Source organism: Squalius cephalus (genome assembly GCF_949319135.1).
Source record: "Squalius cephalus genome assembly, chromosome: 4".
NCBI classification, from domain to species: Eukaryota; Metazoa; Chordata; class Actinopteri; order Cypriniformes; family Leuciscidae; genus Squalius; species Squalius cephalus.
Genome location: NC_137125.1, coordinates 19,588,774 through 19,660,862, shown reverse-complemented (window position 1 = coordinate 19,660,862; position 72,089 = coordinate 19,588,774). Strand labels below are relative to the sequence as shown.

Genomic DNA, 72,089 nt, shown 5'->3' with positions numbered 1-72,089 from the left:
ACACAGTAGCATTAGTTTCTGTTAATGTATATGTAATTTAAAATACTTTAAATAGTTTTTACTAGTACAATTCATTCATTTTATTATTTTATCCTGGAAGACTGAAAAGTGAAAGGATCTTAGGCCCTGTCCCAAATGGCACACTCCGGACTTGTGGACTTCCTCAGAGTCCACACTTTGGTGACGTCATGTAGTGCAGACCTATAGGGCCCTTGGCGCGAGTCCACGAGGGCGCATTGAGAGGTATTTTTGGGACAGACTCGATCAGCACGGGCTGTTTTTTTTTTTTTTTGCATTACAATGGAAATACAAAACAATGAACATGAACATGTGGGGATACAGAGAAAATGAAAGTAAATAATAACAGTAAATAAAATATTTTTACAATTTATATAAAATTTGTTCTATAATACAGGATATTTTCGAATCTCTTTTATTGGAGGGGATTTTTTGAAGTGAAGAATAACTGTAAATCATAAGCAAAAAATGTGCAACTAGGTTTGAATTTAAGGTATCTTGCTTTGTGAATATGATATTTACCCATCGTACAGAAAAAGTTTAATATATCATCTAGCTTTTTATTTTCAGAGAAATCAGAGTGAAAAATAACCTTACTGACAGAAATATTACAGGCCAGGTTGTTGTTGGACAGGAGAAATCACATTTTTTGCACTCCAACGTCTTATCTCCATGTCAACTAAGCCTAATTTTACAGTTCTATATTTTGATATTGTGCATATCACCTGGGCATTAAACAATAGATAGGCTACATCATGCTTATTTAAATGATGTATATAGTTGTACATAATAATACATAATGTTCCATTTGAACTAAGATTGCAATTTTAAAACATTATGAAAATGTGCATGAGTTTCAGATGAATTTAAGGTTTCAATATTCATACTATGTTTACATATGACTCAGTAAAGCCCTGCCATTCGGTTCTATTTATTTAATGAATCATAATGCGATCATATTATTAAACGCGCTATTATTATGTTTGAGACATCAACCACTGGTCGATGACCATAATGTTTGTATAAACTGTAGATAACCACTGGTAAAATGTACATTTAGGTCATAAAAACCGTAATATTTTCTTCTCAGCCATGTCAACAATTATCCGCGAGTGAAATCTCCTCCCATCTGTTGTCTGATTGGCCTTTCGCAAGGATTCCTGGGTAGTTAAAGTGCGTGAAGCCTGCTTCTATGCAGGCTTCGCGGAAGACCGCTTCAAGGGTACAAAGGGGGCGCTGCTGAGCACACTTCAGAGCGGTAAAATGCTGAATGGGACAGCCTACGGACTCGTAGACTCAGCGAGCACGCGCAATTCAAGTCCACGAGACCGAAAGTCCGCATGAAGTGCGCCATTTGGGACAGGGCCTTAGTCCCCACTCCAGCGCTTTGAGTCTCAGTATGCACGTTATGTGTATGTTTTACCTTACACTATTATAAGATTACTACAGGAATAGGTGGTGTAGGGTTCAAGTTAGTATGGCTGCGTTCCAGTCCAAAATAGTCATGCCCTTCTCTCGCTAACTTCCCTCTGACTCGTTCATTCGGATGTACGTCATTGCTTACGTTGCACGAGGCCCACTTCTGGCGGAAACTGTGGTGGGCTGAATTGGAACGTCCTTTATCACTTGGAATCAGCTATAGAGTTGATTTATTATTTACTATTTTTCCCTTTAACAATTTGTTTAATGCAGCATCCGAATGTGTTTGGGTTGTTTTAAATAAAAAAAATATCTATAATATATCATAGAGTTGTGGTGGTGATTAGACGAGATCTGTGATGATGTCACAATCCTACTGCATTGTGGGACAGATAGGTGCCTCGGTCAAAATCGAGGGAACGAGGGTCTGTCCATATAACTTCCCTCGTCCATTTCACAAAGTGGAATACACTTCTAAAAGATGGCAGGGATTCCCCCGAGGGGAAGTGCTTAGGGAAGTATTTCTACTGAAATTATCTATTTAAATAGGATAAAAAAGAAAGTAACAAAAAGTTACTGAGATTCTCTACTGAGAAGAAACAGTTCTCTAAGATTTCTTGTTTTCTTGGTAAACCTTCAAATGTAAACATGTAAACCTTCAAGACACTTAAAAAAAAAAAACAACTCCGATATGTTTCCCCCAAATTAATTTCAATATTAGGGCACAAACTGATTTACAAAACAACACTGGATGCAGGGTTGCTGCACACTTTTTAAAAAGTAAAATTTAATGCTTTAAAAGACCTAAAGAAATTAAAATTAATACCTTAACATATTAGGGGTGTGCAATATTGACAACAATATTAAGTTTGTTGATAATAATTAGATTATATTTTACTGAATGTGTGTGTGTGTGTGTGTGTGTGTGTGGCAACCCAGCTAACACACAATGTAACAGTTACGTAATGTATTCATGTAGTCACGCAACATGACATCATGACTTTGCGTAAACATACACACCACTTTCAAGTCAAGTGGCGTGTTATCTATACGCATTTTGAGCTATCCACGTGTATGTCCACGCTATCATCTTCCGCGTGTATGTCTACGCCGTTAAATGTCAGAGTGATTCCGCGTGTATGTCTGCGCCGTTAAATGTCCGAGCGAAACGAAGCAAAATGTATATCTACATCTGGGGAGCGATATTTTTTTTACTAGGATTGTAGGGGAAGACTCATAAATGGTATTAACCCCAGTGACGGGTAGGTTTAGGGATGGGGTTGGGGTAGGTCATATATATTTATTAGGGGTGTAACGATTCATTTTAACAACGATTCGATTCGATTCGCGATTCATGGTTGTCGATACGATTCAAGGACGATATTGGTTCATTTAGAACGATACGATCCGAAACGATTCATTGACTTGATATCGATTCAATGACTTTTTAGCCAACAATTCTTGTAAGGTAATCAGGTATCAATTAATTATGGATATAAACAAACAAGTAAAACACAAATTAATGTCAAATGCATTCACATTTTATTTTAATAGGTAGGACTGAACGATTATGACAAAAATGATAATTGTTGATTATTCCCTTGAAATTGTAATTGTGATTATTAATTACGATTATCACAACATTGAATGATGTTTTGAATAGTTTGGCTATGGGACCCACATTTCCCCATGGTCATCAAGCCGCAACCCACCTTGTTAGGATTTTTATAGGCCTATTATAATACATTTGTTTACACAAAAATTGTTGACACACAAGTACTGTCTCCCTTTACTTAACAAACAAGTAATAAAAACTCAGTGAGTGTTTTAGCGCAATTTTCTGACGTCATGGGATCACAACACTAAGAGATAGTAAATCTTTTTATGTTTTTTTTTTTTTTGTGTGTGTGCGTTCCCGAGACCTTCCTTAACATAATGCCGAAAACCCGAAGTCTCTAGGTGGTCTGGTTGAGGAGGAGATAGAAGTGCAAGATTGGTGCGCACAGACAGAACAGAAATCATGAGTTAACAATCGCAATTTTGTCCGTAGGAAAATTGCGCTAAAAAAAAAAAAAAAGAATATGACAAATACTGATAAACAGTAGGCACTGTGAGGTTAAGCTATTAAATAGCAGTCCCAAACTAGTTTGTGTTAATACAATCTTGGTATGAGCCACCACAGTCATATAAAAATATACAAAATAACCAGTAAGTGGCATTTTGTTATGGAAACAAACAACAATTAGGCTACCATGGTGATACACAATACTTAGAAGAACTGGTAAAGAAACATGGAAACTGCTCCTGATAAATAGCAACACACATGACGTACCAATAACGTAATTTATTGGTATTTTACTTTTATTTCTTAACTTACTAATTTACGACATTGCATTCTCGTATGACTTAAGTGAAGTGATACAGCGCGCGCTGGCGCATTTGCGCGTGCGATTGAAGAGTGCGCGCTCCTGCAGTATAGCAGCTGAGAGGACAGGAAAATCTGTTTTTCTGAAGTGAGAGACTTTTGTCTTTGCGCTGCTGCTGGCGCGTCACACATGGCGACGACGACAAAGATAGGCAGACTGAATCGAGTCACGTTTAACGCCTTTATCATTAAAAGTGCAAAGAAAAAACATCCATATAAAGTATGACGTGCTTAAATCCAATGCGCTATTTCCTAGTATCGATACAATCGATTCATTACCTTTTAAAACGATATTAGATCGATATATGTCGTCCGGAAGGCCAACTTGCCGAGCACAGATCGATCCAGTTGGATCGTAGGAATATAAATCGATACATCGATGTAGTTGATGAATCGTTACACCCCTAATATTTATATAGAGAGTAATGTAACGTTAAGTCAACGGCGTTGATAAACACACTGAAAAGCGATTATGCGTGTTGATAGCACGCCAAAAATGGAAATATGAATTGGCGTGTCATACATACGCCATTTCATGAGATCAGTCTGAGTCACGTCATGACTTTGCGTCATGATATAAGAATATCCGTTTATACTTAGATTTAAACTTAGATTCTATAGGCTACTCCACATAAAAATGTGAATGTGTAGATTGTTTGATGTGTAGACACATATTGTTAACATTACCTCTGTAGGCCTCTCTGTGGCAGCAGAAACTCTTTATCCCCATGTGATGAGCATTTGGTTGAGTACACTTTATAACACTATTTGTCATAATTTCTGGTGTATTGAATAGGCTATTAACAACTACGTGGTCTTTTTTTGTTGGGACAGGAGGCTCCAAAAGACAGATCATCAGAATCTATTGGGACCAACAAAAATCCTAACCCAAAGTAAAATAAATGGAAATATCAAAAATAGCCTATATAAAAAATAACACATATGTAAACCTCTTACATTTTATGAAGGCCCTTGGATATTTGGGACTGGCTCTGAAGTCCGTCCAGGAATTCCCTCAGCCAAAAATGCTGCTGCACTGCTAGACACTGGATGCTATTTAGTTATTTAATATGTCACATGTTTGTAAAGTCAGGTAGCCTACACCCATGATATGCTCAAGCGTTACTTGACTGAATTATGTTTTATATTTAATTTTCAGTTGCTGCCATGTTCTTCTAATACTTGCAGGTTGCATCTACATGAACATTAAAATTAGGTTGAATAACACACTGTTCTTCCAGTTTCACCTCTGATATTATAAGAGTTGGGCAAGTTACTTGTATTACTAACTACAAATGACATCTTCAACAGTGTAATTAGATTAATGTAATAATGACTATCTTTAGAAATTATTGGTCTACTTATTACTAATTACTAAATCCCAAGTCAACCTTAAATACTTGAACAATACAAGGAGAGACAAGAAACTGCACTTTTAATGCTTTCAAATAAACAATATACAATTGCATGAATTATTCTTGAATTGGCCAAAGTGTGTAGAGGGAGAAGGTTACATTAAAAATATAACTTTTAAAAATGTATGTTAAATAGCCTATACAGAATTGTTCTATAGTCTAATACAATTACATCAGATTTAACTTTAAATTACAGAAGAATTAAGAGTAATCCCTTTAATTAAATTACAGTATTTAGATTACTTGGTAATTAATTACACCCATCACTGTATAACAATAATTAAAATGTAAACTTATAAACAAAATAATGTTCGTACTCTCCATATGCTTGCAGAAGCTCATCCAGTTCTGCTGGTGAGAAATATGCAGACCTCTTTTTGTCTGGTGCTGTTGCCATGGTGACTCATAATATCTGTGCTCCATTGATAATGGCTTTTTATAGTTGTGGTGTACGCGCTTAACTCAGAGTAGGTCAACTCAGAGTTGATTGAACTAACTAATTTCAGCTGTTCTGAACCAAAAACTCAGTTTCCCATCTCAGGGTAAGTTAACTCAGAGTTCAAGTTTTAACTCGAGTTGGTTGAACCTCCTTATTGAAACAGGCCCCAGAAATTGTGCCATGTAAACATAGTAAAATGTTGTCACTAAACCCAATACAAATCTGTTTAGTTACTAAAATGTTCTGACAATCACAATACACATAGTGATGCAAGATTTTTTTTTTATTCACTCCAAGCTAAACTGGCAGCTCTGATAAATGTATTTAAACAAGTCGTGTGTACGTGCGTGAAAACGGAACTCCTCCAAGTCGGCAAGTCCAAAAATACATTTATGGTGAGATTACTAGGCCTAAATTTGATTTAATTAACCTGCATAATCACAGCGCGATCTGTCAAGGCTTGACTGTGAGCGCGCGAGCTGCCCCTCTGTCACACGCTGGTAGAGACTTCTTCACTTACCTCACTTAAGACAGAGAGACATAAAAGACACGCCATCCATCATTTTATAATAAGATAATAACAACAACAATAATATATTTCAATAACAAAAATGCATCTTACTGTGACTTAATGTCTTAGTTGTTGGGGGGTTGTTGTAGGTCTCTAATGCATTGTTCTGTGTTAGTGTATTTCAGATGTTATTGCACATAATCATTAATCAGAGCTTTTTTTCAACTTTCATTGAATTTCACTGCCCGTACTCTGCTGAAAACACCTAGGCATGTGGCAACCATTCAAATATCTGGAATGGAATATTTACATTATCCCCTACATCAAAAGTGACTGGACTACCTGGAGAAGTACACTGTTGAAGAGCTGCAAGACCATGACACCATTAACTTCTTTCAGTGTTGATGGCCTACCATTATTTAAGAGTTCAGCGAAAGTCATGCGGCCTGTCCTCTGTGCGATCCACATCAATCCCATTGTTGTTTTCCCTACAACATTAACTTGTGGAAACAAACGGCCATAAATGTTCTCCGCATAGTCTGCGATGCTCCAGCAAAAGCTTCTGTCCGTGGCACAAAGCTGTGCTCTGGATATTATGGCTGCGATAAATGTGACCAAAAGGGTGAATGGTTCGACAGTGTCACCTTTCAGGACACTGAAAACCTCAGGCTAAGAACAGACGCCTCATTCAAAAGCCAGGTTCAGCCCTGGCATCACAGAGACAACACACCACTGGTCCAGCTTTCCAATGATGTGATCAAAGACTTCCCCATTGATTGTATGCATCAGTCATGCCTAGGGGTGATGAAAAAGCTGCTGCACAGTTGGACAAGTGGAGCGAGAGAAGTAAGGCTCTCCAACACTCAAAAGCAAGTACTAACGACTTCAGCTCAGAAGTGAAATTCCATCCATATTCAGTCGCATGCCTCGAAGCCTTGATGAGGTGGGAGAGGTGGAAGGCTACAGGATTTCGCCAATTCAAGCTTTACATGGGCAAGCTGGTGCTGAAAGGGATCCTTGGCGACGACATGTATCAACGTTTTCATGTCCTTGTTAGTGTCACCAACACTTGTCCAGAGGCATTCAGAGTACGCAAGAAACCTGCTGCACTTCTTTGTCTGTAGAGGACGAGAGCTCTATGGTCAGGAGTTTATAGTGTATTATACAATACTCTATAATACTCTTTATTGAGTGGAATAAATTCTCTTCCAGACACACCATCTCAGCTTTATTGGTGGGGCCAATCCAGGAGAGTGTGTAAGGAGGGTCATGCGGGCAGTGGCAACCAACAATGTGTGGAGCAACTACAGTCTGCTCTGATCAAAACATCAGTGTGCAAGGTTATCACACGTGAGTCAATGTTCAGTTTATTAACAACAGAGATAAATGCAGAAGTAGTAACAAATTTGACCTTCCGTTTTCACAGACAAGGCTCATGTCTAGTCACAGACTAAAATGCATGTTTGAGCTGTGTTAACTGAAAGCAACTTGCACTGGCATATCTTACAATATGTCAGTGCCATTGTTTTGTCTCAAGATGCACACTAGTAATGTTTTTTTTTTTTTCTTCTAAGGCATGTTTATAAAAGAGTTTGTTAACAGGGAGAAGTGTAGGCTACAAAATTCACATGTAAATGTTAAAAAAACAAAACCAAGAAAAAAGCCCTGATCATGTTTCAGTCATACCTGGATACGTTTACAAGACTATTTAGGCTACCTGTCTGTGTATTACATAATAAAATAAAATAAACTTTCTATGTCATATTTTCTAGCTAGTTTACTTTAGTTTATATATATATATATATATATATATATATATATATATATATATATATATATATATATATATATATATAAATAAACACTATACTTTCACCCAAACCGAATAATTAAAATGTTTAAAATTTAAATGGGTAAATCTTCTATAAATATTTTTTATTCATTTTCTTTTTCCTTCGTTTTTTTTGTCAGAAAAAACAAACAAAACGCACTGCTCACGCTTGCAGTGTGTAACGACTGTAAGCCCAGTCTATGAAACATGACTTTATCTTAAGACATTTGACACTGGAATAGCCTACTTTCTGTAAAGATAATTAAATTAGTGTGATTTGTATAGTATGACAAATTAATATTATTCATTATTTAAATTCTACATCTACAATTGAACGTATGAATAAACACACTGATAAAACAAGCATGAACAACGTACTTATACGGTTGTTCTGTTTAATTCCAGATGCCGCAATGAAATGTAAAGCTAGTCTTGGAGAGAAGGACATAGAAAGTTTAATTCTCTTAAACATGTGCCGGCACATATAAATAAATGTGTTCAGGTATGAACAGCAGAGACAAGAGATCACTACAATGTTCTATAGTTAAAAGCCAAGCAGAAACAGAAAAAATCCTGAAGATTATATGGCCCCTAACGCCTGTTTCACACTTACCGGTACTCCATTGGAGTGCAGTACGCACACGTTTATTATGTAAATACAAACTTTTATTTTGGATGCAATTAATCGTTTCACAGCCATATATATATATATATATATATATATATTTAGTAATATTGTGTGCTCTGTCATCTGTAAGTTGCTTACTAGCTGCAATTTTTTGTAAATAAACTTCTACATAATTATAGGAGGTACATTTATGTGCAGACATCGTACTGTAGATGATGCTTACTACAATTTAAATAGTGTATTCCCGGATTCTCTCAAGGACTGCTAACGTTTCATAAGGATATCTCTCTTATAGCTAACATCCCTTTGTTGATAAACTGCCAGTCAAGACAGGTTTACTTAGCTACCACAACAGTACCTAAAAATCCATGCAAGCACTGTGCTGTGTGAGACAGGGAAAATGCTCACCTTAATCCTTATATTGATCAGATGCTGAGGGGAAAAATATAATTAACATATTGCATATGTAGCTATAGCGAACTTCACCATCTAGCTAACAATGGGGTTTTGCGCTTGCTAACTTGAAGAGACAACACGAAACTAACCATGTTTACTTAAGGCAAGCTGTCTTGGACCTGGACCTGAAGTGATAAGTGATTACCTAAAGACAATGATAAGAGACTGAAGCCATAATAACCTGTCTGATTGTGAGGGCATGAAGCAGATCATGAATGCATATTAGTCTAAAAAAAAAAAAAAAGAAAAGAGAGTACAAATTAAACTTTTCTAAAACTTTACTTGCCATATCGCTCAGATGAGCAGCTGAAGTCCATAAGATTTCCGACATATGAATAATTTTTTGCATTCGCGTCAGTAAAACTACCAGAAACTGATGAACTGCAGCGTGTGTATGTAGTACTCCTGAAAAGGAGTATAAGGATTAAAGAAAAATGAATTAAAAGAGAGCGATGCAGTGATGGCTTCTTTGTTGGTATATTTACTCTGAATGAAGCATAAGAGAATATGCTTAAGCATAAGCTCAAAACATTACATTACATTCTCAACATGTATATCACTTTTTTGACTCATTGTAGAAATAAGTGACTTCAAACATTCCATCACACTAGAAGGAATAAGAAAAATATGATCAACAAGCTATTTAAAACTCTCTCTGTACAGTTCTCATGCTCTAGCCCAAAAATGACGTGTGGCATTTACAGCTGGCAGTAAAACTGTAATCTCATGCTTTTTACAAACGAAATAAGACTGAAACAACATCATGTACTCTCACACACTCAAATAACATTGACATAATGACCATTTATAATGAATAGCGGGCTATCGCGCTAATCGCGAAACACTCATGCTAACCATGTGCTCAGGCATACTAAACTCATGACACACTATTAATATAGTAAAAAACAACTACTTTAAACACACACAACTCATCAGTATTGCATTAACAATGTTTATACTCAAAACCGAAGTGTGTTTTAGTTACCTGAAAAGGAGTATAAGGATAATAATAAATAAAAAATAAAAAAATGAAATAAAAGAGAGCGCTGCAGTGATGGCTTCTTTGTTGGTGTATTTACTCAGAATGAAGCGCATCACGGTCGCGCGCGCCACCCACTGAAGTGTGCGATGATTACGCTGGTATGTCAAGCGAAAATAATTAATTTAATAAATGCACATAACACTATTTTTAAACATAAAGCACATTTTGAACAGTATTTAAAAGTATTAGAAAAATAACATTTTACTATATTATAAAGGAATTGAAGAAATTGTACAAACATAAACAGCTTGTACTCACTATATTACATGTATAATATTGTAAACAAAAACTGTGAGAGGCTATAGAACAGGGTTAGGGCAATACATTATTAATACGTTATGAGCAATACAAATAAAAGAAATGGGTAAGACAATTAACATGACCTTTATGTGCTAAAATAAAGAACAATTATTTAGGATTATTACATGGCCCTTTAATAAACCTTCTAAAGTAAAGAACAATAATGAGGGCAAATAAATCTAGTACAATAATTTCTGGCAATTTCCATGACCTTTATAGATAAACCTTCTGAAATAAACAACAGCCATTTGATGTTTTAAAATAAAGAGTAATTATTTATGACAATTTCAATGACCAAATACACATTTATAAATAAAAAAGTATCGGCATGGCATTTATGAGGGCAAATACATGTTCTCAAACAAAGAATTTTTTTCTAAAATAAAGAGTAATTATTAAGGACAGTTTCCATGACATTTATAAAGGCAGATAAACAATATAAGTAAAGATCAATCATTTAGGACTATTTACATGATCTTTATCAAAGACAAATTAAAGTTCCTTTATAGAAAGAAGGGAAAGAGAATATACTATATTTACAGATAAATAACTATTTACAGAGAAGTATTTCCTTCTTTCCTCTTCTCTTCCTCAGTCTTTCCCTCTGCTGTGTCACAGAAGTATATGTTTGCGTTGCTAAGAGTGGTTGCTAGGTTTGTTGTGTACCGTAGCCGTGTTTTAGCCTGAATCATCAGAATCCAGAACTAATCTTTTCATAGACATTAAATAACTAATTTAAAATTACAAACAACATTAAATGAATCATCACGAAAATACACCTTGAGCTGAATGTGCATAATCTTAAACCGGTACGAAGCGGTATATAGGTGGTTGTGGAAGTTTGACCCCCGAGCGCAGCAATAGACAACAAGTGTGAGGCCTCCCTTTTAGTGCAGCAGATTAATGGCATATTTCGAGAGAATCGTTCAAATTGGTATAGAAGCATGAAATTTGGCACAGATACTCTCTAAGGGTCACTCTTTGGGAAAAAGGCGTTGGCCATCCAAAAATTCAACATGGCGGCCATTTTTTCAAGATGGCCGCTATTTCTGTCAAATGCTCATTATGTCAATCGTTCAAACAGTGATGTAGGCATAACATTTTGTGAAAATACTCTCTTCAGAATGTTTTTTTTTGGAAAACGGTGCTTGTCCCTCAAAAATTCAAGATGGCAACCATTTTTCAAGATGGCCACCATTTTTCAAGATGGCCGCCATTTTTCTTGAATCCTTAATTTTTTTTTTTTTCAAATGGTGATGCTATCATGAAATTTGGTACAAATATTCTTAAAGGAACATTATCATGGAAAAAGATGTGTGCCACTCAAAAATTCAAGATGGCGACCATTTTCAAGATGGCCACCATTTCTGTCAGAGCTCAATTTAATGTGTTAAGGAAGGTTTTGTTTAATAGAGTGAACGTCATTACACAACCAGGGCACACTGGTGACTTCACTGCTGTGGAACTCAGCATGGGATTCAGTGTCAGCTGATCTAGTTTTACTTTCACTGTAGTTCTTGACTAGTAGTAATAGTATAGCTAAGTTTAGTGTCCCAAATGCTTTCTAACAGCCCCTCATCAATTAGCTAGTAATAGATGTTTTTAGATAGCCGCACCTGAATTGACAGTTTGTGCCAGCGTGGGAGAGCCGAGCCAAGGGTAAGCGGGGCAATACATGACTTGTTCATGTATGCTTACCTGGAAGGTGTACAGATCACACGGGACTTAAATGGCACTGGATGAATGATCGGGCTAGGTGTAGGTGACCCTTACCTACAGATGTGGCCTTTAAAAATGCGCGTCTCAGAGAAAAGAATGCCACAAGCACTTCCGAAATTCTGCGGGATCGTGCAGAAGGGGGATTAGGTGTTGGACGCAGGAAATACTAAAACCTGTAGATGGCAGTAGTGTTTCATGTGGCCATACTGAGTTGACGAAGTATGACGAATACAATGTTTTCTTTTGCCAGTTACATAAACAGTCACATATTCTTCATAAAAATCCGACTCAAACGCGCATCATTTGTCTTATTTTTTTTTTCCTGTGTACTTACAGTAGAAGAGACGTGATGTAGGCTATGATAACTGAGTCTTATAACACAATAATTTGCGAAGACCTTTAAAGAGACCGAGATCATTTGCGCAATATCATTATCTAATTTTACATTTAGTTCATTTTTGCATCTTAACGTTTTAAATAGTTTTAACATGGTTGTAATGCGCTTTTCTGCATTACACACAGTACTTTTTATACTATCATGTTTCCCTTATAGGCGTCGATTTCGGTGGGGACGGTGGGTACGCACCCACCAGATTTCGTCATGAGTCATTTTGTACCCACCACTTTTAACTTCAGTCCATATTAATTTGACTTTTGGTTCGATTTTTTTTTTTACCGTTTTCAGTGGTTATGAGGAGCTTAATTAATTTAACCTGAGATGTGCGTTATATCGCTTTTTGATCATTCTTTGTGTTGTCGAATTTTGACACAGTTTCATTATTTGTTCATAATAATTTGATTCATAATTATGTCATTTTTTTCTAAAAGTAAAAAAAACAAAGTTTTTTCTAAAAGCAATATTCTAAAGAGATACAAAGACATTGTACGTGTACCCACCAGATTTCGTCATGAGTCATTTTGTACCCACCACTTTTAACTTCCGTTGACCGTTTTCAGTGGTTATGAGGAGCAATATGAGAGAAAAATTTTGTAATCATTGTCTGACACAACAAAAAAATATATAATATTCATTTTATTTTAATTTTCGTGTTCGCATTTATGAGGGAAAAAACAACGTGTCAGTTTACGGTTATGGACGTGAGCGCTCTAAAAGCGGCAATAAAAGTCTGCTTTAAAACTTTCACAGAGACCTCAAACAGAACAGCTGCCTTTCTTTAAATTGAATTTCGTTTTGTATTAATTATATCTTAATTTTAATCAATGTTTCGTGAACCAATTGCCTGGATTTAAGAAGTAAATATAGCAGACAATCACGACATTGGAGGCGCCGGGCGATATCTCATAAATGAACCGAAACTCAGCGTGTAATGCACATTCACATTTACAGTGTATTTAGACACATTTAGACGCATTCATAATCATTACTTTTACCGGTTCTTTGTGGCAAGCTTTATGCGTGCGGTCGTGCGCTTGAGTGCGGCTATATTACGTAAACGCTCATGATCCATAAGTAGGCTAATTAAATTAATATAAAGGGGCGATTTGTCCACGAATTACTTAAATGAACAACTAGCCTAGTATACTAGTCGACTACAAAAAAAAAAAACTTTTAGTCGAAAGCAGCCCGTATTCCACATATTTTCGAACCAGGCAACAGGACATCTGTGTTGAGCGAGGCCGTGGACCCTGAGCGGAATGAACGAGCGGAGCGGAATATTCAGAAATGCGCTCTCCACTCACGAGCTCTGATCGGAACAAACCCGAACCTCACTGTCTGCTGAACTTGCAGAATCATCAAAATATAATATTTTCTAAAGAAGAATTTTAAAACTTTATTGGTGGTAGTTGAGAAGAATTCCTCTTTCCATATCTAAATCATTTCGAGTGCAATATAAATGTATCATATTGTTATTCTTATTATATAAGAATAATACGTATTTTTTACAACATTTTTAACATATAGAGAATACAAGTTTAGCGTGTTGTGTGTATTTCCTAATTATAAGCTTTTGGTGAAATTGCAACAAAACTAAAAGAGTAAAAGTGCATAAAAACATAAAAACATGGCGTCGTCTCAAGAAATATCTGCGTACACACTAAACCACTGAAACCGACTCAAAACGATGTAGCCTAGTATACATACCAGACCAGGCACTGCAATTCTGCCACAGACATACACTAAAAACGGAGAAGACTTAAAGCATGCGCATAAACCTTGCGCGCTATACAACAATAATATTAGGCACAGTAGCTTCTTTTTTTTCTTTTCTTTTTTTATCAAGAACTTTGTTGAACAATATGAACAACCATAAATGGTCTGGTACAAAATATGAGTCACGATATTCGATAGTTAACGGATGCATAAAGCTTGCCACAAAGAACTGACAAAAGTAATCATGTGTCAAATATAGCAAGGAGACATTTTAATTGTTTACTAATCAACTAGTGTTTTATGTGTCAGTCAAAGATGTTGACAATGCTGACTCGTCATCTTCGCAGATATTGTGAACGTGCCTATAGAGAGAAATGCACACTTACAAAAGAGAGTTGTCTGTTTCTTTTCGTTTTGAATTGTTTTGTTTAAAAGTGGACATTTCAAGCTTTCTAGATACATTTCTGAGTTTCGGTTCATTTATGAGACGAGCTCAGTTCACGAGCAATGCAAGTTATATCGCGCCGGTGCCTCCATTTCCTGATTAAATCGTCTTAAATGCGTCTCCGTGTGGACAGAAACCAATGTAATCTTCCTGATTTAATCACGTAAAACACAAGTCTAAACACAAGCACCACTCTTCTGAATGATGGTAACCACAAACCTCCAAGAGTTTGTAAACCAATTGTTTGTAAAACATATTTAATATTTACAAATTCAAAAAAAAATAAAAAAAAATGTTTTACAGTGTATAAATAAAACGACATGAAGAAAGTTATTTCCAAAATGTAATTAATTGCACAGTCTTTGTTTTAGCTGCTTGTTTTAGCTGCTACCAATTGCACAGAGTCAAGAAATTACAACCACCCACCCCCCAGGTCTGCCGATTCAACCCCCAATGCTAATCGATCTCCTCTCAGGGAATCAAAAGAAAACCGGTTTTTCCAGTTTTCACCAGCGTGTGGTTGGGGTTTTAATCCCTTGCAGTTCCTTTGTTTAAATGCTACAGTATTTAAGCAAATCTACTATACATACGCTTTAAGTTATTTCAAATTAATGTTTATAGCTTAATTTGTTGATATCGCGTAACTTAATTTGACATATGTTGATATAACCAACTGACATTGTAGATTCCATTGCATGCCAGGAAGAGGCTTATGCTTTGTTTTAAGTAATGAGCATTTACTATAATATAGCCGCACTCAAGCGCACGACCGCACGCATAAAGCTTGCCACAAAGAACCGGTAAAAGTAATGATTATGAATGCGTCTAAATGTGTCTAAATACACTGTAAATGTGAATGTGCATTACACGCTGAGTTTCGGTTCATTTATGAGATATCGCCGGCGCCGGTGTCGTGATTGTCTGCTATATTTACTTCTTAAATCCAGGCAATTGGTTCACGAAACATTGATTAAAATTAAGACATAATTAATACAAAACGAAATTCGATTTAAAGAAAGGCAGCTGTTCTGTTTAAGGTCTCTGTGAAAGTTTTAAAGCAGACTTTTATTGCCGCTTTTAGAGCGCTCACGTCCATAACCGTAAACTGACACGTTGTTTTTTCCCTCATAAATGCGAACACGAAAATTAAAATAAAATGAATATTATAATTTTTTTTTGTTGTGTCAGACAATGATTACAAAAATTTTCTCTCATATTGCTCCTCATAACCACTGAAAACGGTCAACGGAAGTTAAAAGTGGTGGGTACAAAATGACTCATGGCGAAATCTGGTGGGTACACGTACACTGTCTTTGTATCTCTTTAGAATATTGCTTTTAGAAAAACTTTTAGTTTTTTTACTTTTACTTTTAGAAAAAAACGACATAATTATGAATCAAATTATTATGAACAAGTAATGAAACTGTGTCAAAATTCGACAACACAAATAATGATCAAAAAGCGATATAACGCACATCTCAGATTAAATTAATTATATAAAAAACAGGGAACATTTTGTAAAAGCAAAACTGAACAAAATGCATACTTAAAATAATTGTATTAGGCTATGTGTTACCGAATATTTAATACCACTTCCCCATAATGTTGTAATTATTTTTTTAAAACAACATCTGTCAAACTGTCAATCAGATACCTCTTATCTGGTCATTTTTATTTTATTTTAGAAGTCATAACTGTTGATCACCCTTTGTATGGAATTTGTGAATATGAATATTTAGAAGATTTACAAACTGTCGGCAAGACCTCAAACCAACCCCGGACATTCTGAGACTAACGTGGAAAAATCTTTATGCTTAATGCATTAAGACAGTTCAATTAAAATATTTATTAATAATGTAATGGCAAATCAGATGCGCCCAAAATATAAATGCTACGCGTTGAGCTGCAACATTACCTCACAAGAAATATCTGCACAAGAACAATCACACAAGAAATATTTTCACGAATTAAGAATCTGGGTAAGTCGCATTATTTAATTGCATTATGTTAGGATGATTTTGTGTTTATATATAAAAAATACTGCTGGGTTTTTACAGGCAGAGTCACGTGTATTATGCTCACACTAAATTCTCTGTTGCACTTATATAAATGCGCATTGCATGCACAATCATCTTAATAGTTGTACAAAAAAGTTATGCGCTACTGGCAAGAACGTCACTTTGCTGTTTTAATAAAAGCAATGTTAAATATTCTGCATGCACTCATCTCCTGGAAACCACAGCAATGACAAAGCATATAAAAATTCGTAAACGTTGTCCAATACCCCTTCTTGTCTTAATGAACCTTTTGCATTTACAAATATTTTCAAATGTCTGTATAATACAGTAGCCTACTGTAAATATTTGTGTCTATTACTATTTATAATTTATATTTTATTGTGGATGTTTTCTCACAATCGTGACGTAATGAAGTAAAAGAAAAAATCTAACGTAAAGTTGTTTTTTATGCGCCACCTGGTGGATATTCTGTGAAGCGAAACACATTGAGGGAATTTGTAAGTAGCGCCCCCCGAAAGCACTTGCAGAATTCTGCGAGACTCTACGAGACGAATTGCCGAATGCCGCGGGAAAAAACGCGCGTTTTTAAAGGCCAGATCTGTAGTTGTATTTCATACCTGAATGTGTACTATGTCTATGATTGAGGTGGTAAAAGGATAACCCCTCGGCCTTAATCAGACAACAAACCTCCAAAATGGCAAATGAAAATCCCATGTCAGCCAAGAGGCCAACTGATTGGATGAAATGTTGTCTTTGTCAGACAGACACAAAGGAACCCCTCCAATCACCACCTACCCATCGTTTCTCAACATGATGGCTATAAAATGATTGCCACCAACATTCCACTCTTTCACAAGATGAACAAAATGCCAATGACCCTGGACCTGGAACGACGTATGAAGGTGGTGGTATAGAAGCTACTTTGAGAAGAAACCAAGCGAAGTATCACTACAATTGTCGACTTCGGTTCAACAACACAAAGTTACTTCGTGCCCAGAAGCAACAATCCGATGCTCAATGTAGTGAGACAGATGAAGGCCAAACAAAGCATCGCAGAACCATGATGCAGAAAAGTCTAGATGATCAGGTTTGCTTTTTTTGTGATAACATATCTCCTGAATCTGACCTACATCAGGTAATGACACTGCAACTGAATGACAGACTACATGAATGTGCACAAACACTGAATGATGCTAAATTATTGTCTCAACTAAGTGGTGCTGATGCCATTGCACAGGAGCTAAAATACCATCATTTGTGTCTCATTCATCTTTACAACATAGAGAAACTCCACCTCAGAAGGCTTGAGAAAGAGTTACAGAATGAAACAATTCAACCAGCCATCTTTCTTATGGCTCTTTCTGAACTGGTCACCTATATTGTTGAAACCAGTCTTAATTCTGATGGTCCTTCCGCCTTCCCTCTCGCAGATACAGTGGGGAGAACAAATATTTGATACACTGCTGATTTTGCAGGTTTTCCCGATTACAATCTAAAACGGAATCTAAAACAAAAATCCAGAAAATTACATTGTATGATTTTTAAGTAATTAATTTGCATTTTATTGCAAGACATAAGTATTTTATACATCAGAAAAGCAGAACTTAATATTAGGCCACTCCAGGACCTTGAGATGCTTCTTACGGAGCCACTCCTTAGTTGCCCTGGCTGTGTGTTTCGGGTCGTTGTCCTGCTGGAAGACCCAGGCACGACCCATCTTCAATGCTCTTACTAAGGGAAGGAGGTTGTTGGCCAAGATCTCGCAATACATGGCCCCATCCATCCTCCCCTCAATACGGTGCAGTCGGCCTGTCCCCTTTGCAGAAAAGCATCCCCAAAGAATGATGTTTCCACCTCCATACTTCACGGTTGGGATGGTGTTCTTGGGGTTGTACTCATCCTTCTTCTTCCTCCAAACACGGCGAGTGGAGTTTAGACCAAAAAGCTCTATTTTTGTCTCATCAGACCACATGGCCTTCTCCCATTCCTCCTCTGGATCATCCAGATGGTCATTGGCAAACTTCAGACGGGCCTGGACATGCTTCGGCTTGAGCAGGGGGACCTTGCGTGCACTGCAGGATTTTAATCCATGACGGCGTAGTGTGTTACTAATAGGGATCGGCCGATATGGATTTTTTAGTGCCGATGCCGATACCGATTTTTTTATCAGCCTTAGCCGATGACCGATACGGGCTGCCGATTTTCTTGGGCCGATATTTGGAGCCGATACTGCTTTTGCTTACTCAGTTTACATCATAAAAATTACACATATATAATATATAATGATAACGACTGTTACAAGTCTCAATTAAGAAAGGAACATTTATTGAACTTAAAAAAAAAACAATATTTGACAAATATTAAAAACGTGAGGTAGAACAAGTAAAAAAAAAGTTCAGTGCTGAAAATACTGAAAAACATTTAAGCATAATTCAAATTCTGAAAATCAATTCTGAAAATAAATATTTAAGCATAATAAATAAAAAATTTGACTGAAACATGTTATTCTGTGTAGTTGTCTGATATATGTAATCGTGATCTCCATTTTAAACAAAACAAAAACGATTTTAAACCAAATAGATTCTAAGTTTATTATGAATTAGGGATCGCGTCTAAAACGTGTGGAAAGCACGGCCACGCCGCTTCTACAAGTGGTTGCGTCTGTTGTTGCTATGCAACCACGAACTGCTCTCTCCATGATGACGAGGAAGTAAGGATTAATTTATTTCTAGCCCTTTACAACTACATATATTTATGGAGATGAGAAATAAAAACCCGCCCTGTCCAGCTATGATCCGTTGTTCGGCCGAGCTTTCGATGTTGTCATGGAAAGGTCAGTTGTTTTTTTGTCACATGACCTGCGTGCGCTTGCGGCATTCTGAAAAGTTTAGATGTTTTCATCTCACCATGGCATAGGAGCGCCTGGACAAACGAGCGCGCTGCATCGCATCGTGTCGCAACCGCGTCTCTTCTTTTATGAGCACACGTCCAAACCTCAGCCAGGTGGTCTCTGAATAAAACTCCCACAAATATAACGGAATCACCGAACAACGTCGGCATTATTTAATCCTATGACCAGTGTTCGTAACAGCTGCCGTATGCATATGGATAGCCTCAAACTTAGCTATTTGCAGCTCCCTAAATACAATGACAAGTAGTTTTATAGATGAGGCATTTGCGTTTTCCATTTGGACCCACAAATTTGCTTAGCTATAGTTGCACGCACATATAGAGCAACGTGTTTCCACTTTCAAAGTGTATTTCAGCTAAGTCAAACAGTTAAAAAGATGCTTTGAAATTTTAAAACTAACCGTTGTCTTGAAGAGGCTTCCAGCACTCTGCTAGTGTGGGAGGGTAAGTGCATGGGCTGCACGTGAACTGCAGCTCTCCAGCAACACAGAGCTGCCTGTGGACGCCTGTCTGTAATTAATGCCGGGAAAAAAAACTATCGGCGAACACAGCAGCCGCGTATCGGCCGATGCCGATACACGTCAAATCTGCAAATATCGGCCCGATTTATTGCCCGACCGATATATCGGTCGATCACTAGTTACTAATGGTTTTCTTTGAGACTGTCGTCCCTGCTCTCTTCAGGTCATTGACCAGGTTCTGCCGTGTAGTTTTGGGCTGATCCCTCACCTTCCTCATGATCATTGATGCCCCACGAGGTGAGATTTTGCATTGTGCCCCAGATGGAGGGAGATTGACCGTCATCTTGAACTTCTTCCATTTTCTAATAATTGCGCCAACAGTTGTTGCCTTCTCACCAAGCTGCTTGCCTATTGTCCTGTAGCCCATCCCAGCCTTAAGCAGGTCTACAATTTTATCCCTGATGTACTTACAAAGCTCTCTGGTCTTGGCCATTGTGGAGAGGTTCGAGTCTGTTTGATTGAGTGTGTGTACAGGTATACAGGTAACGAGTTCAAACAGGTGCCGTTAATACAGGTAATGAGTGGAGAACCGGAGGGCTTCTTAAAGAAAAACGAACAGGTCTGTGAGAGTCGGAATTCTTACTGGTTGGTAGCTGATCAAATACTTATGTCATGCAATAAAATGCAAATTAATTATTTAAAAATCATACAATGTGATTTTCTGGATTTCCGTCTCTCACAGTTGAAGTGTACCTATGATAAAAATTGCAGACCTCTACATACTTTGTAAGTAGGAAAACCTTCAAAATCAGCAGTGTATCCAATACTTGTTCTCCCCACTGTATGTGCAACCTGTACCAGCAGCGTATCCTTTTTTCTAACAGTGGCCCTTCCTCTCTGTGGACTACACCTTGCCGTGGTGGAGAGGCTTGTGTATGAACTCCATTGAACCTGAGAGCTATGCCGGCGGGGATTTTATATCCCTGGCAAGTTTAACTAAGCTGGACAGGTCAAAGAAGAGGAGGCAGACAAAGCAGACATTATAACTATTTGACAGAAATGGTGGCCATCTTGAAAATGGTGGCCATCCTGAATTTTTGAGTGGCACATACCTTTTTCCAAGAGAGTGTTCCTTGAAGAGTATTTCTGCCTAATTGTATGCTTGCATCACCATTTTAACTATTTAAATAATTAAGGCGAGACACTACGGGTGAATAGGGTAAAAATTATAACTAGCAGATATCACCATGAAACTTTCCCAGTTGATTACCTACATTAAGATGAGAAAAAAATGTATTAAAAGTTTTCTGTAATTTAATGTTTAAATATGCAAATTAGGCAATATCTAATTAAATATGCGCTAATTTGTATATATTTAAAAAAACGAAATCTGAGTATTGGATAAAGCCAGATTAAAAATTATTTTTTCATTGTGTTCACATATTAGATGGGGAAAAAATACAGAGGCATTTATGGATATCTACTTTTGTTATCCTGTAAATCATAATATACTGTCAATAGCCTTAAAAAATGATTTTCGCCATGTTTTTTGGAATAAAATGTTATATAAATCAGGCTAGGAATAATATATTTACAGATCCCTCTGTAAATGTCTTCATAATATAAATTTTGAAAAATGGCCGCCATATTGAATTTTTGAGTGGCCAACGCCTTTTTCCAAAATAGTGGCCCTTAGAGAGTCTGTGCCAGATCTGTGCCAAATTTCATGCTTCTATACCAAAGTGAACGATTTTTTTACTAATCTGCTGCACTATTCGCAAACTTCCTGTCTGGGTCCTGGACCAGGTTTTCTGCACACCTTTTAAAGTTAAATTTAAGGCTTTTTAAGACATGAAGAAATAAAAATAAAAATAAATAGTAAATACTACACATTAGGTGTGTGCAATATTGACAAACAAATTATATCTCGATATTTTCAAAGTTTTGTTGATACTAATGTGTTTTTGTGCTGGTACCGTGGCAGTTGACTCACGAAAATGTTTATTCATATTCTATGTGGTGGTCAGTTCACAGCAGTGACAGAACTTGTTTTTTATTAAGCTCAATATTTGCCACCTTAAATTGATGTTTTACCTATATAAGGGCATTTTTTCTAAACTTATTAGATGTATGCATCACCGTTTATGTTTTATATGTTCTATTAGAATAATAACAGTTTAGGGCTTATACCAGTCAAATGAAATCACAGTGCAGAGGAGACATCGAAGCAGCACCAGAAGTGGCATTAATATATTTACACTGCATTTACAATTGCATAAATAAGGCTGAGTTTTGTTTTAGTTCAATATTTAAATATGAAATGATTTACAATTTGAACTTTAAAATTAAAAGACATTTTAAATATGAAACTAAAATCGCCAGTGGGTGGCGGCAAGTCACTGTCTTAGTCAGAGAGTTGAGGAAGTCATTCAATTAACCAGTTTATTCAAGAAAGAAGCAAGTAATGGGCCATTGAAACATTAATTAAACTGATTTGTTCAAAACACGGATTCAGTCAGAAAAACAATTTTAGTGTTTACACATGGAGAAAATGTATGTTGTGTGCTTGTGGGAAGTGCACAATCTCAGGTTGTATTAATGGGCATGTTCATACATTTGTTACAACATGGAAATTTAATAATTAATTGTTTTATTAATCAATTTATTTTCTATTTGTGAACTCTAATCTGTGTTTAATTTTAAAGCATGTTTCTATTTCAGATGATGTCAGAGTTTTCCCAAAGGAGGATACAAATGGTTTCAAAACCTCTTCCACCCAAATGTAAGTTGTTGACATGCAACATGATCAACACATTAACCAACATATGAGATGTCTTTTCCATTTTAATTTGTTTTTACAGATAAGCGATTCTCCAATATTCATCCTCTGGACAAGGGTTCATAAAATATACAAATGTGTTTTTAAGTGTAAAGACATTTGAAAAAAAATATTTCTCTCTTTGCCCTCTCACAGGCAACAGAGAAATTGTGAGGTTGTTCTTCTGTTTCTCTTTCTGTTTAATTCTACCTGCAACTCTACTAGGAATGTTAAGTCTATTTGGATTTGATTTTTGCAGCAAAAGCATCTCTGCTAGTGTCCCGACAATCAAGTGTGTCACAACCCCTTCAAGGTATGAATTTCATCTTATATTATTGTAATTATTAACCATTCTATTTAGAGTGGTTTATTATTAAAGTATATTTTGATGTCATCTCACAGTTCCTCTTAGAAGAGCCTCAGTGTTCTTCTGAAGCAGCAACAAAGAGTAAGTCACGTTTTCATTGTTCACACTCAAATAATACTGTAAGGACCAATCTGCAATATTGCTTCACAGACAAAGACACAAAAGTCTTTGATTGAGATTGCAGAAAACCAGCAAGACATCATTACCTTGTAAAGAAGTATACTGGCTGCTGTGGCTGTGACAGAGGAAGGGGGGGATGTCCTGGAAAATGGACCATGTCAGACTGTGGAAGAACTACACAATCTTTCCACAGAACTGGAACACAGACCTCCTATTGCGGTCGCTGATTTTGAAATTAGCTGATGATCAATAAAATTCAGCTCATAGCCTATATGTTGCTTTCGGTGACGTGAACTCCATTGAATCTGCATTTAGCAGATGCAATTAAGAGCTGACTCAAAAACTTATTTTTATTTGAGCCCTGACCAAATATCACTACTTCAGTTTTATTAGTATTTTAACAAAAAAACTACAAGCCAACCAGTCTTTTATCAATTAAGAGCTGACTCAAAAACTAAAATCACTACTTCAGTTTTATTAGTATTTAACAGCAATAAACTAGGAGCCAACCAGTCTTTTATGCCTCCTGCTTCACAGATCATTAGATCAGCCTTATAGGAACAACATCTGCACTGTGTGTAGATCCTAACACGTGCTATGCTAAATAAATAGGTTCTGTGCTCATAAAACGAGGCATTGGAAAGTTTGTAAGTACATCAGGAGTTAATTTAAATAACTGTTACCCAGGTCACTAACTCGGGTCACTAATATTAATAATGAGTATTATTTTATTTTATTTTATTTTATTTTATTTATATCACTATAAAACTAATAGTAAGAAAAGAACATGAAGTAAAATGTATTTATTGTATTATAAATAATCCAAAAGATAGAAAAGCTCCTGAAGTGATTCCTGATTGGTGAGGTGAAAGGTTGGCTCCGCCCCCTGTTGGAAAGTTTCCAGAAGATCGCGAACAAGCAGAAATGAGAGAAAGACACGAGAGACTGCGGATCGATTGAGTGATTTAAGTGAGAACAAACAGTTTAATAATCCAGCAATAGATTATTAGCAAGTGAAGTATATTTATGAGGTATTCATTCTTTTTAAAAGTTCATGCTTTGATAAACGCTGCCTTGTGAATCTGAACACGACGTGAAGAAATCACACTGACGCGATGGGATCAATCTTCAAATCTTTTCCTTTGAGAAGCTACTTTTTTTGTTCTCTGATTTATATTTCTCATGGTTGAGTACCAATTTCTTTATAAGAAATGTATTTAGGTAATGTGGATGCTGTTTTGTAATCGTAATGTGAAAAATACATTTGAAAAGTGATGGGTGATATAAAAAAATGTTTGAAAATGCTTTAAGTGTTTTCCAATACAACCTGTAATTGCATATAGTTATGTTTAAATGGTTGAAAGTAGTATTTGTTGAGATTATATTTTTTTCTATTGTGAAGTGTGTGCCATGCTAGGTCTGCATATAGGCCTAGACTAGTGTGTTAATCAAGCACATGGTGACTAGCAAGTATGTGTTGCCTGTATCCAAATAATTGAAAAATAAATTTTGTCATTTGAATGAGTTACTGATGATTGGTTTGGCTTTGTTGTTTTTTTTGTGTTTGTTTTTTGCAAGGCAGGTTTTTTTTTTTTTTTTTTTTTTTTTTTTTTTTTTTTTTGCAAGGCAGGTTTTTTTCTCTCTCTCTCTTTTGTGAGTTTCTGAAAAAATTGCTGCTGTGATCCTGAAACCTGTCCTGGCTGTGGATTCTTATCCCCGGTTTATCACTGGCGAGCCATCCCATCGTTTCGTACCTGGAAACAGAGTAAAAAGAGTTATCAGAAAAAGAGTTTTCTTATTGGGTAGGACAGAACTGCACACAATGTGTTTTTCAAGTTTTCCTGGATTTCCCTAAAGACGAAATTTCCTTTTCTCTTCCTTTTCTCTTCATGGACTGAACTGCATTCATTTTTGATGAACATTACTACTTTTTGTTTTTAATTTGAAAACGACATTGAACTTGAAATTGAGGATGAATTTCAGAAAATGACATTGGGAATTTTTGACACTGATTTTGTGTCTGTGAAATACTGTGTGTTACTGTCATCTATTTGTTTTTATTTAATTCTGCCAATTTCAAAAGGTACAACTTATGCAAAAGAACAAACAAAGAGAAAAAAAATGCACTTACCTTTTCATTAATCAGCTGCATTCCAGTAGTCTGAGAGGTTCATTTATTTTTATCATCTTTGCAAATTTTTGCTTCAGTGAGTCGATCCAAATCTTGTGTTTCTGGTCCATAGTTTTGATTTTATAGGATCTAGTAACTGAGCCGTGTGCTACATAACACTTGCCTGACGGCTCATGCTACTGCTAACCCAGACGTCGAGGTCACTTCCGTGATTTGGGAAAAGCCAGAAAAAGTCCTGGCAGAAAGCGATGCATAAGGATGTAGTGTAACGACACCCAGTTTCAGGAATGCACTAATATTTACTGTGGAATATGAATACCATACATTTTCTTAAATTCTTAATAAATTAATGCATTCCTGGAACTGGGTGTCGTTACACTACATCCTTATGCATCGCTTTCTGTTTGATCAGGTTTGAGGGCCAATTGATCTCTAACTGACCAGCCAATTAAATCAGTCAATGACCGCTGTTACAGCAGCGCTGTTGACCTCATTTATTACATATGACATTGTTTCCATGACCACATTTTAAATGCTGCAAACATTGTCCAATAATTAATGTTTATATGTGAACAAGCCTAAAGTAAATCTGCTCATCATATAAAGCAATCGTGACTCTTCTTGTATTAAACCGATCGATTCATGGTTCTAACGTTAAGTGTGAGAGTTTCAATGGAGGAATGGAAATCTCCCAGATTTCATTAAAATAGGCTATCTTCACATTTGTGTCCCGAAGATGAACTAAAGTCATATGGGTTTGGAACGACATGAGGGTGTGTAAATTATGTCATTTTCATCTTTGGGTGAACTAACACTAAACGAATCGGCAAGAGTGCTTTGGCACTGAGCCAGAAACTCATTTATCACAACTGTCCTTTTTTTTTTTATTCTTCTCCCAGTTCACCGGCCACTTACTTTCATGTTTTTCGGGAGAAGTGGATGAATTTGCGTGTTGTAAATCCGACAACTGATCACCCATTATCATCTAACATGATCATTATAAAAGTGTTTAAAAGACTAAATACAATCACTAACACAATATTTGAGAATCAGAATATCAGAAGAAACCAAGAGGTTTATTTTCTCATAAGCAAAATTTTGAAAATTGAAGACAATGGACAAAATTAAGACTCTTGATTAATCCAAAACCAAGGAGGTTTATATCTTAAAGCTTAAGGGAGCAAGTACCAAAGTGTAGACAATTTTTGTAATGCAGTTTAAAGTAAAACATTTTTTTTTTTTTTTTTTTTTTTTTTTTTTAAACTATTCCATATTACTGTTGTGCAATTCAGAGTAAAATGTTAAGTAATGCTGGGGTGGGGAGCCTGAGATCTTGACTTTGCTTGGGCCCCCAAAATGATAAACCCGGCCCTGCAGGTGAGAATTAAAACTAAAACCAGAAACAGACTAGAATTGACATAAATCAAAGTAATATTACCTGGAAGAAGGTGGATGTCCGCTGAAGAGACTGAGTGTGTGTTTACTCGCATTCTCTTGGAAGAGACGCTTGAAAGCCTCCACAGCATCCACAATAATATACGGATGTTTCTCCGTTTTCTGTTTAAAGATGAACAAATTAGGGAATCATCGTGTATTTAAATAACTTTACTGCCACTTGTGTCGGAGCTTTATGTGCTTTTCAAGCAAAATTATTTCCACAAAATCAAATGGTTGCACAAACTCTAGCCTGACAGGACATCGAGTCCACGGTTTAATGAGCAAGAAAAAGGACGATGTTGTGTTATCTTTCCGTAACTTGGTGTGTTTTGTGCGGATGAAGAGACGGACTTCACTTCTGCTTCAAAAACACGGTGTTGTGTAGCGTTCGGTTTATATCTGAGGATTATCATCCCTGTTTTGGCAGCAAAAGCGGGACCAACACAATATTAGGAAGGTGTTCATAATGTTATGCCTGATCTGTGTATATTTTAACAGTTGCAGTGTTGTGTTTTTAGTTACAGTCAAACCAAAAGTTATTCAGACACCACCCAGATAGCAGACCAACACTCAATCAATATTGAATCAATTTTAATGAATCCACCAAATTATCATTGGTGAAATTTAACAATGATTTTTCATCAGGTTTGCACCTTGAAATGATGTTATTTCAACCACGAAAAATTAAGATGGTCATGAAATCAATATTTTTTCAACATATAAATTAAATCACTTATTTAACATTGGAATCAACATAGAAACAATATAAAAACTATCTTACTTTATGTACAGCAAGATTCCATGCTAGTTTATTATGCTTGTACTATGCTTTAATTTTTAAATGACTCCTTTCAGACAGAGACCATGTAGGGTTGCAATTAATATGGGTTTAAATCAAAATTTCCTTCAAAGTAAACAACATCATTCAGTTTACACCCCAAATATTTATGCCCCAAAACTGAACAGGAAATATCACAGTCAGAAGAAAATGGCATTTGGTGGTGACAGATAAAAACAGCGCAGTACTACAGTAAGAAAGAATAAAACATTACTCTGACAAATAATTAAAGTTCAATTTTACAATCTACAACAGACCAAAGTGCTTTACAGGAGAACAACATTGAAAGAAGATCTAAAATGCATTAAAAATAAAACAATATATAATAAAACAAAAATTAGAGCAACATAGCTAAGAGTAACCATCAAATGGGAGAACCAAAACAGAAACCAGAACTCAGATATAAATTTTAAAAAAACAACAACCAAAGAACATAATCAATATACTAAATAAAACAGGTAGGTTTTTTAAAGACTTGAAAGTAGGTAGAGAAGGGGCTTTTCTAATAGGCAAATGCTAGGCACCACGAGCATCAATACCCCAAAGCCGTTCAGGGGCGTAACGGAGCCATTTTTTGCACAGTAACAGAAAAAATAAACTCCTCCTTTTTCTCCACTTTCGTTTGCTGTTGTAAGGCATCTAAACATAAAAAAATAAAATAAAAAAAAAAACGTAGAAAATATTTGGTAATGTGACTAATTATAAATTACAAATGTACTACAAACTTAAGTGAAACTTGAAATTTTATATTATGTTTGTTAACACAGGAGGACTAAATGAAAATGCAAGTTGAAAAGATTGAAATAGTTTGTGAAAAAAGTAAAAGAAGATAATTAACAGGGCTTAACAGTTTAAGCATTTTACTCACATCTCCGACAAAAAAAAAAAAAAGATGTGTGCCAACTGTAACATGTATTTAGGAGTATGTGTAAATACGAAGTAGGTCCTCTTTTTCAAATTAAAGTCATATAAAGTCTAAAATACCTTAAAATGGTACAACAAAAGCTTTAACATTTTAAGAGGTCTTAAAGTTTGAGGCCTTAAAACATAAATTGCAGAATGCAATAGCCAATTTAATTCGATAAAACTGAAGTTAAGACTTGTAAGGACCCACTGGGGCCCTGACTTACCAAACATGCACATCGTGAGCCTAGTGTGTTTAAATGCAGTTTTTCATTTTTGCTCATTTTTTTTGTTTGTTTGTTTCTTTCGAGCCCAGTTCATCTGAGAGGCCAGCTCGTTGGTTATACTACAGACCAGCATCCTCCTACAGCAAAACGGCCAAACTAGTAAGGTGTCAGTAAAATATTTGCATAGAACGAACATGGATAGTTTACAAAAATGACATCGTACAAACAGCATTTTCGGGACAAAAGTCCCCTTGTTATTTAAACACTTTACAAAATAAAAATACATAGTCATTTTAATATAGCAACATCAACACTTATTCAAAGTCATACAGGAATGACAATTTTACACTTTGGAACATTATTTTGACATTTTATTTCCACAAATGTTATTTGAAATATTAAAGTAACGTTAGGTTAGATAGTTTAACGTTAACGTTTAACATGTTCTGTACGTATATCAAATTACTTTTGTAAATTATATTTGACCAAAATAGTGACGTCTCGTCTTTGACCCTATTACAGCTGTTATTTCTCTATATTTCTCTATATTTTTATCCCTTTACTCGTGGAAATGCTATCATGGATTTAAAAAAATAGCTATTATTGGAATACTGTAACAGAGACAGGGGTGCCACAAAGAGGCCCCAACAGCAGCAGCACCACTGCTCTGAATGTACCGGCAGATGGAGGCGAAAAAATGAAGTGACGTGATGATGAGGTCAAAAGTTCAGTGTTTAATCCAATAGGTGCAACTGGTATTTACAGTGAAAATCCAAAGAAAAAAAAAACTAATCAAACAAAAATAAATAAAATAAACTGTTTAAAGTTATCTGCACACAAAATTTGGCTATACCAGTAAATCGGCCCAAAAACAGAGCAATAACTCCCAAACACTCACTCTACGAGCTCCTTAACCACACTGAGGCGCCTTCTTAAAAAGGCTAAGCCCCTCCTACTTGGACCAAACCATTTGGTAATTAAAGATAATAAAAGACATTTAAAGAAGACAAATCAAAATAGATTTAACAGTAACAAAGAGATAAACAGTTTGAATAATATAAAAATATATAAACATTGAAAACAAAACAACTCAATTAATTATTAATGTTGAACAACGTTTATCAAAGAATCAAACAGAACTCCAATCTCCCCCTCACACATGACAACAATTAACTGTGCCTATTGGCGGGAAAGAGACATTCAAAATGGTGGCAGTTCCTGTGACCGGGTTTCGTCTGTTTGGTAAAGTAAAATGTTCCTATACGTAAGTATGACAATTTATTATTATGTAAGAGGTTAATTGAAATCAATAAACATATAACATGGTTACCGGTCTTGTTTGAGTTCTTTACAATATATAAATCAACAACAAGAAATTAATAACTCAGTAAATGAAAAAAAGGGCATGGTGAAGACAGGTACAACACGAAACGATACACAATCAGTGACACACATATATCTGCGTTAACTGGTGTAAAACTATGCGCAAAACAGATAGTGTGTTAAGATGTTTGTGTGAAAGTGTCTGTATGTATGCATTTTCTCAGTTCAGTGTCATACTAAGAGTCTTTTCCAAAATAAGAGTCTCTAGTCACAGATCCTCACTGTGACAAATACAAAAATGATATCTGCCGTCATCTCCCATCTGTTTAAAAGACAAACACTGAAAAACATTGAATTATCAACATTGATCCAATATTATTTTAACATTGAATTTTCAACATTGTTCCAATATTATTTTAACCAAAATGATGATTCTGATGGAATTTCAACATAATCAACATCAGCTTGCTATCTGGGCAGATAGGCTTTTAATTTTATTTTATTTTATTACTAGTAGGTGCTGGACACTATAGTTAATTTATGTTAGCGAGGAGAGCAAAATAGAGTAAACTGTGTCATTATACCCCAAAATTCTTCATACAGTGGACTGGCAGAACATTTATAAAAAATTTGGGATCAAAAATTATTCAGACACTTTGACCTGACCATGTTTTGCTTAAAGGGATACTTCAGGATTTAGCATTAAGCTTTGTAATAGTAGAAAACCTTTAGTATTTTCGAATTACCATGCTTTCCACCCTCATATCCCCCTGAGACAAGAGATTTATGTATTTTTTGTCTGGAAAAATCCTCCGATGACGCAAAAATCGTCATTTTGCGTCATCGGAGGATTTTCTGTCCAGAGGCTAAAGACTACAGCCAGTAGAAGGCGTTGTTCCGCATGTTTTCAGCCCGCCCATACAGGGTGGGATCTCACTCACAGAATGTAAACACAGTCAGCCGTCTTTCTTTGGAAGCTAAGCTAGCAGACTCTTGTTCTGTGGAGAAAGCTGAGTAGTAGAAGAAAGCTGAGTAAGTAGGGGTTACCATCCTCCTTTTCCAGGACTTGTCCGGCGGGCGAGATCGTTCAAAATGTACGGGATTCAGCTTTTGCTTTCTGCGGTTGCCATTCATTGTTTACATGCACACCTTTTTCAATCTAACTGAATTCATTCCGATCGGTGAATCTGAATGTAGTGTTTACATGAACGCTAAACAAGTGATCGGTTGATGTGCGTTTTACCATTGCTAAGAAAATTCCCGCTCCTCCGTGAGAGATGCGAGACCCGGCGCGTCACAGTAATGACACCACCGGACTCACGCCGTTCTCCCGCGGCCGTCAGCCTTGTCCTGCTCGCCACAGTAAACATAATGAATGAATGTCGACTGTAGAACGCAAAAGCCGAATCCCAGACATTTTGGGCGATCTCTAAATCCCTGGCAAACTCATCACGTAGGCTAGCCTTGTTGTTTGTTTTCAACTGAGCACTCTTACCGGTAGGCGTGGCCTCCTAAGGCAGCGAAGCAAGTGCATTCTGGGAGTTGTTGTCTTTCATCCACATAAGCCAAAAATACATTTTCTGGCTTTTCTCAGTCTAGAAAGCTCCAAATTCAAAAATTTCTTCACATTTCTTCTACTTAAATTACCTATTTTAAATACACATTCATCTTCCCAGAGGTGAAGTATCCCTTTAAGGGTTTTTTTTTTTTTTTTTCTTTAATTGCAAGAAATTTAATTTTTACAACACAGACTGAAGCATTGCTTGGTATTTTATTGACCTAAATTGGTATTATCTAATTGTGTACTTAAATTTAACATCTGACAGATATTCAAATTAATTCATTTGTGAAACAGACTAACAGAAGGATGGACAAAACCAATGAAATATCAACTGATCTGATAACTCTGAGATCTTCTTATTACCATTTTCCTAAACTATAGCGAATAAACTGTGATAATGTGAGAAATGTTGAAGGTGTCTGAATAAAGTTTGGTTTGACTGTAGGTGTTAACACTTAATGTACATCTGTTTTACAAAATGTGCCTTCATTCATTCATTCATAAACATATCCTACATTATCATAAAACATTTAATTTAATGTATTTATGTGTTTGTTATTAGTCTGCAGCCTTATTATTATTATCATAAATAGTTCTATCATTCATTTTCAATCAGTACAAAACCACTTTAACTTTTCATTTTTGTGTTGGCTGTTTCTACATAAAGTTTATTCATGTGATTTGTAATACCTCTAGCTAGTCCCAAGCTTCAGAAAGCTTCAGAAAGCGTCCCAACGGTCAACGGTCAACGCGCCGCCCCCCCCGAAATTTTTGGGGGGTCGGCCAACGCCACGAGCCGACCCTCCCCGGGCGGCCGACTGACCCGGGAGGGTTGGGGGGGCCCGACGGGAGGCCCCCCGAAGTCCGAGCCCCCCCAATGCAGTTCGGCCTTCATCCTCAGTGTGGTGCCACATGCCCCCCGTCCCACTAACCCACTATTTTGTCCGATTGCCCAACAAAGTGACCAAGTGTCCAGTTGACCCCCCCCCGACCCCTAAGCCACGCCCCCGTCCCACGAACCCACTATTTGTCCAATACCCCACTATATTGGGCAAATGACCCGTTGACACCCCCACCCCACTCCCAAGCCACGCCCCCATCCCACTAACCCACTATTTGTCCAATAACCCACTATATTGGGCAAATGACCCATTGAACCCCCCACCCCACTCCCAAGCCACGGCCCGTCCCACGAACCCACTATTTGTCCAATAACCCACTATATTGGGAAAATGTCCCGTTGACCCCCCCCCCCCACACACTCCCAAGCCACGCCCCCGTCCCACGAACCCACTATTTGTCCAATAACCAACTATATTGGGCAAATGTCCCGTCGACCCCCCCCCCCGATCCCTCCCAAGCCACGCCCCCGTCCCACGAACCCACTATTTGTCCAATAACCCACTATATTTTGAAAATGTTTTTCAAAATATAGTGGGTTATTGGACAAATAGTGGGTTTGCTGCAATTGGACACAGTCCCACATGCAATCTGCTGTATGGGTTTTCAGACAGTATCGTTGCTAGACATTTGAATTAAAGTTCCTGTCATGATAAAAACTATTTCACTGCACTCAGCAGGCCCCCCAGAGTCCGTGGCACCAAGTTTCATCCCAGAATTCCACTGTTTTGCACAATGGAACAAATGCTACGTGTAAATTGAACATGTAATAATAATAAATGAGGAACGTGTCGAGAACCGGGTGCAGTGTGTGTGTTTGTGTGTAAATTGCAGTGTAAATGATAGTGAGAGGGTAAAATATGAAAATCGTGGGTGAAAATGACAAAGGTTAACCAGTGCAGGGATCATTTATAGTCTTTTGAGATCCACATTCAACTATAGGGGGTGGAGAGTGGAGTGAGGAAAAGGTCGTCCAATCACCAGTCACTTTCAGCCTCTATGAGCAGTGTGAAAGTGGACAGAGTTTGATCATCTTTCGAAAGGACCTAGAGTTTCACGTTTCGGCACGGTGACCCCTGGGCACGCCCCGATCGACATACCGAAAGCGCAGGTCTGTAGAGCGAAGGCAAAAAAAATCAGCCTCTATGTTGGACGCGAAAGATGAATGAGTTTGATGGCAGTTTCGATGGTCGTTTTTTATAGAAAGGTCCCAGGGAGACTTGAAAATTAGTGTGATGTGTTCAGTTGAATGTGCTTAGTACAGTAGAGGTGGTTTAATTAACAAGAATTGATATCACACGTGACGGGAGAGCAAAAACACATAAATGTCTCAGATCCAACCTATTCAGTGGCCACAAAACAGTGGTTTCACGGACACTGCATTTTTTTATGCAAATCTAGCACTGGAATGACTCGAAAATGAGTGTGACGTGTTCAGTCGGGTGCGCTCAGTACAGTAGGGGTGGTTTAATCAAGAAGATTAAAAAAAAAATTTCAGTCACCATCCACATTCTTCAGTCACCATCCACAACCTCTGGTCTCGTCACGAACGAGGGATGGAAAAATGCTTAGAAAGCGGCTAGGGCCCTCAAACTCTAGGGCCCGACTCAAGGGCACTAGACGACGGAACTCGCCGAGTTTTGGGGTCCTGCGACCTTCCTTTCTCCTTACAGACGTCAAAAGGTTCATTTGACCTTTTTGACCCTTGTCAGTGTATGACACTTTTGAACGGGGCCTCGTTCGTTGTAAGTAATGAAAACGTGTATTAAACCACGTCTGGTGTACTAAGCACGCCCAACTGTACACGATCCACTAATTTTCCGGTCATTTCGGCGGTTAGAAAAAAAAAAAAAAAAAAAAAAAAGGTCCCGGAAGCTAAAAACAGTTAAATGAACACAAGTGAATACATTTCTGTTCCTTTGTCGTGTGTGTTGAAAATCAGAAACCGAATATCAAAACTAGATGCTGCGAGCTTTCAAACGACACATAGTTTGTCAACATCACTTTAGGGTTAGACTGAGAAATGATAGTTTTGAATGTGAAACGCCAACATTTCTGCTGTGACTTTCCGGGACCTTGTTCAGTGCAAAATACAAAATGTGTTTTTTTCACCGTTTTTCGGCCTTTAGACCCCTGAACGAGGTCGCAGGTCCACCAAACTTTTCAGCACGCTCCAGGGGGCCGTGACGAGAAGGAAAACGGCGCCCCCTGGTCGATCGGCCCTTTCCGAGCGGTGCTAGGGTCAGACGGTGTGCCAGGTCCTAAACCTGAATGCATTTTTGTGCAAAACTGAGCACTGAAATCACTTGAAAGGGTTAGTGGAACGTGTCCGATTGGTGGTGTAAGAAAGACAACAACACATTGGACACAGACACCCAACTTCAAATTTAATTTCATTTATTTATAAAAAAAAAACACAGAGAAAAGACGAACAGACAAAAATCAAAATAAACAATCTCCCCACTCATCACCAAAATCGGGGGCAAAGCTCTCATCTGAAAAACAAACAGAAAAATCAATTTAGTGGACCACTTATCGAGTAACTGCAATCTTATTGTGAAGATAAACGGATTCATACATGTGAGGGCCCCCGGGTCCTCCTCCTCCTCCTCCCCGTCTGCCGGAAAGGGCTCGTACTTGGGCAGGAGCTCATCTGAAAAACAAACCATCAATTTAGGTGATCACACTTATCGAGTAACTGCAGCACTATTAGGATTGTGATTTATAAAAACGGATTCATACTCAGGAGGGCCTCCAGGCCGTCAGGGCTCAACGGCCCTGCCGGCAGCAACTCCTCATATAGGGGAAGAGGAGGCTCTGCCAGGCCCTCAAATCTTTCAAAAAGTTCATCTGATAAAAAATAACATAAAAAATGTAGCTGTTAATAACTAATAATTAATTTGAGTTACTGTTAGGATTGTGACGATAAACGGATTCGTACCAATTATGGCCTGCAGCTCCTCATCCTCATCCTCGGCTGGTGGTGGCAGGGCCGCAGCTGGTTGTTCCGGTTCGGCTGGTGAGGCGAGCACTTGAGGCGGCAGAGCCGACACCTGAGCCGGTCGGGCCTCTGCCTGGGAGAAGTCGTTGACTATGGGGATGGCTGGGTCGCTGTCGCGAAGAAGCCGCAGCTTCCCCACGGTCACCGACCTCTCCAACGCTTTAACAGTTTTAACAGTGGACTTACCGTCAAGTCCCGGTGCCCATTGAGCAGGTGCCTCTCCGGGTACTTGACGACCTTTCCGCAGAGCGGGCAGGCCAAGTTGGCCAGCTTCACTCTGCGGCATGGGCAAATTTGGTCACGATTGCCCGTTGCTCGAGGTTCCGCATAGCGTGGGCGTCCCTCAGGTGCTCGGTGATATGGATCAGCCGGGCCGGGCACATCGGACACCTGATAGCTGTAAGAAAAGATGTGTCAAAAAAGTCCAAACACACAGTGTGTGACACAAAATGATGTGATGTGCAATAAACCATTTGTAACATTTTGTGATTGCATAAGGAACTACGATCAATATATCGATCAACTTACCCACTCTTATCCGTCTTACCATCTTTAAAAAATAAAAAGATACGAGTCAGCTTCTGACATACTGTTTGAATTCATGTTAAATAAATAAAACAATTGCAATAAAACAATTCCTGTGCCCTTCCGGGACCTTGGCCTTAAATGACTACCCTGGATGGATACATTTAGGCCCGAAAATATACAGTTTATTATACAAAATCAGTGCACAATCACCAGAATGAATGGGGATTTGGTTTTTCGCAAATATCTCGGAAATGACAAGGGGAAAAAATCTCAAACTCTGGTCGTTCGTAGGTCTCGAGGGGGCCTATCCAACGAGCCCACCCGCGTCCCCGAGGGCGGTCAACCCGGTCAAAGGTGCACATTTATCGGCGTATAACTCGAGAGCCCTTCGCTCAATATCCCCCAAACTCTAATCAATCTTACTGCTGGACGAGGCCTTTCCAATGAGCCCACCCACGAGGTCTAATTCGCCCGGGTCCCCCAGTTATAACCATTCAAAGTTGGGGGTCCCTGCGAGCGGCGATCTGGCAGGGGGCGTCCCCAGGGCCCGCCACTCTCTCCTTCAAGCAAGGGTCCCCGTGGGACCTCCTCACCCGAATTTGAGCTCTCTGAGCAAAAAAAACTAGTGAGGAATGCGTCAAGAACTGGGTGCAATGTGTGTGTTTGTGTGTAAATGGGAGTGAAATAGAGTGAGTTTGTAAAAATGTGAGAATTGTGGGTGAAAATGACAAAGGTGTCATTTTCGCTTCAGAAATGCTCCTGGTGTGAGTTGGCAACGCGTGAAGGACGGAATAAAATCTTGTTGGAGCCGTAATGCGCCGCAGATGTGTGCAGTTTAAATAAGGGGTTACCTTCTAGAACTGTGGTTTTCAAACTGTTTACACCAAGTACCACCTCAGAAAATATTTGGCTCTCCAAGTACCACCATATTAATCAATATTAAAATACAGTAGTGTAGTAGCCCTAACTATTCAGCTATAACTATGCACAGCTCAAAAACGAGGCAGTTTTGCTAATAAGAATATTTATTTTTGTCAGCCCCTTTTTATACAATGTAAAAACCCAGTTTGAACATTACCACTGCACTGTGCTGCTTACATACAGTTAAATAAAATAATAAATAATGAGTAAATGAAAATGTAAATATTAAGTTAAAAAAAAAAAAAGTACTGTACTTGATAAAAAATGTTTAACACAGGCTGTGCAGCTGTAAGAGAAAACCAAGACAGACCAAAAACCAAGAAGCTAGCTGAAAAGAAAATATGATAGCGTTAGTTGCACGATGGGCGCCGCCTTGTTAGTTTGTGCATTAAGTAATCACGTTGGAAAGGTCATGCAGGACGTTGGCGGAAACAAAACGTTTAGGTTTCAAAAGATACAATAAACTGACACAACATACAATAAAATTTTAACGATCCTCCTTCTCCACGCTTGTAAACAATGGGGTGGTACTTCCGCCTACGTCCAGCATGACCTTTCCAACATGATTACGTAATGCCTGGTGTGTCGCAGACCAGCACAAGATGAACAACTGTGGTTAAAAAGTATATAAATTAGGGCTGGGAATCGATTTAAAAAAATTAACTAATTAATTGCACAATTTGCTGTAATTAATTGCAATTAATTGCATTTCCTCCAAGCTTGTAATCATCAATAATTAAACTTAGAATCACCGGGAAAAAAGGAACAGAAAATAGCCCTATATTAAAATAATATTAAACATCAATATATCAATGTATTATTCTTTTTCAATAATCAACAATCAATTTAAGATTTTTTTTCCAATTTTTTTAACTAATTATAAAAATAAACTAGTCCTAAAAAAGCTATTATTACCAGAGCATGTATGATTATCATTTACTCTCCCTCAAGTTGTTCCAAACCTTTATATCTTTCTTTCTTCTGCTGAACACAAAAGAAGATATTTTGAAGAAAGTCGGTAACCAAACGACTGATGGACCCCATTGATTCCATAGTAGGAAAAAAAAATACTATGGATGTCAATGGGGACCAGCAACTGTTTAATTACCAACCTTCTTTAAAATATCTTGTTTTGTGTTTAGCAGAAGAAAGGAAATCATACAAGTTTGGAACAACTTGAGGGAGAGTAAATGACAGAATTTTCATTTTTGGGTGAACTATCCCTTTAACATTGTTGCCGAGCAATATCCTACTATACCAGCACAGCAAACAGAAGTCTAAACAGAAATTTCACCTTATTTGAGCGGACTTTGCTTTTCCAGTGCTCGGTACATGATTGAAGCGTTTGGGCCGTGAACGACAGAGCAGAACGCGCAGCGCAAACACGGAGTCGAACATTGAGCAGAGAGCGCAGCCGCCTACACCTATGGCCGACACACACACACACACATACCCGTTTGTCGGACTAGAGGGACAATTTTAGATTTTTTTTGCAAATCAGACTGGGCACAGGGCTACAGGGACACCGGGTTCCAGTGGTGCTAGAGCTACAAAAAACATATCAAAAATCATGAAAAAAATCTGCGAACCTATACACAACTTAAAATTAAAAGATTTTCTTTGCACAACTGAGATATAAAAAGTGGCTCTTTTTCAGACTTTCTGGTGGTTTGTAAAGACTTTTCTGTAACACTGTCTATAAGGACAGTGTGGTGTACAAGGTCAGTGATGTCACCATACACACACACCAAGTATAACCTGCTTTGGAAGGACACAAGGTCTGTAAGGTCAGTTCACCATACACACACACCAAGTATAACCTGCTTTGGAAGGACACAAGGTCTGTAAGGCCAGTTCACCATACACGCACACCAAGTATAACCTGCTTTGGAAGGACACAAGGTCTGTAAGGCCAGTTCACCATACACACACACCAAGTATAACCTGCTTTGGAAGGACACAAGGTCTGTAAGGCCAGTTCACCATACACACACACCAAGTATAACCTGCTTTGGAAGGACCCATGGATTATAAGACCAAAGTGACTGAGGCACACCATTATAATAATATTGAATATATTAAGAGGTAATTTCTGTTTTCTTTGTTGACCTCCTGCAGTACAATTTGGCACATAAGTTGTAAATAACTCATCACATCGGGACATAATTTGCAGATAAACATAAGGAGCATAATCACTCCATTCTACACTTCTTCCTCTAAAAACATCAGCACCTCCAATCAAATTCTATCAAGCTACAAAAGTTTACAGATAACACAACGGCTCTTATCTGATGGGATCTACCTACAGGTGGGCCAAGTGTCATTAAATCAACTAGGAGCATAACACAAAAACAGTGCTTGCATCCACTCAGACAACCCAATCACATTATTATAATTATGCTTGCTCTTTTGTTGTTTTGTGGAGATTGCCAATATGATCGAAAGTTGCTGAGATGTCACCAAGTATATTTAGCTCATTCGTTGATTTCATTATGTTTGACTACTAAACTTAACTCATCTGCATTTAAGCTAAAAATGTTGAAAATAATGTAGGTTTGTCATTATTAACACACAACACAACATTTGTTGAATCGCTGAACTATATTTGTTTTGGTCATCGCAAGAATTCATTCCTTAACAAAAGACAGCATTGTAAAACATAATAAAGGAAAATAAAAGTGAATCCTGACATTAAAATGCCCAGGCAGCAAAACAAACATGTGAGCAAAATAAATGACCTAAACCATTTCTGAACACAGGACACCAACTTGTAAAACATGCCTAGAAAGGTAAAGGCTCAGGCTATCCAAAAGTGCATTTAGTGTTTAGCATTTGAATGCCTTTTAAAGGCCAAGCCTCTGTTGCGTACAAAATCTCTAATGTTTTGAATGGATCTCGTCTCCAAGATAGGTTGTTCCTTTTCCTTGCACTTCAGGCACTGCTCACTGGTGGCAGTGACACCGTTTTCAATAAATGGCCTCATATGTTTCATCACAGCTTGTATCTCCTTCTCAGACCATGGTCTCTTCACACACTGCCTTGATGAAACACGGACACCTGAACAATTAAAAAAAGATAAGATGATAAAAAAAAGACAAAAGATCCTGCAAGATGTACTTGCAGGTAGGAATGTTGCTGTTCAAAATTGCCAAACAAGCTGGAACTTGTGTAGACAAAATGTGTGTGATAATAAATTGACTTTAGATCTGCTAAAAATTATTGTTTTCATTAACATAATATTTCATTACACTGCTTGTTAAATACAAAATACATCCAGCTTCTTTATATGCTTTATATGTCTAACCAAACAATGTAAGTGTTGACTGCATATTAGCAAGTGTGTCTAGTGATGGACATGGCACCGGATTTAAATAATACCTTGAGTAACTGAGTCAGGGAGATGAGGTGAACCAGAAGTTACACAGGCAGCGTTCCCCTGGTCATCTAAAAAAAAAAAAACAAAAAAAAAAATTGCACAGGATAAATGTATGGGCTTAAAGAGCCTGTCTGCCTACCAATCAAACATCATGGGCATGGAGGGGATACATGTAAAACTGCAGACAGCCAATTCTATATTATAATAACTATAATCATGGCACATTTGTTGAATCGGATGAAGTCAGGAGAGCGTGACTGTGCAACAATACCTTGAGTGATAATTTTACTAGGAAATTATGTAGATTTTACACATGCCAAGTATTCCCTGTTGTTTTAAAAATATCATGCAAACTACAGAACACATCAAAATACTAGCTACAAAGTATATGTCTCACAATGAAGAGAGATGACAAAAAGTTAAGCTTCTAACAAAGTTTCTAACCATCGTACTACTGGAAAATTTCTGACTTAAACATGTTTAATATACCCTAATGAACCCACAGATCCCAGCTCATTACATGAGATATGTTTGGCAAACTTTGGGTCCATCATTGAGATTATACCTTGAGCTGCAGTCTCGGAGAGGTGAGACGATCCAAAAGTGCCAGAAGCCAACATGTCTTCATTGTCTTAAAAGCAAAACAAGAAAAAAAAAGAAGAAAAAAACAATGGTATCAACTACACAGCAAGGAGGGTAGGCAATAAAAAGTTCATACATGTTTGAAATAACAGTAGGCTGTTATCTAAATGTATAAAAAAGCCTCTTAAATTTTTCACCAATACAATTACAAAATCCGCAACACGGAATGCAACAATTTCAGTAGCCTTGGGACTCAATTTTAACAGTACCTTGCAATGTCGAAACATTAGGGAGTTGCTGTGATCCTGTATCCATATCGTCTCTCTCATCTAATAAATGACATTGTAAAAATTTTATCAAATGTTATTACACCAACCATATACACATACACCAAGTAGATTTAACAACATGTAAATGATGCATACCACCAATTTCGTCCAGGGATTTTCCTTGAATATCCTTCACACTTCCCTTCTCCATAGCCATAAGCAGCTTTGAGATCTTAGCCAGCTGAATTGTTGATTGGGGCAGACGATAGTACTCCCTATGCACCCTAATGTCATGGCCGAGAAAATCGGCCAGCTGGTCTAGTTCATTATCTTTCAAGTTCATGACTTGGCTTATTGTGGCGATCTGTTTGCGAAGGTTAGTTGATCTGAGGTTTTGAGGATCTTCGGCTCCACAAGCATCTGCATATTGACCAAACTGCCCTCTGTAGTGACCATCACTACAAGGAATAGCGAAGAGGTAATTGTTGTTTTCAGTTACTCCACACTCTTTCCTCTTACTAATGAGGAGTGACAGGTTCGCAGTCATATCAGGAGTCAGGATCACAGCAACCTTTCGTCCTTTTTTCCCCCTCAATTCCACTCTAGTGAATTGTTTGCAAAGTCTCTTCTCAACTTCTGTAAGTCCAGTGCTTATATCATCGTTTAGTTGTGACATGTCACGATCTTCAAAATTTTTTACAGTCATCCGTGCCACTTCACCTTCCCTCCTCCTATTAAACAAAATTACTTGACAGAGGGTCACCTTTGCTAGTGCTGCATAAGTGCCTGCTGTTGGGTTACCGGCTAGTTTCTCCTTAGCCAATTCTACTTGCTGACCAAGATGTAACTGTAGCTTCTGAACGTCTTTGGCCAGTGGAAGCCTGGTGCTCTTGTTGTATTTTGCCTCACTGAGGTTAGATAAAGGCAGAATGGGAAACCAATTCAGACCACTTTGTTTCATGAAGTGTATGAAACCTCCTTATGGAATCGATCACCTCTTGGTCCTCTTCCATGAGGGCACGACACATGATGAGATCACTTATCTTTCTGAGAGAATGCCCAATTTTCAGGGCCAAACTTGGGGCTTTGAATGTGTTGTTTTCGTGATCAAAACCTGAAACTCTCTTGACAGCACTAGTAAGAATAAAGAAGTTGCATGGTTTTATTGCCTCTTCCATGTTATGGATTCTAGTTGTGTGGCGCAAAGTCACAAGCAATCTCCCAAGTTCCCTTACTTTCTGTCTTATATACTCATGCTTTGATCTGTCACTACCATGTTTATTAAAGAGGGACTGGGCAAACTGCATGAGATAATGATCATTCCTTATTGCAGTGGACACGTCATCCTTGTGCATTTTGCCCAGCACTGACCAAAGTTCACTTGAAATTGGCTGGGACATTGTAGATTGAGCAGATGCTATACCAATGACTCTGTCTCTGAACTCAGGTCCCTCTTCAACATTATTCTCAGGTCTTAGAGCACATCTTTTCATATGTCGAGAAAGTTCTTTTCTGGATAACATACCCTTACAGTACAAGCAGTAATCATACGTCTCAGGGCTGCTGCTCTGTTTGGAACTCCTTTTCACTTTAAGACAGCCTGACCCTGTGGTTTTAACAATTGAGTTATGCTTGAAGTTGCCAAGGTTTCGGAGTTTCTCAAGAAGAACCTTTCTGTCTTTTGATGATTTTGGGAACTGGAGTGCTTGTGCGATTTCAGCATTTTCATTTACATGCCTCTCGAGATGAAGCGCAAATTTTGTTTGAGGTTTTCCACATACAAAACAATAATTGACAAGGCTTTTAAGGAATTTTCCTGATTTGGTTGGGGATTTACTTTGGCCAAGAATATCCACAGTACCCTTTTCGTTACTCGCATCTTTTGTTTTCTGCAGGTATGACTCTGAGCTTTCTGGTTCTGGTTCGGAGTCACTTTGGAGATCACCAGTAGTTTCTAGATCCATCAGGATATTCCTACAGATATCCTCTGAATTGTCCTGTACATCTATGGTCTGTTCTTGTTCAGCAAAAGTAACGCCTAAATCAGGCATATTAGTGGTATGGGAGTTTTTGGATGGTTCAGGCAACTCAACACTCAACTCTGTCCCTGAGCTTTCTGAATCCGATACAGACTCTGGGATGTACTCGTCACCAGATGAGACCTCAACCTGTAAAGTACATTAAATTAATTAATTAATTAAATACAGCATACTTTACATAACAGAAATACACATGGGAAGGATGGATGTCAAAAGCAAACTGTTAAAAGCCATCATATTGATATTAAGCATATTATACTTCAATGTACACTTACATCTGATATATCCCAGTCTTCTGAGGATTTCTGGAGGCAGATTTTATGCCACACACCACAGCATTCTTCACAGACAAAATCAGACAAACCACAGCGTTAGACAACAATTGATCAGTTTCCCATGCTAACCAATTACATACTCTGTTTCTTATTAAATTCAAACAGCTTCACACACATATGAAACATACAAAATCAAGAAATGCTAAAAAAATTAACTTCAGTAGTACAAATGCACAGTTTGATTGATGGCTAAAATTTTCCATTTAGACAAAAAGTACACAGGTTTCGACCATTAAGGTAGAATTCACTGGAGTGGCAGAGCATTTACATTACCCATTCAAAGTCACAGTTAAAAAAGTATGTAGTGGTCCCACAGATCACACATTAAATTCACTAACACCACTAAACCTAAGCATAAAGTGAACTGAAAGCTGAAGCATAAAGTGAGTTCAAAATGAAAAGTAGATTTTTTTTTTAAATGACTGTTCAAATGGTGCAAATTCTGATGGGATTTCCAGACAGATACAAACAGAATCAAACTTACAATTATGATATATGGCATCGTCCTAACAATCAAGAGATTTGAGATTCTGATTATAAAACATTATTATTGTAAAAACAGACACATTAGTAGCCTGACCTGACCAAACACTGATTCTTTTTATTAATGTGTAATGTGCAAGATGTGAGGACATATATGCTTTGTTTCAGAATGCATCCTTGGCCCAAAGACTTATGGCAGAATGGTCTAATGTGGAACAGAAATGCTGAAATGTTTATCCTACATTCATTAATAAGGCTTGTGAGAATAAAAGTAAAGTAATTGGAAAGGTGTGGAGACGCCTACAAGCATTTGGATTGCCAATTGCTTGGTGGATCTATTGAGTTAGGTCTGGATTTATTAGGGCTAAAGTTTTTATTCATTATGACCTTTTATATACAGTATATTTATCCTCACTGACTTCAGCAATGACCTGAGCGCACCACAGACTTGAGGGCATTTTGCTTGTGTTGATACTCACTTAGACATAATGAAACGTTTGTTCATTATGCTTTCCAGCTAAGCTAATCTTTAAAAATGCTGATAAAGAAGCACAAACATTGCCCTATGTTCACGTAGCGCATCAAACCAAGAATTGCGGTTTTTGCATTGGTAACATTGCAAATATGGGCTTGTTGATATTCGTCTATACAACAATTCAAACAGTGGTTTTTCGCTTATTAAGTGATTGGGTTAACATTGCAAACAACTCATCCATAAGTTGTCATTTTATTTCGGAGTCACGCAAATTAATAAAGTCCATGAAAGAAACATTTAGCCGAGCTGCAGCGAACCGGATGAAAGAGCGAAACATTTGCAAGGATTTAAGGTTGAAGCCCAACTCTAATCAACAAAGAGCAATAGGACAATATAGATAGCCTAATAATATAAATGATAATAGGAAAGGAATTAAGGACTTGTTCAACATCCAAAGGCGAAAGTCTAGGAATAGGGAAACCCTGCGTGATAGATTTGTGATACGGCCACCATAAAAAAAAAAAAAAAAAAAAAAAAAAACTCATTCGTAAATGGCCTATTTTGATTCCAAAACGGTACATTTTGCCAAAAGGTGACTAGTTTGCAGGTATGCTCTCTGTTCTCTGCAATGTGCCTCAGCTTACAAACTCACTTGCCTGGTACATCATAGTATATGCCACTCCAGTGTTTTCCACCGCAATGGTTTGAACTGATAAAACATTCAATCAACATTGTTTTATGCTTTATAGGAGTGAGTCTGGAACTGACCCATGGCATGAAATTAAACTACTTATTGTATACTGAGAAATGCATTAATTAAGAAAAGATGAATAACACACTTACGTTTGCATCTTACACCGTGCCATCTGATAGATGCCAAAGGTGAATGGCATATCCAGCATTTGTCAATTCTCACCGATTCAAAAACCAGCTTATGGATTGTACACTGTAAAAGTTTTCAAAACATGAAATAAATATAAAGCCTTTACACACAAATTATATCATGAATAAAAAAAATAAAATAAAACATTTGGCCCGTTTTACTTTCACACAACCTTTTCTACAAATCCATCAGGAGAGATGAAAAAAGAGAAAGAAGTTACTTTTGAGATATAATAGTGAACCATATCTATTAAATTCCTGTGACTTATGTTTAGCTTGGCTAACTGTTGGGGCGTCACTCATCACGCACACAAAAGGGAAAGATATGCTTCTACTTGGAACTCTTGTGATGATGGCAAAGAAGACAATTCCTCTAAATAATGAAGTAAACCTTCATCTGGCATTTAAAAAAACACATCTAGTTTTTGAACATGTGTCCAAAGCCAAATTTAGATTTACCCTGCTTAAATTCTATTATCTGTAAAAAATAAATAAATAAAATAAAATAAAAAATAAAATAGGCAACAGGGATCTCTACCAAACAAAGGCTTTGCTTAACACTAAAAGTTCAACTCCAGGTCCAGTGTAAATCAACCTATAGCCATGTTGTTTGAAGACAGCGAGTGCTGTAGGAAGGAAGATGAATGAGAAAATGTTCTACAATACAGACCTCTAGCAAAACAGCGGGTAACTAACTGATAGGGGCAAGGATAAGACAATAAAGTAATTTTGTGAAAACAAAAGGTAAAAATCTGTGCACATTTGTGACACAGACAAACTCAAGGTATGCAAGGACACTGTCCTTTGGACTTTTAATGACATCCTTGCTCAAACTCTAAGTCTTCCACTATTGAACTCCCAGTGTATGGCACACTCAGAAAAACACCAGTGTTGGGGGGACTCTGTGGTTAGAAAAGACCATCCTTACTGAATAGAGGACATATCCACCGTAGCTGCAAGATGTTTACTAAAACACTGACAATTGTGTTCCATGAAACATCACAGTACTTCTAACCATTGGTCAATTTCAAAACAGGTAAATCAAACTCACCTCACAAGCAGTGTCGTTTGGCGCGGCTCTGGATGGTTGACACCCTGATCTCGATTCTGTACAAGGGAACACAGGGAGATTCAGTGCTTGGCTTTCCTCAAGTCAAAAACACACATATAGGCATAACATACTCAACTCACATCCCTGGCAGACAAAATTCCACTCAAAATATCCATCAAGACATTAAATAATCATCTAAACATGGTTTTTGATGCTGCAAACCCTTAGCAGGCATGACATGCATTGCCAGAAGTTAACAACATTTACTCAAAACTATAACTGACCACTGGCAAAGTCTGTTGAGAACACAGGGGGTGACACCTCCTGATGCTGGACACCAACTTCTCCAATCCCCTCTTTCGCAGAAGAAGTGACACATTGACCTCTGACACAGTGCACCTAAAAACAACAACAACAACAAAAAAACAGCAATATGCAAAGATGAACAGGAATCCACTGGTACAGTGTCCATTTCACCTAAGAGGGACATCCTCACTCAAACCTTTAAGTTTATGACACTCAAAATGATGTAGACAAGGGAACAAAATGTTAAATGATGACTATCTGTACCGATAAAGATTTTCAGACTGTATCTGCAGTATAATTCTAATTAATGGATAAATCTGTCCCTTACAAAACTACTTTATTTCTAAACATTCATACATCTGAAATAAATAGCTGAATTCAAACTAACCTCATGCGCAGTGCTGTCTGGTGTAGGACTGAATGACTGACACTCTGCTCTCAATGCGGTGTCTGTTGAAGAGAACACAGGACATGAAGGCACAGTGCTTTGCAAGACCCCAGTATTCACCAAGCATTGCTTATTCAAGCAGGGACTCACCTCTAAATAAGTCTGTAGAGAAATCATTGGGTTCCAAGTCATGGGCGTGGTCACCAAGCTCTGCAAAGGAGTGTTGGCCAGAAGGGATGCTTACACTATTTTGCTGTGTCTAAAAAGTTGAACAGAAAAATGCACATGTGAATTTGGACATCACCTACACAACTGTGTTATTGTACAGTTGAACAAAGACACAGTAACAATTTAAAATGTTCTGACCCTTGAATAGTATTGGCTAACATTTGATTCTGTTGTAAAATCCCCTTAACATCACATCTCTGGCTGCATTTTGTTCTATGTTAGTACACCTTAGAAAAGTTACACTGTCTGCATTTGTGAATTACTTGCCAACAATTCAGCAAGAAAAAATACCTTTTGCAGAAGAATTATTTATAAATAATTCACTACATTTTGCTGTGCCCTCATTCCATAAAACTATGTCAGGTGTACGTGGTGATGCTTTGCGTTGTGACCTTCTTCTTTCCTTAGCCAATTAAAAACAATTGGACTTATTGCTTTAACAGACAGCCGTATTCAACCTAACCTGACAAGCAGAACTGCCTGATGTCATTTTGCAGAACTGGACTTCTGGTCTCTCTCTGGTATCTGTAGAATACAGGAAAGAATATGAGAAAGGCCATCGAGGGTGGGGTTGTGCATCACTCTAGAAGCAACCACACCATCACTGGTTCACATCCTTTATAGACACAATACGTTTATATATGCCCACTATAACTAATGTAAAACCATCTCAGTAAACATGGCCATATGTGGCATACATGTTTCTCACTCATCTACAGCACACAATTGACAACTAGATAAAACATTAAGTCAAACAGTCACTGACCTTCAATAAAGACTGTGGATGACATGATTTGGTCTTGGAAACAGTCTTTAATAGACTCTTGGGCAGCAGTGCTTGTAACAGTAGTGGGAATCTACAAAACATACAGGACAAAACATACAAATAAGCTTGCTGGCATCACCTGGGAGAGTCATGCAAGTTCAAGATTAACCTGACAAGATTGACTGAAAACCGGATTGAATACCACCAAGCAGTGACTTCTGTTTTTTATAATTGTTTGCACTAACAAGCAATAGGTATTGTGTAGTCTCTGTGGCATCATGAAACTGACACAGCTTAACACACAGTAGCTTTTAAGACAGAGATGATTTAATTGTTATCAAGATGTCAAAATATAGGCTTTAAACCTTGACACCAATTCATGAGAAAAAAATAAAATCAAAATGACCCACCTTTTTACCCCAGGGCCATTCTTTCCCACCATAGTCATAAGTGATTTCAGTTCCTGCCGTAATTTCCTTCAGTGCAAAAAGGCAGAGATGTGGCTTCCCTTCTACTTCGATCAACTTCATTCTGCAATTCGGTGCCTTGTGCTCATCGTTTACCAGTCGTCCAAATGACGAATTTTCAAGTGCTCCATCAATACTACAAATTTACAAACATCATGCACTAAACAGACGTTTATAGTGACACACTTTTGAACTATACTTTAATTTGTAAGCAACTACACCAGGGGTCTCCAACACATCGCTCGCGAGCTACCAGTAGCTCGTGGCCTGATTGGAGGTAGCTCGCCAAGGGCCATATTGCGTCTTTTGCGTGTTCAAGTTCGTTATTTCAAATAATTGAAGCGACGCGCTCATTTTTTCCAGGCGCAGCGAGTCAACATGAAGGATGGGGGTGCACCCAAACACTACGGGTGTTTTTTTCTTCTCTGTAAGGGACCGTTCGGTATTTATGGAAAGGACCAACGGAGGAAAATAGGGGAGGGTCATGTCTTTTTATTCTTTGTTGAGGGGAGGGTCATCCAACTTTTTTTAGTCTAGGGGGAGGGTCACCCAACTTTTATATTCATGAAAACAGCAACATTTCAAAGTGGCTTGTTTAGTGCTATTTTTTTCCATTTAGCTCCATGTTGATCTCGCGTTATCAGCCCCCCTTCGATATCAGATGGGTCTGACCCAACAAAAATCCAGTTTGTCGCTGTTTGACAGTGCGCTTAGAAAAAGTGCATCATGTCAGAACAGAATGCCAATGAAATGTTTACCCGCAAAGCTTTAAAGCACGAGCAAATAATGAACTTTTGTGATTGCGAATAAGTGCACAGTGTCCTGTGAGTAACTCTACCGCTGCATTAACATGTGATGTGAACGTACGTCGAGTTTTACAGTATTGAGACTGAGGCGCCAGAACCGCAGCTGATAGAATGTGCGCTGTAGGGCGATACTGCATATTTTAGTTTCCATTCTTATTTTTGTTTCCACTATGTGTAAGATGTAGGGCTACCACATCTTTAAATTACTATTAGTATTATTTAAGTTAACATAATAAAATACGTAGACCTACACCACAAAAACTAGTTGAGGATAAATTCATTAAAATTGGGCGATTCCAGTGTTATGGACGTGACATTTGCAGTCAACACTTGAAATATAAATTCCCAGAAAATGCATTTAATACCAATATTTTGAAACGTCTGAAAGGAGTCAAGACATTAGAAAAATATCAGTCTACACATGCGTTTTATATTTAATATGAGGGAAATACACATGTGACGTGACACAAAAAATCTTTAACTTTTAGGTGGCAAAATATTTTTTAGTAATTCTATGAATTACACTGTGCAAACCAAAAGATATATACCCACCGGATGAATGAAGATCGGCCTCCACATAACATAAAATATTATTTTTATTTTATTTTTCGTGTTCGCATTTATGTGAAAAAAAAGCCAAAAAAACATTGTTACGGGCGTGACAGTTCTCCATTATGGACATGACTGCTCTGAAAGCGACTTTAAAAATTTCACAGAGACCTCAAACAGAAAGCACAAAGCCTGTCTTTAAAGTGAATTTCGTTTTTTTATTAATTGTATCTCAATTGTAATCAATGTTTCATCTGGATTTAATAAATAAGAAGTAAATATAAAATAGATAATCATGACACGGAGGCGCGGGCGAGTGAACTGGACTCTTGTCTCAAATGAACCTAAACTCAGCGTAAGGTATATACTACTTGCCTCACAGACCTGAGAAATATATAGAAAGCTTGAAATGTCTACTTTTAAACAGAACAATTCAAAATGAAGGAAAACAGACTGCTTTCTGCTTATGAAATGTGCATTTCTCTCTGGTGCGTTCTGCGAAGATCGCGACGCATCGTCAACTTCATCTTTGCAGTCGACACAGAAAACACTTGTTTATTAATAAACAATTAAAATGTCTCCTTGCTATATTTGACATATTAATAATCATTACTTTTGCCGGTTCTTTGTGACAGCTTTTAGATGCTTTGTTGGCAGCACCACCCACTTGTTGAATGAATCACACCGCATCAGCACCGAAAACATGATTGTTTTTCAAATCTAAAATCGTGATATGAACCGAATCGTAGGTTTGGTCTATCGTTACAGCCCTAGTAAGATGAGAAAGCAAGAGTTTATGGTTTAAAAAAAACAAAAAAACAATGGCTATCTGAACATCTTTGCCAAGCGCAAACCAGTACAGAAGTAGGCTAATCAATAAATTATCGGGGAGGGTCATGCCTTTTTTCACAATCATTTTGGAGGGTCATGAAAATGTATTGCTGGCGAAGGGAGGGTCATGTCTTTTTTGACAAAAGATCTCAAAACTCCTCCGGTGGCCCCTTAAATAAAAAACGAACAGTCCCTAAATAAATCTTGTAGCAGAGCTACAAGCAAGCGTTTTTCGGTGGTGGAAATCCATTTGCTATTAAAACTTCTTTGTCGTTGTGGAGAGCGCAGTGCCTGGTTGCATAGCAACGACAGACACCACTGGAAATTCGGACCCTTATTTTACTATTAATAATAAAAGATAAGCTAATGTGCATTGTAAATGTCAGTAATTTATCTTTTTTGACTCGTTCTTTTTATAAAAATGATTTAAAGTCTGAAATATGCGAGGTTTATCTTTTTATAAAAACTTTTTTATCAAAACTTTATTTGAACTTGTACATGTTAGTAGATAACATGTTGCAAGACACTCCTTTAAAATCTGGCCATCATTTTTAATATTATTATTTTAATGTTTATGTAAACAAAAAGTGCATATTGATGCTAAGTTTTTGTTATTTGCTGGTTTTCGACATAAAACTTGGTGAATTGATTTTATTGTGTAGTCTTAGTACTTTCTGAACAGGATTCTGTGATAAACCATGATAATTTTGGTCACTATAATCATGAAATGAAATTTTCATGTCATTTCATCTCTAGTTATCATGCACTATAAAATCAACTAAAATTATGTTTTTACAGTATAATATGCAAAGTAAAATTTTCTATATATTTTTTTTAAATCTCTGATTCTGTTCTTTTCTCTGACATTTAAGGGTGACATATATAGGCCTACAAAAACTATTTTAGGTCTAAAACAGTTTGGATAGTTGTTAATTTGAGAGTTATGAGACATTATTTAAGAGATTTAAGTATTGTATTACATGAGTAGCTCTCGTCCACTTTCATTTTTAAAAAGTAGCTCTCAAATGAAAAAGGTTGGAGACCCCTGAACTACACTAATGACAACATCCAATACAAGTATAGTTGCTTGATGCACAGTTGTTAAGTTAAAGTACAACATGAGACCTTTACTTCACATATTCAAACATATTAGTCATTCTGAACCTACCACCATGTCTTCCGCTTCCATATGAAGTCAAACATGAAGACTGAACATGCATTGTGGTACACTTTTCTTCTATGTTCAGCTTCAGCTGCATCAACGAGCTCCCCTCTATACTCCACCACAAAGTCTCCTTGATTAAAAACATCTAAGGTGAAGATACCACGACCTGCAGACACAACCTTATTAGAGACACAGGTCTAGCAGACTATCCATTGGATACAACTCAGCACTGCAAATCATCACATAAAATTGATTTATTCCTATAAATTGCTACAATGCAACGTTGTGTTTTTTTTATTTTATTTTTTTATTCTCCATTGTGGAATAATGAATACATGTCCAAGTGTAGAATACAGCAACTAAACTTATTAAAATACTATTAACAACTTTAATTTATATTCATGTTTGTATAATTAATAGTCATAGACTGAAAACCACTGGTCATAATATCAATTCAAGAACCAGTGTCGTGTCGAAGTCACTCACCTTTAACTGGATTAATATATATGATTTCTAACATTGAGATCTTGTCTCTTCCTGCAAGGATGTGATTAGTGGCATCCTGAAGGGGAGTAATTCTCCGTGGCATGACAGAATTTGCTAAGAAAATTAAGAACAAAAATGTAAACAACAACACAACTTCACTACATTTCATCTCACTAATACCATGGATATTCAAACAGTTTCAATTGAGATCTATGCTTTCATAACATTCACATAACATTTCCCTGCTGTCAGAATATGGATATATTTTTAAGTTCTGTGAGGGGACATACACAGACAAACAGATGGACTCAAGGGTCTCATTTCAATACCCTAAAGCAGTGGATCCCAAACCTGTTCTACAGTATCCCCAACACTGCACGTTTTCTTTGTCTCCCTAATCAATCAGACCTGATTCAACTCACATGGGTTAATGAGCTGATGTGTTCAATCAGGTGTGTTTGATTAGGGAGACAAAGAAAACATGCGGTGTTGGGGGTACTGTAGGACAGGTTTGGGAACCACTGCCCTAAAACATTAGTCCCCGGTTTCAGACAAGGTTCAAGCTAGTCTTAGACTAAAATGCATGTCTGAGCCGTTTTAACTGAAAGCAACTTGCACTGATATATCTTAAAATAAATCAGAGCCATTGTTTTGTCTCAAGATGCACACCAGTAATGTATTTTTCTAAGGCACGTTTATAAAATCTACTTAAATGTCCTTACTGAACTAAGGCCTAATCCTGGCTTAGTCTAAACCCTGTCTGTGAAACCGGGCTTTAGATCTCTTCGAAATGTAATGTGCTTCACTTATACAACTATAAGAGTGCAAAACAGTATAATGCAATTTAAAAAGGAAAAACTTTAATACCTTTAAAAATTATATTTGCAATTGCCTTCCAAGTTTTTTCCATTGTAAGTTAACCCTATCTATACTGTATTTTTTGACAAAGCCCTTATTTTATCTTACCCCCTTAAAATCTCTCTTGTAAAAATATATATTTTTCATAATTGACATGTTATCACCCTCCATAATCTTACAAATGTAAGAATCCAAAATTTGAAACAATCCCTGTGAAAAGAGGGACTAAAATACTGCTCATATAAATTAAAACTATAACATAGTTCTACTTAAAACTATCGTATATAGTAACGAATGTGTCTGTAACAGGCATGACAAAAATATAAAAACACGAGGTAGATAAAAATAGTCATAAAAAATACATAGCCTGATATGGCACAATACAATTTATTGCCCTTTTAAGCTGTCTTCATTTCATGGATATTTAAAACAAATCGATTAAGCTTACTTAATTTTTTTAATCTGTTAAAGTTGAAAAGGCACTGCTTTTGTGGAATGACCAGTTTAAATCTGTATTGTTTTTATTTGTATGTCGCTTTGGACAAAAGCGTCTCCTAAATACCATAACCATAACCATACTTTGAACGTTCAAACGTCATTAAAACGTTTTGCAATTGATTTCTTACCTGCTCTCCACAACGTGCATTTGCCGAACTCCCGGGAAAATTAATCCGATTCCGCTGATGAAAGACGACGTAGCTCTCTCCTATCCAGCCAATCAAATATGAGCATGCGCAGTGTTGAATTAGCGACTAATTCGCGCGTTGTGTTTAATTTCCCGCGATTGTGTATAATTTCCCGCGCCTGTGTGTGCAACATGCAGGAACCACGACAACAGATGGGGGCAGTGGCGGACACACAAATATACAAAATATGTCAGGTTGTTGGTACACAAAGACTTTTGAGAAAACCACTTTTTGGGTATTAAAACATGCTGAGAAAAGGTTTTATACGGTTTATTTTTATGAGGACAGCCAACTGTCCTCCCATACCAGAGGGTCCTCATTGCTCGTTGAAATGTCTTGAAATCTGTCCTTCTATGCCCCAAAACAAACACACACACACACACACACACACACACACACACACACAGAGACACACGGAACGGAGAGTGCGGCGGCGCACACGGAGCGGAAAAGACCCGCTCATGAAAGCTGCGCGAGAATGAAACCCGATGCACATATTTTCGGCTTTTCAATAGCAGCCGCAACAGGAAATCATTAAAACGAGGCAAAAAAAAAAGTGCTGCATTAAATGCGTTATTTTTTTTTAACGCGTTAAACATTTCAAATTAATCGCACAGATTAACGCGTTAATTCCCCCAGCCCTAATATAAATGTTTATTTTTTTTAGAAAATGACCAATCGTTTCGCTAGATAAGACCCTTCGTGCAGAGCCCTTTGAAGCACTTCGAAGTCCTTTGAAACTGCATTGATTTGGACAACAATTTGGTTACTATTGAAGTCCATTGTGTGGAGAAAAATCCTGAAATGTTTTCCTCAAAAAACTTAATTTCTTTTCCACTGAAGAAAGAAAGACATGAACATCTTGGATGGCATTGGGGTGAGTAAATTATCAGGAAATTTTCATTTTGAAAGTTAGTGGAATGTGTCGTTGAGTGTGCTCATTAAAGTAGAGGTGAGAACAAAAACACTAAAATGTTAATGCTTATTTACACTGTGAAATCAGCCACTTGTCACCTGTTCAGTACAAAGCAGACTGACAATTTGTTTATACATTGTTTATGCGGCCAAAAAAGACAAGAAAACAATGAACACAAACACCCAACATCACATTTATAACTTTTTTTATTTAAAAACACATAAAAAAAGACTGAACAATTTATAAACACATTAATTAAAACAAAAACTCCCAGGTGCCCCAAAACCTCCTGATAGTTGGGAAAGAGCTCGTCTGAAAAATAATTCATCAATTTAGTTGATCAGGGTCATCGGTAGGTCATTGCTAGCCCCCACATATCCCGCTGGCAATGCCCACACCTGAGCCGGTTGGTCTCCCACCATCAGGTGGGCCCTCGGCCTGAGAGAAGTCGAAGACCATGTTTTTTTCTGTGTAGAATCTAAGGCTGACTCTTCCCAGTCAGCCATGAATATGTTGGCATATGAGGGGGCAATTTTTTTACCCATTGCCGTACCTTTGATTTGCAAGTCGTTTACAAATCGTCTTTCGTCAGGTTGATCTCTAATAATTTTATGATGTGTTCATCTTTTTGGGTCAGGAAATTTGGTCATGAATTTTTTTGACCGCCTTGAGGCCTACTGTCTTTTCAATATTTGTGTACAAACTGTCAATGTCTATTGTGAAGAGGAGGGCGCTTGAGGGAATTTTTAATTTACTAATTTTTTTTATATGAAATCATACGTGTTTTTCAAATAACTCGGGTGTCTGGTGGAGAGAGGATTGAGAAAGTGTCCCAAAAATTCTGCAATTAAGGATGTTTCACTGTTGCAGTCAGATACAATAGGCCTTCCTGGAGGCACTTGAAACGGAATGCTCCAACTCTTGGGCTCCTTGTGGATTTTTGGGAGCAAGTAGAATCTTCTGGGTCTGGGTGGGCCGTCACAAGTTAAATACTTTTTTTGTGCTCCATTAATTATATTTCTTGAACACATCTCTTCCAAAATCTCCTGTACTTCACTGATGGTTTGAGGATATATCGGTTCCTCTAGTGACCGATAATGATCGCTGACAGTGAATTTTCCCAAATGTATTGTTCTCTGTCAAGAATCACTGTTGCATTCCCCTTGTCCGCAGGCTTTATAACTTTGTTTTTTTGTAATTCTCTTAACGCTTTAATTTCACCCGTGGTCAAATTTTTTTGATTTCATTGGGGAGACTGGACAAAGCTGGTGTCCAGTTTGATGCATGGGTGAACTTTTCTTTCCCTCAAAATAGGTTTCTAATCTAATTCAGCAATTATACTCTTGTAGATCTGCGAGTAATTCTAATCTCTGTGTTTTAAAGCCACAAAACACTGAATTTTTGGACTCTTCACTGAGGACCAGTGACCACGAAAGGTTGATAATCAATTTGTTTGGACCCCCTACTGGGTTGACACTGGAAGGCAGTTTAAAGCCGCCATCCAGTGTTCCAACATAGCCTTTGCCGTCACTGGTCTCCAGTGAATTCCATCCTGCTTGACATGAAAATATTCTGATGGAAGTGCAGGGGCAAAATTAAGGTGATCTGTAATGTGTGTGTTGAAGTGCTCCATCATCCCCTGCTCTCCCGATGAGAGAGTTCTGGAGAAATTAATAAGGGGGAAGAGGATTTCTGACCCCGGTAGTCTCGTCTTTGCCACTCTGTACGCGTTCTGAAGCGCTGTCATCGCCATCATACGGTATCTTTGTTGTCTGTTATTGAGACCGAATGCCAGAATAATTTTTTCTGGTTCGACCCCCGAGCGTGGCCTTCTCGACTTAGTTACCGGCGCGCTGGAGTTTTGCAACCGGGTAACTTTCAATCTGGAGGTCGGGGCAGTTGGTTGCTGGGAACCTGGACAAATTTGAGTCGCCAATAGTGACATATTTTTTATTTATTTTGAGGCTCCAATCAGACAGTTTTCTTCCTGTGTTAATGTGTCTGTGAGGAAGACCCAGTAAACTTTTCAGTGCCGATACCGAGGCTTTTGCCTCGACTGCCTCTGTTTGTGGTGGTAATGTGTGTGTGTCAACCGATATGGGTACGAGTCTGGGTCAAGCATCCGAGCCGGAAAGGCCCACACCTGAGCCGGTCGCTTTCCCCCCAGAGGCTCCAGGACCCTGCCTCAGGAAGTCCAAGACCATGGGGACGGCTGGCTTTGACTCCCACAATAGCCGAAGCTTCCCCACGGTCACCAACATCTCCAGCATCCTCACCGCTCTTGACCTCGTGCGCGTCTAAAACATCATAAAAAACATGATTGTATTTGTTAAATCAACAATAAACAGATGTTTCATACACTGATGTAAAACAACAGGGGGGTATTGCACAAAAGCAAGATAAGGGATTAAGCTGGGATTTTCCAGTTATCCTGGCTGAATTTAGCCCTGACTCGGTTGCATGAAGGGAGGCTAAATTAATCTACATTAAGTTACTATGGAGATTTACACTTTGCAGCTAGCCTGCTCCGGAGCAGGCTAACAACCAGGCTAAGATTAATCCTAGTGATTTATCGGCTAGTTCCTCCCTAAATCCTACTAGATATTATGTGTTTTAGTCACTTCATGGTCCTGCATTAAAATACTAGATATTCTGTCATTCATCCAAGTATGCGTACTGTTATTTTAGTTATTATTGAAAACTGCTGTTAATTTCAATGTCAGAGGTTTGATGAATATTATTTGAGATTTAAAGCATTTATTGTCATACACCCAGTGAGGAAAGCAGATTTTCCTGAGCAATTATTACTTTACTGTCCACAATGAATGCCAACACAGTTCAAAAGAACTATACAATACAATATGAGAAATAGAATATAGACTGTATATCTATATATGCAAGTATAGAGTAGAAATGTACTGTTGAATGAGAAAAAATATCAATATATTATATTTTATTGCAGTTGATGAGATACAGTGCTATGCATAAGTTTAGACACCCATGCTAAAGTTGACTAAAAAGAGGAATAAAAAAATAATCTTTTGGAAACTGAACTTAAAGCCTTAATTAAAAAAATAGGAAAAATCCAACCTTTAAGGACACCAATTTTCTTTGTGAATGAATAATGTATCATAAATAAATAAATGTTCTTGTTATGGGAATTTTTGATTTTCCATGATTCACAGTATTGATTTTCATTTACTTTCAGCATGACATTGAAATGATCCTTGACTGATGTGTGTGTGTTTTTAAACACTGGGAAACAGGTGAGATGTCAGGAGGAGGCAGATTGAAAAGGGACCTCTGACCCCTAGGGTCAGTGGCCGCCCAATTTAGAACTTGTGAGTTTGTAAGAACAAACTTAGCAGTATCAGAAAACTAGCAGGGAAGCCTCTCCTTGTTTAGATAAGGGCCTGTAAGCAGAAGACCTTGAAAGCAGTATAAAGACTCCTCTGCCCTCCCTCCCTGGTCGCACTTGTTTCACAGACTGTACTGGTGACTTCTGTGTGGCAACTGGGCCTTCTTGCAAGAATAAATACTTTTAAAAGACTATTTGACTCAGAACTGTCTCTTACGCAGGTGATGATTGTTTAACGAATATTTTTGCCACAACAGTTCTTCCTTAAAATACAGGGTGCATACGTCTGGACACCCCTATGTTAAATTCCCATAGAGGCAGGCAGATTTTTATTTTTAAAGGCCAGTTACTTCATGAATCCAGGATACTATGCATCCTGATAAAGTTCCCTTGGCCTTTGGAATTAAAATAGCCCCACATCATCACATAGCCTTCACCATACCTAGAGATTGGCATGGTTTTATTTCAGTTAGCCTAATGATTTGCATTGAGAGATGATCTTATGGAAATAACTCCATGCCAATCTCTAGGTATGGTGAAGGCTATGTGATGATGTGGGGCTATTAGATGGATAAAAATAGAGCAAATTATCTGATTATAGATTACATCAAATCAATTAGAAACAAAACCTACATACAAATTGATAAGAGTAAAAAGATTAAACAGATTATTGACATAAAATAAACTAAATAGATCAAATAGATGCACATAGTGGGTATGTGTTTGCAATTATTCTACATGTTAAATGCATGTCCACTGGTCACATTTAAGTCAAAGTATACAATTATTTTTGAAAATGACAAGTAGGGCCTAACTCCTTGAATTGTAATTATGAGGGTTTCAGTGGAGCACTGGTTATTTGGACTACTTATGCATTCAATCGGTCCGCTATTGTTTGCCAAGCATTCTCTCTTTGCTTTATTACAGCAGCTGTATTGCCTTTTTTACATATTATATGTTTCACTTTTTTATACGTTTCCATAAGAAGCTGTTGCTCATTAGGCGAAAAGTATGCCGCACGGGTTTTGTCCATTTTTGCATCGGTGATTCTGTGATCGATTTCGTGATCTTTTTAAGAATGCCGTGAACGCGCATTTATCCAAACTATATACACCCGGCTTGACATATCCGCGCGTTCTCATCCTGGCTCAGCAAACGTGCAACGGATTAAGCTAGGATGCACTGATTAAACTAGGTCAAGCCGCGACTGTTCTGTTATCCTGGCTTTCTTAATTCTACTTTTGTGCAATACCCCTCAGGTCAAACACGATCATGTCAGTTTTGACACTGACGAGTCCCTGTGTCCTTTATGTTAAATCTAAATAAAAAACTTAATGTATAACGCCAAACATTTTGCTGTGACCTTGGTCTTAAATAACTGTCCTAGATGGTAAGATTTAGGCTGAAAAAATATAAATATAAATATATATATATATATATATATATATATATATACACAAAATAATTGCACAATAATGCTTTTATGAGCAGTGTGTACTGTGAAGTAACCGGACAGCACTGATCAAGGCTGGAAATTGTACATAGATACAATTTATAATAATACTTAACTGGATAAATTAAGATTGATATGTTAGATTATCTCACCTTTACAGTCTTTAGTCAGTGTGTGAATAATCATTTCAACAAAATGGTGGTTTCCACACACCCTTTTTTTTAACCAAAAGCAGCCATCGTTAATTATTATACTGGTATTGTTATACTTTGTAGTAGTGGTATCATGTACTTAGAGTAATAATCTGTTTGTTGTAAAATGTATTAGCTGTGTGAAATGAAATCAAATGACGTTATACCTGTCGAATTGCTCACGGACAGATGGCCAACTAATAAAGTTCTTCATCCTGGCAAACCAATAGGATACATCTGCAGATTTGCTTTCAATTAACTGAAGGTCCACGGCTACTCCATTCATCGGTCTTAAAAAAACTGGAATAAATGTTGAGAGGAACATCGCCCAGCGTGACAAAGTATAAGTACAGTTTTTTCATTATAAATATATTCAAGTTAAAGTACCCACATTTAAATCTACTCTTAAAAACAAAATTTCAATAAAATACTCAAATGAAATGGAGTAAATGTAATTCGTTATGACCCACCTCTGCATTTGTTAATTTAACTCTTTTTAAAATGTCCCTTTTTTGTTGTTTAGGCAGAGGCTTTAAATAAGCCCTCATGGGTTTTCTACCTCTCCCTACAGTGTAAATGGATTCTTGCTTTTTATATAGTTTATATTGGGCATATAAGCTCAACTACAAAATTTTAAATAAATAAATAGGTTTTATAACCTTTTACAACTGAGGGAAATTCTATGAATGTTTGTTTGAATGAATAAATGAATTACATCAATGTAAGTATGAGGGGAACCGACTATCTTCAGAAAGTTTATTGGGTAATGTTTATAAGCACAGCTCTGTTTTGTGTAATTCTGTTGTGCAAAACATTTAATGAAACCTTTAAATGCCTTTTTGGCTGCATGTATGGCTCAGGTTCAGGACACTCCCATTACTGGTTGCTTAGTAATATATATTAATGACTTTAGCAGATGTCATCCCATATTGTTGACATCAAAACATTTATCTTGCTACTAACAACAACATTTTTGGAGGGAACAGACTCAATATAAAGGTTATCAGTACTTAAAGGGATAGTTCACATTAAAATGAAAATTCTGTCATCATTTACTCACCCTCAAGTTGTTTAAAACCTGTATGAATTTCTTTCTTCTGCTGAACACAAATGAAGATATTTTGAAGAATGTCAGTAACCAAACAGTAAACAACTGAACTATCCCTTTAAAGTGCTTAATATGAACATTGAATAGCCCCTTTCACTCGGAGATTACGGGAAATACACCAATAATTTGTCCAGGGATTGTTTGATTTTTGGTTCATTCACACCAAAGCTTGCTCATTCTGCTCAGCGCCACTCGCTCAACCCAGAATGCCTTTTGGTGATATCTAGTTCGAGAATCTGTGAAATAGATAAGCAAGAGTGGAGCAATACTGTAGGTTATGAAGTTAAAATTTTGTTGTAGTAAAGTTGCAAGCCTTATACATAAATGCACAGTAAAAAGTTGAGAATGAGCAGGGAATTGCACAGAAATTCTGCACCGAGCACAGAAATTGACAGTGAATGTGGAGAGAGTGCGAGTTACCAGAGATTTATATTGGAATCTAAAACGGGACATTGGCAGAAAGCACGAGGATGTGCTACACAAACATGGTAGTGCACCAGCAAAAGGTTAACTATACATACGATAATAAATTAGATAAATAGGTATGGTACGGTAAGGTAGTGTTGTGGCGAATTCAAAGTTCTTTTTGGTTCAGGTCTCAAAGAAGCTTTCTCGGAGTCGAGGTTCCAGGTCAGAAGAATTTACTTTATTGTACAAAACAACAAAGGAGAAGCCAGCTGGACATCTGACGTTATAATATTCAGCATTCATTTTTATACCTTTTTCATATCATCAAGTCTCCAAGGGGTACCCTCAGACCTATCTTTTTACTTCAGTTACATGTCTTCTCTATTGGTCAAACCTCACACAATGGTGCTCTGTTTCATACAGTATTTTTGACACTTCGCATTGCTGATGCAAGCTGGTTATTTTCCATTCTCTCATCCTTTCTCAGACCCATTTTGTCATGCTTATCATTTTCATTACAACATACTTGGACATGAATCAAGGAGAATCTCCAACATATCCCCCCTTTGGGACTAATCCTAGTCCCACCTTCATTTCTGTCCCAGAATGTATCTTCATGATCAGGCTTCTCTCCATTATCTTTCAATCTTGGCCAATATGGACCATCCATCTCTTATCAATAAGCCCACTCACGAAGGTACACCCCGGAGGAATAGTGAGACCAAACATCTCCGCCCCCACTTGACTAGAGTGGAGTAAAAGATCCCACCTTCCTTTTCTATTATCAGTCTTGAAGGGATAGATTACTTCAAACATTTGATTTTTCAGCATAATCAACATATCTCAGTGTATAGATTTAAAATTAAGATTGTTTTCAGCTTAATCAACATATCTCAGTGTACAGACTTAAAGTCAGGATTATCCCACGGTGCCAGAGGAACTGCACAGGCGCTTCCGGTGGCCTGGAGTGCTATCTGGGTTGCTCCTTCGTTGCCAGAGGTGCCCTGGGCACTATCTGGTGTTGGAGCAGACAGCGAGTTTTTAAACCACCAGTTGAGTCTGCCCTTGCTGGTCCGGCAATTAGCGACCGCGCTTGTAATTAATTTCTCTGTTTACCCCATGGAAACATCCACCAGTAGTCTTATGCACGTACTTCACTTTTGATTCATAAAAAACTTTAAAATATTAAAAGTACTGTTATAAGAGTAAAATGATTAGTAAGTGATAAAAAATAGTAAAAACATTCTTATCTTTTCCCTTTATATCTGGTTGCATTACCTCGTACCACGAGCAATGACCTGCTTCAAACCTTGTATCGTCCCCTCTCATTCACATATTTATGTTTGTGACTGTTAGTGTGATTATATGTAAAAATATTCTCAGTAGGATTATAAGTATAAAAAAGAAAATACTCAGGAAGGTATTTTATCTTACAAAAATCAAAGAAACAATTAAAACCCCTCTAACTAACTCCCTGCTCTACTCATGTTCTAATGATCTGTCTAATTTTACCCCAAAACTAAAATACACAATGTTACTACCTCCCTCTCTATCAAAAACAGAATCAAACTGTCAGAAATCAAAAGTAACAAGGTACCCCATTCCTTACTCCTTCACCAGAACTCCTTACAGGAAGTCATCTAGCTCGTCCAGTCCTGGCCCAATTTGGTGCACTCTTGTGTTTGTGCACCCGATGTCAACTCCCGATGGCTTGACTGACACATTAATCATCTGTTTGGCAGCCGCATTGGCTAGCGTGGATCTGAGAAACGGCACAACACAACAGAACTATGGAGTTAGAATCATGCCAAAACCTCACACACACACAAAACGTGTTTTACTCACACCCAACGATTCACAAACAAACTCAGTGTGGTTTGCAAATATAAAACATCACTCACAAACTAATGCATTTTGTTCTGCAAATAAAAAACATACCTATCAAACAAATACAGTATGTTTTACATATACAAAGAAACGTATTTCTTCAATGACAAAAATATCCTCCAAGTACAAACTCAAATCTTTCAAGTACAAAAAAAAATCCTTCAAGTAAAAAAAAAACCTTCAAGTACAAAACAAAATTCTACAAGTACAAAACAAAATCCTTCAAGTACAAAACAAAATCCTTCAAGTACAAAACAAAATCCTTCAAGTACAAAACAAAATTCTACAAGTACGAAAAACTGTCACGTGACTTTTGGCACTAATTTTCTGCCTTGCTGATCCACACACAAATGCCTTCAGATCCACACGCATGCTAGTAAACGGTCATGTAATTCGCACTCCACAACAGCAGGTGGCGCTGTTACCGACTTGCTTTAGCGCCGCCACGGACATGGAAAGAGAAGAGAAGAAGAAACGCTAGCGTGGGGGACGTTTTGAACATGATAGCTGTGTTCCAACGTGAAGGCTGCATCCTTCGAAGGACTGAAGACTTCAAGGATGCAGCCTATATGCGTCCTTCTAAGGACGCACCATGTAGCCTTCGTAGGATTTCCTAATTGCGCAACCAGGTGCCAAGCAGCGGTGCGAGAGGACAGCTGCGAACCTGATAATTCATTTGATAGCCTAATTGAGTAAACAGCTATGGAGCCAGAATTGGCTTTTGTATTTTTTATGTTTTATATTTTACTGGAGGACATGGTGAGGATGTTTCAGCCCCGGCGCAGCCAGGTCATGTATTTTCGGTTTAGCCCGGTTTGAATATAAAACCCAACTGAATATAAAAAAGTCCAGTATTTCTCGCGCTCGTCACTGGCAGCTGTCACAGTTGCCAGGAGACAAGAACAATCCTCCGTAGGCTAGACCGGTCCGAGCACGTCAGATGCGCCCTTTGTATAGGACGCTGTAGTTAGCAACAATTTGTTAATATTGTGACAATAGACCTACATTTTGTTTCTTTAATTTTCGGAACTGCATATTTCGTTTCAGTATTCACGTACAAATGTGAAGTAACCTACTGAAGTACTTTTTTCCCCACACACATGATTAAACAATAATGTAACAACCTTGAAAATATTCAGAAGAAAAATGCAGTAGTAGCATAATATAAATACACAACTATAATAAAAACCCTGACAAGGAGTTTTTTCCCCTGCAGAATACATACCTCTAGTTTTACTCTTGATACTTTAAGTACATTAGAGTATGCAATATAATTTTGCTTAACTAAGGTTTTAGTAGGTTTCCCCCAATGCAGTATTAGTAGTTATTACAAGTACTTTTTTCAGAAATATACTCTTTGAAAAAAGAAAAGAAAAAAAAACCTCAGTGACATGGGAGCCGTCGATTGAATCAGCCCTGCAAACCTGTTGGTAGACAACTTAGTGGATAGTGGAAATATGCACTCAACCACTCTGGAGACCATCCCAGATGATGTCCCACCAGCAGGAGGCCTTACCAGGGGCAGCCCATCCCGGTCCAGCGGCACCACCAGGGTCTCCCTGCTCAGCTCAATACAAGTCTACATCATTTTTTTCTTATTTTATGTATTGTAAATGTAAATGTTTATGTTGATTTTGATATGTTTAACGTATGTTGTTCATAGTTGGAAAAAGTACTTTAATGTAGCCTGTGGAACAAATGATTTTCATTTACCAATTGTATTTGAAAAAAAAAAGTATAGAAGAATTTGTTTCATGTAGAAATTATTACTGTCATTACAAAAACAAACAATGACCAGAACAATTCATTCTCTTTTATTTACACATTTAAAGTTGCTTAAAAACACGGAATTTTTCTTTCCTTTTAAAAAATAAAAGTGAAAAAAGTTAAACAAGAATAAAAAAAATATATTTCTCAATCATTCTCTCAAGAAGAGAAAACAGCCTGTCCATCCTCTCCCTACTCTCCAGTGCTCTCCTCGCCTCTGCCTCCCTTTGTAGTTGGCCTCTCTGTCTCGCCGTCTTCATGTTGCTGCTACTGGTGGTGCTGGTGCCGCTGCCCCTGGCTCCTCCTCACCGTGGGCACCCACTGCTGAATTCGGCCCTGGTGTGTCCTCAGGGATTGAGGCAATGAGGATGGTGGTTGGTGCAATGCCTCTGTCCCAACACCTCATCCATGAGGACAAACCAGGGCCAAGTTTCAGCAGTGGGTTTCCCACTCACTCTCTCTCCTGTCCCAGGACACGTGCAATCCTAAGAGCAGAGCAAATGAACCATGGCTTGTTAACAACAACAGCACAATACATTTCAGCAAAGACGTGTATTAACTTTCTTACTTTGTATTTTTTTTTCCTGAATTGCTCTAAAAAAGCAAAAAGGGTACTTAACACAGGGGTGCAATCTTAAATGCATTGTTAACACTGCAAAATATGACACATCAAGACATGCATACAAAATACTTAAGAAATCATATTTCTATATACTCAAATTTGGTTAAAACCACATAGATTTCATGACAGCACTACAAAAACACATAAAAGTGAAACCCCATTCCCTTATCAACTACTTTTCCTATTGTTGTGGGCTTTATAGGGTGAAAAAAAATGTTATTTAGATACTATGAATTTGCAGTTTGCAGTTAATTAACTAGCTAAACTACATGATCCAAAGTACTTAACTACTGAAAAAGCTACAGAGATTTAAATGCACTGCAGTATAACGACAACCAACTACTGTAAACTGTAGATTAACTGGTAATTGAACTATATGCATCATAAACAAATAAAATGGCCAGACACATTTTTACCAGTCTTTCTATTGTTATCATCATCTCATAACTTCGCCACTTCACATTAACTTGGAAAGGTAATAAAAAAAAATTAAAAAAAAATTCCTAAAGTGTCACAATAAATGGGAAAAACGAGTCCAAAAAGACGTATAATAGGTGGATCTGGCAACACGGAGGTTTCACCCGCGCCCTCACTCACAAGTCACAACATGCTCTCAAGCCCCGTTCACTGTTTTAACGTTACCTTCTCGCAGCGACATGAATTGCAAACACTCATATGAAGTGCTTTAAAAGGCTAATTAATCATTCAGAGAGCTTGACATTTTATTTTTGAATATACATCTTTTTACCGAGGTCCGGACCTCGGTGACCTCATAGCTGGCTACGGCCATTCACCCCTACCCACGACAGACATTTCATGAGTTTGATATTTACTAACTAAATATACTAACATTTCTAACATTTGATTTTTCACCAGCAATGACTGCAAACTCACCTGTTGGCCGCTCATCTTGTTCAAAAAACGTCCCCCACGCTAGCGTTTCTTCTTCTCTTCTCTTTCCATGTCCGTGGCGGCGCTAAAGCAAGTCGGTAACAGCGCCACCTGCTGTTGTGGAGTGCGAATTACATGACCGTTTACTAGCATGCGTGTGGATCTGAAGGCATTTGTGTGTGGATCAGCAAGGCAGAAAATTAGTGCCAAAAGTCACGTGACAGTTTTTCGTACTTGTAGAATTTTGTTTTGTACTTGAAGGATTTTGTTTTGTACTTGTAGAATTTTGTTTTGTACTTGAAGGTTTTTTTTTTACTTGAAGGATTTTTTTTTGTACTTGAAAGATTTGAGTTTGTACTTGGAGGATATTTTTGTCATTGAAGAAATACGTTTCTTTGTATATGTAAAACATACTGTATTTGTTTGATAGGTATGTTTTTTATTTGCAGAACAAAATGCATTAGTTTGTGAGTGATGTTTTATATTTGCAAACCACACTGAGTTTGTTTGTGAATCGTTGGGTGTGAGTAAAACACGTTTTGTGTGTGTGTGAGGTTTTGGCATGATTCTAACTCCATACAGAACAACAAAAGAAAAATGACAACAGCCACAGCTCTTATTATTCCCACCTGAATGAATCATTCTTTCCAAGACCCAAACATAGAGTCAAACCAGTATCCAACGTCTCTGTATCTCCCCGCATTTTCAGCAACTTCTTGTCTCAGATCCTTCAGCTTCTTCATGGCCCTAGTAAATACTCCATCAGAGGCTGTATTATTCGGAATAAAGGTGCAACAGTCAATTCCAAACATCACACATACCCCTCCTTTTTCTGCCAGTAGCCAAAACAGACAATTCTTGTCTGTTTTGCCATGTCATTTTGCTGGTGTATTTTAGCTGATGGCCTAAGGCATCCATTGCTTGATCTTAGACTTAATTGTTCTGTTGATTGTCAGAGCTAATCTGAGATGGTATGCCAAATCTTGGGATGACTTCTTTGGTTACATTTTTATCAGTTTCTGCTCCTTGGTCTGATGAGGGTTCTGCTTCGACCCATCTGCTAAATCTATCAATGAAAACTGTATCTGTATCTTTTTCCTCTTACTGATTTTATCATGTCCTCATAATCCATCACTAGATGTTTGAAGGGTCCTTCTAGAACTGGGATAGAGCCTATTGGAGTTGCTGTTCCCTTTCTGACATTATTTTGTATTGGAGTTGCTGTTCCCTTTCTGACATTATTTTGTATTGGGGTTGCTGTTCCTTTTCTGACATTATTTTGTGAATCTTTTGTCTTTTTTATTTTTCTAATTCTACTATTCTAATAATCTCCCCCCTTGCGCAATGGTCAAAACCATGCTCATCTTAAATTAAAATAGTAAAAATGGTTGCTAGTTTAATTATTTGTCTTTTAATACCTCATCTGTCCAATAGTCTGAAGTTGAGGGTTTTGCTTATGCCTTCTTGACTAATGATAGACTTAATTTTATGTTCAATTATCTATTCTAAATTTATATTCAATTATGTATTCTAAATTTCTCCATTTTTGGAGGGTTGTCCTATAGTATCTCTGCAAATTTAATATTTTGATCTTGGTATCTCTACAGGTGTTGATGCCATTATAATCTTAATTATTATCAGTGTGTTTCACTCCTTTTTAGTATACCTTACTAACCCCAGCTTGCATCTATTCTTAACTAGTTTTCAGCAAGATGGTCAGACATTTTTTAAGATATTTGATTAGTCTTTCTCAGGTATTTTAAAATGCAGTTCCTCTATTACAGGTCCACTGGTGGGGATGACAGTTACAAATAAAATCTCTCAAAGTGTTGTTCAAAGTGTGTGTTGGAAATGGTCACTTTCTGGTTTATATGCTAGTCAGAACTAGGAAAGGTGAACTCTTTCTCTCTGTCTCCCTCCTTTCCTTCCTCACACACACACATACACACACGCAGTCTCACTTTCTTCTTGCAACCCCTCCTCTCTCTGTCAGGGGCAGCCCCTCCTTTCTGCCTCTCTTTATCATGTCACAGTCACCATTTACTTCTGCTATGTGAGAGAGAAACAAGTGTTCTTTCATAATTCTAGTTTCTCTTTATAAATGAATATCGTTCTTTTTCAAACAGTCCTAATCTGTGCATTTTACGTGCACACACACACTTTTACTTTATTTTTTCTTGTAACAATGAAGAGGCAAAGCCGAAATATTTCTAATTAATTTTTTTTGTTTGATTTGTCTCCCCGTTTCCTCTCCTGCCCCTCCTATTTGTCCATCGTTGCAACATTCTCAGTTGTTACTGACTGCTCTTTTTTGACAACTGACTGCACTTCTGTCTTTTTCATGAATTTCTACCAACATATGACGGGTATGGTTGGGGTTGCTCCTCAAAACGTCTCGGTTACGTATGTAACCCTCGTTCCCTGAGTAGGGAACGGAGATGTTACGTCGGATGACGACGAATGGGGTTTCGCTTAGAAAGCCTATCATCTTCGAGTATATAAAACGAGCCAATGGCAATGAAATGCCATGGGTCTGCGGAATTTGCATAGCGTATCTCCGCCCCACGCAGCGGAAGTGGCAGGGAGACGTAACGTCTCTGTTCCCTACTCCCTACTCAGGGAACGAGGGTTACATACGTAACCGAGACGTTCCCTTTCGTTGTCACTCCGAGTTATGTCGGATGACAACGAATGGGGTTCCCAGTGTAATCACGCCACCTCTCGACTGTCTTCCAGTGCCCTGCGTAAGTCTGAGCCCCCTGTCGTGAGACTAGCACGGACGAAGGAGTCCTACTTAACACAGGAATACCAAGGTACACTGGGAAGCATATCCAGTGGAAATATGCAATCATGCCCAGCCCGAAGGGGGGGACTTAAGAATACACATATGACCCGAAGGAACTGCATATGGAGAATCACTGGGGTGTCCAGCTGCAGGTGGAATATTTCAACCCCAGGGGTGGCAAGGTGGCTTGCCAAGGGAAAGACACATGCTCAAGAGGCTTACAGTGGAAATACACATGTGGGGGTCGCCCGGAGGGGAACCATGCACATGGAGGGACCTAGCCAAGCGCGAAAGCTGCCAGTAGCATAACTCTGGCGTTGACGTCGTCAGTGCTGGAGGAGACTCAGGGCTTATTAGGCTCACCTGAGGATATATCGCACGTATCCCGTCCGTGGAGAGGAATGGCGAGCAAGCGAAGACACCTGAGCAGAATCTAGCACCGGCTAGTTGAAGCGAGTACATGAGAAGAAACTGGCTCTACTCGGAGATTGTAGAATCTCGCGAATGTGTTAGGTGTCGCCCAGCCTGCAGCTCTGCAGATGTCTGTTAGCCAAGCGCTAGAGCCCAAGAGGATGCCACACTCCGAGTGGAGTGGGCCGTCACACCAAGGGGGCATGGTCGACCTTGCTGCTGGTAAGCCAAAGCAATGGCATCCACTATCCAGTGAGACAACCTTTGCTTGGAGAGAGCCTTTCCCTTCAGCTTCCCACCATAACAGACAAAGAGCTGGTCTGAGGTCCTGAAACACTGCGTTCTGTCAACATAAGCACGAAGGGCGCGTACTGGACAGAGCAGTGCCAAGGCTGGGTCTGCCTCCTCCAAGGGCAGCGCTTGCAGGTTCACCACCTGATCTCGAAAGGGTTTGGTGGGAACCTTGGGCACATGTCCAGGCCAGGGTATCAGGATCACGTGACAGTTAGCCGGCCCGAATTCCAGGCACGCTTCGTCAACCGAAAATGCCTGCAGGTCCCCTACCCTCTTGATGGAGGCCAATGCAACCAGGAGCGCTGTCTTCATTGACAGGAACTTAAGCTCCACTGATTGTAGAGGCTCAAAGGGAGCACTCTGCAGGGCAGTTAAAACCACTGAGAGGTCCCAAGAGGGTACGAGGGGAGGACGAGGAGGATTCAATCTCCTGGCTCCCCTCAGGAACCTGACGATCAGGTCGTGCTTTCCTAAGGACTTACCATCAACTGCGTTGTGATGTGCGGCAATGGCGGCAACATACACTTTCAGGGTGGAGGGAGACAGCCTTCGCTCCAACCCTTCTTGCAGGAAGGAAAGCACGACACTGATGGGGCATTTCGTGGGTTCTAGATTTTTAGAAGAACACCAGTTGACGAAGAGGTTCCACTTCAACGCATAGACATGTCTCGTGGACGATGCTCTAGCGGAAGTGATGGTAGCCACCACCGCTGGTGGTAGGGTACTCAAACCTACCTCGTCCCGTCCAGGAGCCACACGTGGAGGTTCCATAGATCGGGACGAGGGTGCCATAGGGTGCCCCGTCCCTGAGAAAGCAGGTCCTTCCTCAGGGAAATAGGCCAGGGAGGTGCTGTCGCGAGGAGTACTAGTTCTGGGAACCAGGTGCGGTTGTGCCAATACGGGGCAACCAATATTATCTGCTCCTCGTCCTCCCTGATCTTGCGCAAGGTCTGCGCAAGAAGGCTCACTGGGGGAAACGCATACTTGCGGAGGCCCCGCGGCCAGCTGTGCGCCAGTGCATCCGTGCCGAGCGTGCCCTCGGTCAGGGAATAAAACAGGTCGCAGTGGGACGAGTCGTGGAAGGCAAACAGGTCTACCTGTGCGTCCCCGAACTGATCCCAAATCAGCTGAACCGTCTGGGGATGGAGTCGCCATTCTCCAGCAAGAGGCCGAAGCCGAGACAGCTCGTCGGCCGCCTGGTTCAGGTCTCCCGGAATATAAATGGCTCGAAGCGACCTCAGATGCTTCTGACTCCATATGAGGAGGTGGCGGGCGAGTTGCGACATACGGCGGGAGCGTAGACCACCTTGACGGTTGATGTACGCTACTGTGGCGGTATTGTCTGATCGGACTAGTACGTGTTGACCCCTGAGCAACGCCCGAAAGCGGTACAGGGCAAGGCGTACAGCCAGCAACTCGAGGCAATTGACATGCCAAAGGCGCTGGGGTCCTGTCCAGGAGCCCGCGGCAGCATGTCCATTGCACATGGCACCCCAACCCGTGGCGGAGGCATCTGTTGATACAACAACATGCCTGGAAGCTCGATCTAAGGGAACTCCGGCCCGTAGAAAATTGAGGTTCGACCACGGGGGGAAGGTCTGACGGCAGGCCGGGGTCACTGGGACTCGGAGCGTGCCGTGTTGCCATGCCCACCTCGGGACTCGATCGCGAAGCCAAAGCTGAAGCGGTCTCATATGAAGCAAACCGAGCGGCGTTACTGCGGCTGCGGATGCCATATGCCCCAG

The 72,089-nt window shown here is 38.3% G+C and overlaps 2 protein-coding genes across 2 annotated transcripts; both read right to left on the bottom strand.

Annotated features, from left to right (window-relative positions):
* Window positions 1-40,528: 40,528 nt before the first annotated feature.
* LOC307157806 (uncharacterized protein) lies at window positions 40,529-41,813 on the bottom strand. Its single transcript, XM_079869759.1, has 4 exons — window positions 41,609-41,813; window positions 41,453-41,512; window positions 41,167-41,232; window positions 40,529-40,669 (listed from the first exon to the last, which is right to left on the bottom strand). Exons 1-4 carry the CDS (start codon window positions 41,793-41,795, stop codon window positions 40,593-40,595), a joined length of 390 nt encoding a protein of 129 aa, XP_079725885.1. The 5' UTR covers window positions 41,796-41,813; the 3' UTR covers window positions 40,529-40,592.
* Window positions 41,814-41,947: 134 nt separating this feature from the next.
* Window positions 41,948-48,935, bottom strand: LOC307157650 (uncharacterized protein; the record flags this gene model as incomplete). Its single annotated transcript, XM_079869580.1, has 11 exons — window positions 41,948-41,970; window positions 42,978-43,620; window positions 43,767-43,831; window positions 45,628-45,730; window positions 46,718-46,773; window positions 47,002-47,116; window positions 47,412-47,473; window positions 47,562-47,670; window positions 48,103-48,164; window positions 48,406-48,496; window positions 48,816-48,935. 11 exons carry the CDS (start codon window positions 48,933-48,935, stop codon window positions 41,948-41,950), a joined length of 1,449 nt encoding a protein of 482 aa, XP_079725706.1.
* Window positions 48,936-72,089: the final 23,154 nt, after the last annotated feature.

Excerpts from the sequence above, each read along its gene's own strand:
- LOC307157806 (XM_079869759.1), bottom strand. The coding sequence starts at position 41,795 with ATGAACTTGAAAGATAATGAACTAGACCAGCTGGCCGATTTTCTCGGC. Across the intron at positions 41,513-41,608 it reads ATCCCTGGACGAAATTGGTG|ATGAGAGAGACGATATGGAT; the intron begins GTATGCATCATT and ends GTCATTTATTAG. Across the intron at positions 41,233-41,452 it reads TAATGTTTCGACATTGCAAG|ACAATGAAGACATGTTGGCT; the intron begins GTACTGTTAAAA and ends TTTGCTTTTAAG.